Source organism: Ambystoma mexicanum, chromosome 3p (assembly GCF_040938575.1).
Source record: "Ambystoma mexicanum isolate Mex_15411 chromosome 3p, UKY_AmexF1_1, whole genome shotgun sequence".
Classification (NCBI taxonomy): Eukaryota; Metazoa; Chordata; class Amphibia; order Caudata; family Ambystomatidae; genus Ambystoma; species Ambystoma mexicanum.
Genome location: NC_090925.1, coordinates 120,174,479 through 120,246,567, shown reverse-complemented (window position 1 = coordinate 120,246,567; position 72,089 = coordinate 120,174,479). Strand labels below are relative to the sequence as shown.

General features: G+C 46.7%; 1 long non-coding RNA gene across 1 annotated transcript; it reads right to left on the bottom strand.

Annotated features, from left to right (window-relative positions):
* Window positions 1-32,699: 32,699 nt before the first annotated feature.
* On the bottom strand, window positions 32,700-59,069 carry LOC138580148 (uncharacterized). Its single transcript, XR_011304182.1, has 3 exons — window positions 58,843-59,069; window positions 35,311-35,426; window positions 32,700-32,789 (listed from the first exon to the last, which is right to left on the bottom strand). It is a non-coding gene; the product is annotated as an uncharacterized lncRNA (long non-coding RNA).
* Window positions 59,070-72,089: the final 13,020 nt, after the last annotated feature.

Sequence of the window (72,089 nt, the reverse complement as noted above, 5' to 3'; positions counted from 1 at the left end):
TGTTCTTTTGTTTTTTTATTATCCCCTGCCTCCAATATTGAGTAAGCGGGGACACCCCTGAAATCAAAAAATCCCGAACAAGGGGGGAGGGGGACACCACTGCAATCCACGCTCTACAGGACGCTCTACATGTGGTCCATTTTGAAAAATTGATCGAATGGTACTGACCGGAATCAGTCAAATGTACCATTCGATCGATATTTTTCGATCAATATGGCTAATTACATCTCCTTACACCAAAGTGCTGGTGACACACACCTATAACTAAATAAAGCTTAGCAAAAATAGAAACAGCACATGGCTAAGATATAATTGGAACTAATCCAAACATGGATAATGAGCACACATCCAAAACTCACATCCACAAAAAGAGAGTTTGTACTCCTTGACAACTCAGCTAAACAGATGCTTGTACAATAATACCTGTCTGCCGGGAATCTTGAAAGGTTCATGCCTAATCAAGTGCCGAGTGCTGTATGACTGGGCTTTGCCATTCATTGCAACCAACCATTCAAAGAGCATAACTCCACAAAAAATAAATGGCCCGGTATGAGCTAGCATTTTTACACAAAATGACACCCCTACTTCTGGACACTGACTTTAGAATTAACACACAATCACTGGTCCCTTCATAGCTAGATGGGCTGAATGCACTGCTGGCAGGGATCCCAGCCTCGGCTCTTGCACCAGTCAAAGCAGTACAGCGCACTGCAGATGACCTTATCACATGGTATCAGTTATCAGCATAACTCCAAAACACTCAGGGGCCAAGACTGACTGGTGATACCAGCCTGGGTGATCTTAAGTCACCTGCATTACATTCAAGACAAAATCAAACCAAGCTCCACACTTACTAGCTACACAATGGGCCTCATTACACGGAAGGCGGTAATCCAGGGTGCTATTAGCACCCTGGACCATGCCGGTAAATTACCGGCACCGCCTTGGTGGAAAGGGGAATTACCGCCCTATTCCAAGGTTGACGGGGCGGTAATTCCCCCTTCCACCATTGCCTTTCCCCATTCCCATTTTTGCCCCATAGGGCATAATGGGAATGGGGAAGGAGCTAATTACGGCACCGCAATTTTGCGGTGCCGTAATTAGCACCAAAGTCCCTTAGCGGGTTGGTTTTTAACGCCTGCAAAAAGCAGGCGTTAAAGCACCAACCCGCTAAGGGACCTCATAGTAAGGCGGTAATGGTTAACGGTCACCGTTACCATTAACGGTGGCCGTTAACCATTACCACCTTCCGTGTAATGAGGCCCAATGTGTCATCTCAACCGTCAGTACAATTCTAGAAGTAGCACTACTGCAAAACTGTAAACCAAAAATGCTGTAAAGAAAGAAAAAAAAGGGGGAAGCAGGCCTTCACCTGCCACATGGTGACATTGTGGAGCACCCTCCCACCAGACATACACAAGACGCCAACATTCTAACAATTCAGGAAATAACTGAAGACTCTAGTTCTCAGGTAGTTCTTTAGCTAGCACATGAGCCCGTAGACGTCATGCCAGCTTGTCTGCGAACACCACCCGCACAGAAAGCATCACTAACGTGCCATGTATCAATTCACATACGCCCATGACAGGCGGCAGTGCCTCTCAACTAGGATGGCACTTTATAAAAAGCAAATACAATAGAATGAAAATACAATCACACACTTTCAGGGTCGGACTGGGACAAGAAATAGGACCGGTCACCCAAAAAAAAGTGGCCCACCCCTCGTCTCAAAAAAATGGCCCACATCTCGCCCTCTGATGACATCCCCGGAAGTGATGTCATTTGACCCCACCCCAAAGTGCCATCCCGGGAAGTGATGAAACACGGCCTTTCACCCCTTGACAAAACAGGAAGTGGCATCAAATAGCATTATTCCTAGGTACACTAAATTACTGTGAATCCAAGCAGACGTCCAAGGCCAAATGATATGTTATTGTATAGCACTTACGCTTAAGCTCTTTTTTATAGAACAAATATGCATACAATATCACCCATTTTATTTTCCCCATCTTGAATGGAAGCAACAAGTACTAGAGTGCAATGTAATGTTCTCTTGGTTTTGCAAATGTACTTTCAATACACTCAACAAAAGATATCACGTGATAAGGGCATCGGTTTATAGTTGTTGGTTGACACAGGCATGCACTTTTGATGTGAAGAAAATGTGTAGTTCCACGAAGAGCAAACTCTTTCTTGTGGGTGTCAAATAAGCACATACCATGAAAATAAGAGAGTTTAAAAGACAGTTGAAAAAATGTTGGGGACATTTTTAATTGTCTTGAGAGAAGGCAATCATTTTGTATTTATATTTATTTAGCACTTTCACCAAAGCACTTTACGTATAATTAAAAGCAAACGGTACAATAATTAGCAATTATGATGACATTCAAATTAAGGTGTAGGAAGAGAAATTAGATGAGATTTTAGTTGAGAACGAAAAATGTTAGAGGTAGGTCAAGTGCGAATAGACAGCAGAAGAGCTTTCCAGCTTTTAAGAACAAGGAGTGAAAAAGAACTAAACCGATAGGATGAAAAAAGAGATTTAGGGACAGAAAGAAGAAATAGGGATTCAGAACATAAAGAATGTTGGGAAGGAGAGATGGTCTTCCCACCCCCCATAGGTGGCACCGAATGAGAAATAAACGCTAAGAGAGCACATCCAGGGAACAGGGAGGAGAGGGATGCACATAGAGAAGGGTGCGCCATCACCTTAGTGCATGCATTAGAAGATATATGGTAGATGCAGGTGTGAACGCCATCTTGGCGAATGGCAGCCATCTTAGAATTTAGGCCCCCATCTTAGAATTTAGGTCCAGGAGCAGCAAACATGTGTTAGAATTAGATCCCTTAAATGAGTGTGGACACCACCCTCACTCTGGCCAGGTTTCAGAGGTCAATAAAATCCTCCATTGTCCAAGAAGTTACAGACCCTCGTGCCCTGGGAACAATGCGCATTGCAAGTCATTAGAAGGGAGCAGAGCGCCTCTTGGCAGTGCCATCCCATGGAATAGATAGCAAGGCCCTCCTGGCCCCACATGAGAAATACAGGTTTGCAATGCTTTCATCCCAAGAACCCTGCATGCCACAGTACCACCTAGACCCAGACCATAAAACCTTTACACCCCTCGATCGATCACTAAGATAAGAAGGCAATGCTATCGCGCCTTCACAAATTGGGCCACGTGATTTGTGCAGCAAGGTGCAGGGTGGCGTTAAATTATAGCCTAAAACGTTGGTGGAGAACCTTGGGAGTTGCTGAGCTGTCTGGGAGTGAGTGGAGCATGTGAGTTGGTGTGACCTCAGCTCTCCCTCTGGGCTCATCCCTGTTTCTGCCAGGTGCATAGTTACAATGATAAAATAACATTGTTTTGGCAAGTAGATAATTGTTAGGCCAGCTTCACCGTGGACTACAAGCCCAGTAGTAATAATAAGTTATTTATAACACACTTAATACCCAGAGGTTACTAAGCGCAGACCTGGGGTTCGAACCTGTGTTGCTCCACGTCATCTTGTCCTCCCAAGACAAAGTAATGCCCATGTGGACGAAGATGGACAGCTGAAGACGGACCAATGGCCGGTCATCCCATATGGAGCAGGCCCTACATGTATAGGACTCCTCCAATTAGTATTGTAGAATTACACTGTATATGATTATGTCATCAGTTTGTGCTTATAACGTGCCACACATGCCTACAGAGCCCCGAACGTTCAGCGGCAGCAGAGTTCTTGGCTGATGAACTCCTATTTTGTAGAAATAAGCACTTGTTATCCTTGCAAGCAGTGTCTTGGACCTTTTTCCCTAGCAGGTTGTATTTTTTCGGGTTTCAGCATTGTAAGGAAGACATGGTATCAAACAGTAAGAAAGACATATTCACAGTTCAAGGGTGTTAATTGAACTTCAATTGGGTTTGAAAAATGCCCATCTAAACCTAAATCTAAAGATGGGAGCAAGCTACGACCATCAAATAATAATAACACAGTCCTTGTGGTGTCTTGTCAAAATAAAAAAGGGCCTATACTAATAAACCTATTGCCAATCCTTAGTTCTAAATATAAATTGTGAAAAACAATGTTATGCAAAAGAAAAGTGTTCAAGAAATGGTATGCCAGGATATTCAAGCCGTTGGCTTTCCTTCCCCATGTTTTCACCACGGGACAAGACGGCACACTCGAGCTTAGCACAGTGTCTGGCTTTTCCAGCATGAGGGTGCAGTTCAAAACTTTATCATGGCCTTCTGTGCCGAAGTCTCTTTGCCATTTAAAGTCTCTTTTTCAGTTCAATCACTCATTAGCAGGTAGCGTTACTTGCGTCTTTTATCACATGTATTTCAAATAAAGTTTGTTCCAGCGCTCACCATACAATGTTCCCACTTGCAACCTTGGCTTCTGTAAAGACTGGAGGGGGGGGTATCTGTACTCCTGTCCTCTATATGGCAGAGTAGAAGCACAGAGCACCGCAGCCAAGATTCTCTATATGGTACAATAGACGAGCAACCGAGGCTTAAACTCTCAGGAGGTGATGCAGGCTGGTTCCTAAGTACAGTGTACTGCCCAGGCCCCCAACAAAGAATGTCCACATACTATGTTATGTGCCACCTCAGTTCTTTATATACAAATAAGGTTCAATATACATATATACACACAATCAATAACACACTTTGTACTAATCTAGTATGGCAAATATATGCAATGTCTATGTGGTACCACACTCAACTATTGACTCCTTTAAAATGCTCCAACTGCTGACAGTTCTAATGGCATACAATTCAAACAGTAATGTGTATCAGCATAGGACATAGGAAGGAAGACAAGCTAAGTTAAACAATGGCAGAATGGTTCTCTTGCTACTAAGACAGTTATGTGTGAGGATCCCCCCCAACTGGGCAACCTGTAATAAAGTATATTAACAAGCCCAGTCCATTAATGTTAAAATAGTCTTGTTTCCTAGTCAAAAATGTTCCACTACCCCAATGTACCTGAGCTTAGCAGAGATTCTTTGACGGATCCCTCGAGGGTGGACTCCCTTTAAAGCAGGAGCCACAGGGCATCGAGAGACCCCGAAGAACTCTGAGCCTCAGCGTTCCTCGTGTGCTTTGCCGCACTTAGAGTGTGCCTTTGTGCCCCGCAGTTTATCCATGTGGAGAAGCTTAATGGAAGTCAGATGTGTATAATGGTCAGTAATTGCCTGACCATGGTATTGGGACACGTCAGATATACGGCTCGGGTGTTAGTTCTCTAATAGCAGGCTGTCCATGAGAAAAGTGTTTGTGTTGTAAAGGGTAGGGGGTAGAGTTCCTAAATATCCTAATTGGTAAAATGGGGTAAAGGTGTTCTAAGAAAGGGGATACCGCGTCTCACCACTCACCATCCAGTGTCCCACTACCACTCCCCGAGGACCCCTCACCCAGGTGATCCTCCCGCACCGGTCCACCCACAAGAACTGGATCCAAAAGCGATGGCCGCGGCCTGGCCACCTGGATGACAGATCCGAGGGGGACTAGTGGGTGAAACACCTTCTAGTTTCTCATAGCGTGCAGGGGTGTGTCTTCATTTGGTGACCCTAGCGTGATCCCAGCAACCCCCACAGTGACAGAGGCTTCCAGTCCGCTTCTCTGAAGGGTCTGCGCCCACCTTCAGCGACCAGTCCCCCAGATGTGTCACTCCCAGAGGTTTGCAGGAGCCGTTTTCACAGAAGTCCTGTCTGCTCTTTGAAGCAGAGCACAGCTCCAGAGAGAGAGTGCAGGCCTTTGTTGGAACCCTGTGACGGAGGAGTTTGGGTGAACGCGCATATGTGAGTATACCCTTGCAAGTGATAAGTAGGGGAGTGGTATATGGGGATGAGTGTGGTGCACAAGTAAGCAGAAGACAAGGTTGTTTGTGTGATGTGGCTGTGATTTTTTGCTTGTTATTGTTTTTTTAAGGAGGACATAACGGAAAGGAAAACAGGAGTGCAGGGAGCCTCCCCGAGTGAGGGGAGAAGGTGGTACCACTTATATTATGTAACGGAGAGAAAAGGAAATAAATAGCAGCTCTGCATAATTAGTGGGATCGAACACAGTAGTGGTTGTTTTAGCTTATTGTTTTGATGTTTTGCAATTTTTTGTCAGCTTTCCCCAGTGGAAATCACCAATGCCGATTCTCACCATCCCACGTCTTTCTGGGTCTCCCCCTCAGCCTCGCTCCTAAGATTACAACAGTGATGCAAGTCACTTGAAGTGGGGGATCACCTTATATGTAGGCAGACAAAATGGTCCCAGCAGGATGCCCTTATGACTGCCAAGAGATTGGAACTGACAGCCAGTTAGAGAGCCCTCCTTCACTTTGCCCTCAAGCTTCACCTTCATGGTATCTTGCTGAAGACAAAAGGGACTAGTTGTTAGGCTCTGGCTGAGACTGAATACCAGATCCCCCAGTGAGAAGATGAGAATGTGCTTTCTCTGAAGGATGCATATTTTCCAGGTAGGGAGAATATACAGGCAGATCTTGTAGCTTGGTTGTATATCCCATCTCTGTCTATTTCCATCTTGATCTGTCCTGCTTCCTTCGGATCTGCCAGGTCTACGAGCCTGATAGTGGACCTCTTTGCCTCCAAAAAAGATAACTTAGAATTGACCTTCTCAGCCAGCCATTCCCCAGTGCATAGAGAGGGTATGTTTTCTTATTTCTATGGCCTCAAGATATTTTATTTATTTAGCTTTTTTAAAATGCTCACACGGCCCACGGGCATCGAGGCGCTGTTACAGGAATTGTTTGTTTTTTAGTTGCGTAATTGTTTTCGTCTTAGTTGCGTTATGTATTTATAACGCGCTTAAACACCCAGAGGTTTCTAAGCACGGATCCGGGGATCGAACCTGTGTTGCTTCGTGTCGCCTTGCTTCCAAGGCAAGCACGTTGATGCTGGGCAATCCTCCCGGGACCTGGCGTATACCTTTTCTTCAATTCCCCCTATTCCTGAGGATACGAAGGAAGATTTTAAAAAAGAGGGCAGAGGTCTTAGCCATCTTCCTGTTCAGCCCAAGAAAGGCATCCCCCTTTATTGCCATTTTTCTCAGGGACATCCGTGGATCCTGCCCCTGTTCCCCTGGCATTGGCTTTCCCCCGCACTTGGTGGTTTGTACATTGAGATGTTAAGGCTGCAACATTTGTAGTGCTCTAATGATTGTTTGTGCCCTCCCCGAGTCTGCGTGAAAAATGAATAATACAGACACTCGCTGGACAGGGAATAAGGCACAAAAGAGCAGGCTGCGAGAGTTCAAGGAAGAGTTTATCTAGATCTCAGAGCGCTCTGACCACATCAAGGTTACAACACATTTATATAGTACATTGACATTTTTAACATATGATGCTAAGTTGGACCTGGTATGGTCAGCCCGGGTGGTGTCTTAGGTGTGGGCATCATCTCTTCCTCCGGGTTGGTTGCTTGGTTGGCGGGAGGATTGACGTCAGACATCTGTGCTCCGGATGGGTGAAGGTCAGGTCGCTGTGAAACACGGTAGTCACTAGCTAAGCTAAGAAAATAGATTCAGAGTAATGCATGCACTAAATAATGGTTGATCAAAAGACCCTCAAAAGTGTATCATGTCATTGTACAAATCACTCAAGAGTTTATATCATCTATAACATTTGGGTTATACAGGTCACAGGTTTACGGGCCTTGACCACTATAATACTGTCATTGAACTATAGGGTTAGTCTCACAAGAATCTCAGGTATGTGGCATTTGTTAGTATTGGGCACAATATACTGCGGCAGGCGTCTAATGTTAGTTGGGGGTCTGTTGGGTGGGCTTCATAGCATGGTCAGCGGTCTGGCACATGAAAGGGATAACTTGGCGGGACACAGGGTTAGAATGGCAATAAGTTTCAACTGGCGAGGGTAAGAGGGCAAGGACACTTTTGTGAAGATGGATGAGCTATGTGCTTGGCTCATGTTGGTTCCATTGCAGGACAGTGATCTCAGAGGAAAAGAGATGTGTTACATTTATTATTTGTTGCAAGCAGCTCCGGCTTCAGCGTGAGACTGGAGCTGTGGAATCTTCCAGTTGGAGTGGGAACGAGGGTGGGGGCCATGTGCTCCGAGCTACTGCAGCAGGAAAAAGGGAGAGAGGCAGTTTGCAGTGAGGCCTGGTCACCAAGATGGAGTCGAAAGGGCGTACAAAAAATGGATACCCCGTGTCCTGCTCGGTGGTCCCATCTACGAGAATGTAACCCAAAGTTAACATCGCATAAGGGCGAGGGGCGTACCCACCACTAGAGGCACTTGGTCCGAGTTTTGTACTGAGAAGTGATGGCAGAGAGGGGCCCATTGGCCCCTCGCTCCCACACATGATGTAGCCAGTGTATTCGGAAATCTAGTAATTTGTCTACCCTACAAGCGTGCCAAAAACATTGGCATAACCTAACCACATGTGGCTAGAAGGGTTGCTCCTCGATTGAGATATATCACTTTCGAATTTTACACTTCATTATGACAATCCTATGACTCCTTTGGTCTTATCCTTTCAGATACAAGGCCATTTAGACATTTCATTTCAACATGAGATGGGTTTCTGCGACCAAACCCTTAGTATCTAAATTATGGAATCGGCTGGATAAAAACGAATTGCAAAATAACAAGGCTTAAAACACTGAATTATTGTATTCAAATGTTGCGATGTGTTTGCACATAGACGGCTTAAATTGGTCTTGGCAACATCTTGCTGAGGTGGGGGAGGATCGTTCTCTTCAGATATTGGTTCAACAGTACTTGTGTCTGTGGCACACTGAAATCGTGGTGTGCATCAAATCTGTGGTGTACTATGTTCTTACGGGCTCTTGCTTGGTCGGTCCTTAAGTAGTAAGGATTGTGACGAGGAAGTCAGGCGACAGGGTAATGGCCTGATTGTTAGTAAACTTCATTAAACTGAGTCCTAGATTTCCTAGCCGGAGTTCGAGTTCTAGATCTAGCTTCGAATTTATGATAGCAGATGCGATCATTGCTCGGTTTGCATCAGATAGAAATGGACGAATGTGCCATAATGCTTGAGTGTAGTAGCAGCCTGTGCATTTCAGGTCGTTAACCTGCCGTATAAAGGATAATTGGGTGTCAAGAAAGACTCCCAAAGTCTTCACTGTTTTAGAGACAGGAATAATATGTTGAGCTATGGTGAAACTTGGAAAGGACGGGCAGGGATAAACCAAGCTCAAAAGCTTGTTTCCAGTTCTCATTCTATTTGTTAAGTGCTTGTGCACCAAAACCTGTTAGTCAAAAAGCACAGGGAATACAACTGGCAGGAAACTAAGAGCCGAGAGAAGGTCACGCATGAGACAGAGAAGAGAAAGGAGTGTGGGAAGAAAAGATGAAGCCACGCCCAGAGGCACAGCAATTAGTAACACACAAGAGTTTGAAAAGACTGCAAAACATGATGGGACGCTGATCATGAGACTGTAGAACAAAGAGTGACACTTAAGATGGTGATCTGCCTGCACCGGTCCCTCCTTACTTGACCCGATGTGTACTTTCCTCAGAAGTGCTCTTTAGAGGGGGGTGTGGTGGGGGGTACAGTGCAAGGAGTAGAAGGGCCACCATCCAGCATAGTTAATGTCTGGTCAGAGTTCCGTATGAAGAAAGAATAGGCTCTCATCCAGCTGGAGATAGAAACCATCCACAAGCAGTAACCAGAAATGTCCCCCCAACTCTATCCAATTCAGAGGCATAGACAGGGTAGGGCCTGAGCGGGCAAAGCCCATTCAAAAGCCGTAAATGCCCACTCAGGGCTGATGGGCATTTACAGGAGGTTAATGTCACTGCTGTGGACCCAACTACATTATATTCAGGCCCCACCTCTTAGACAATCCTGGCTGCGCCTCTGCTATCCATCTGGATGACAAGCCGTGGGGTATGCATTTAAGCTTGTAAGTATGGTTGGAGGAGGAAGCTTGGCGAAGGACAGCCATAATACCATTCAGAGCGTGACAAGAGAATTTCTATTAGGAAGCTGGGTTTGTTCAACTCGTCAACGTACTCTTCCCACCTTGCGCCTTATTCACTGCATAAAGGCAAAGCGGCTTTGTCAATACTTGATTTTTTAGTGACTGAGGGTGAAATAGTTAACAGGGCCTGAACAATCCACAAAGTTTGCCTCGGGATACAGTGCAACCCTTTAAAATGTGCTGAAAATGCCGGTCAGAGGAACGCAGAAAGTCCCAGGCGATTCACAGAAAAATGTGGGCATTCCGATTGTTTACAATTGTTGGGCAATCCTGCATTTCATGGTGTTCAGCACTGGTTTGTTGCTTTTCATTTGTCAAATATGCATGGATTCTGTACACCCCCCACTTTCTATACAGCTGTAGGCTACTGGTAGCGAAAATGGGCAGTGTGCCAGGGCCCTGCTTCGTCTCCCGAGGATTCTAGACACTAAAAGGGAGAGCAGAGAAAGGGCTGGGAGAGAACCTTAAAGGAAGGCATGCAGATTATAACCAGGCGAGGGGCGGGGGGCTGCTTTGCTTGATCAGCCCAAAACAAAGACGAGCTCTGCAGGGGCAGCTTCCCCTTAAACAGCAAATGACCACACAGCCAAGTTCTTAGGCAAACAACAGAGAATCCTGGGACCGAAATCGGCACCCAGGTCTCTTCCGTCAGCTGTAAAGTAAGAACCGGGCCGCGTGTGTGGTGTGGCTCGGGTGACGATGACGTCCCAGTCTGGGGCCGCGCGGCCCGAACCGCAGCACGGCCTGGTGGCTACAGGCCACCCGGCGACCGGGAGGTGAGGGAAGTCCCGGGTCACGTGCGCAGTGCAGGTGAAGATTATGGCCGTGCTCGGGGGGGGGGGAAGCCTACCTGCTGCGTGGCCAGGCGGTGCAGATTAAGAACCCGGCGGCACCAACGAGTCCGCCAGCACTGCTGGGGGGCCCGCATGCAATCCGATCTCCCCGGCGCCAGACGGGGAGAGCGGAGAAAGCAGGAACTCACCTGGAGTCCCAGCCACAACATCATAAGCGGCCGGGGCTCAATGCGAAGTGTCGGCTGGGCCCTCTGACTCTGCCAACCGGAGTCCAACAAAGACTTTCCCTGCTGTAAAGAAGCACCGACACGGAGGAAAATTTAAATATTAACTGCAGTAGCCTGGGCTCATAAGCCCCAACTATTATTTCCCAACATATCAGCGCAGTCCTTGGAGAAGGTTGGGTAGCACTACAGCCCTAGAGCCCTGCTTGAATTTGAAAGAAAGAAAATGGTGTGTGGAGAAGCACAGACTGAGAGCCAATCACATAATAGTGACATCACTAACAAACTGGACAGCCAATCCGCTACTGCTTACATTTCAAAGCACTAGAGGAACCCCCACAAATCAGTAAATGGGCATTTTCAGAACCATTTTAAACCAAAACCCAAGTAGTACAGTACCTTGTTTATTTTGAAAGCTGCAGTAAATATATTTATTTTAAAGCATCAAGTTAAATAACTTTTTAATAACATTAAAACATGGCGCCACCATTTTTGGAAGTAAAAATGGCTGACAAATCCACGGCACATTAGAAATCGAGCCAAAGAGTGCACAAGGAGGTGTGACTGGAAATAAAATGTGTGGGAAGGAAATTCCTATACATTTCACTTAGCAATGGGCGTTAAATGGGTGGGACAAATAGTCAAACTACCATGTATCCATCCTCAAAGGCCAACCTGCATTGAAAAGCATTACAACATACCAGCATCTGAAGCCTGTTTCAAGCTCTCATGTTAAAGCTCTTATTTTAATGACAATAGAATCGGCTTTATAGGTAGCGCTTTCAGTGCCACCTAATAGCCAAAACTAAAAAGGACACGGTGCGGGAGAAGAGGGAGGGTATTTATAGTTACATAAAAGAACAACATAGAAGGACTAAGTCTGTGCCAGGGTTCTATCTCCTATTTTAAGTTTGGAAAGAGTAGTGGGGAGCATATTTTACTCGGGAGACAGCACCTCAAGTAGGAAGGACTGTGATAAGGAGGACTATGAGTTGCTGTCATGATTACTTGTAATTTATCAGGCCATTAAATTGCAGAATAACTACGCATACACATATTGTTTATTTTAACCCAACTCAAAGGATGTTACTTGTTTTCAACAGGAGTGCACTGTATGTGCAACATATCTTGTTCTTTTCTACACGGGATGTACAAAGGGTAGAACTTTCCCAAATGTCTCCTCCATGCATAAATACAGTCAGTAAAAACATATTGTTGAAGGCACACTATTGTTAAGTTATATTTTCAAAAAGATGGCCTTTTTAATAAATGACATTTATTGCAATAACAGTACAAAACACTTTGTCCTAAAAATCTGTGAAGGCAGTGAAAAAACTTAAGTTGAAGGGACACTTCTGTTAAGCTTTCGCTTTAGCAAACCAGGTAAATGCAGAGAGACAACTTTAGTTGAAGGAATGTTATGGTTTCTACGCAAAACATAAAAAACATAGAAATTCACCAGTTATGGTAGACCGCACAACCATAACCCATGTCTCCCATCATGAACTGTTTTTTCCGGCACAGATGACATCACAGATAACATTACGGATGAAACAAACTCCCGCCAATTATGTGATGTTTTTGGAAAGGGCACAATACCTGTTCTGGTACGCTTCTTACACACCTGTATCTACATTATTTTAGGCAATGCCTGCCCTCTACCCTTCTTCCCCTCTAGTTTTCGTTGATGGGGAATTGAGCAGCAACTATCTTGTGTTCAGGTGCAGTCAGGTCCCCAAAGTAATCCGAGTAAAACAAAAGTAATAACAAATGGAATGTACAACGTGCAGGAGAAAAAACACAGTTTAATTGTACAAATGGCCGGGAGAAAATCAAACAGCCCCTCAAAAACTGTAAGGCACCCCCTTCGGGCTTTAATATTTAAATTATTCAAATTTGAGACAAGTTCATTAAATGTGTGTCATAGCTCCCCTAAAGAACACTATACATTAAACACTACCATTCGAGGTCTACTTCATCATGACAGTTGACGACACCAAGTCATATTTTACTTGTCAGCATACAATCATTTGGATCGCTTGTTCACTGTACAATTTCATAAAATGCTTGCTGTTAATTGGGCAGCTATGGTTTAGACAACACGGACGAGAGCATCCCACCAAGACTGACCAATCCTGCTGTAAGAATCTCCACGGTCAGAACTTTGTTGCATCCCATGGGACACCGCAATAAATCTCCCACGATTGTGCCCTTTGGCCTTCCGCCCCTTGCACCTGTTGCCTCCCCAACTCCCTTCTCACTACATGTTGCCAACTTTTGGACACAACCTTGCAGCTATCTTAATAAATAGCTGCTTGAGAAAACGTGTGAGAACATGCTAATGGAAATTAATTCCTTCTATTTGTGCATTCTACCACAGCACCTTTAATCCAGGGCCTCATTATGAGTCCGGCGGTAGCCGTGCCGGTAAAAACAGATTTTTTTCCGGGCGCCCGGTAATGGGGACCTACAGCCCCAGCAGTCCCGGTAAATCCTCATTGCCGGGCGCCGGGAAAAATTACTCCCCATTCTCATCGAGTCACATTGGACTCAATGGGAATGGGGAGGACGGATGCACCGGCACCATTCATGAATGGTCAGACCTGGCGGGCGGAAGGGCACCCGCCCGCAGAACTCTTAGTTTGCCGGTCCGGAAACAATGGTACCGGCAAGCTTACTGGCACCGTTGTTTCCGGACCGGCAACCTTGTAATGAGGCCGCATGTGTCCTGAGGCAATTGGGGGCGCTGTTGCTCCCAGCTTCGTTCTGCATGGTGGAAATGCTACTATGTGAACCCTCACGTATATCACACTGTGTCCTTCCCCACCATTGTGTGTTCATTCTGCTATCGTCTGGGAATGCACCCGCTTTCTTGGATGTAGTTTATGGGCTCTGAGAAAATACTCCTCGCACCAATTAATTGGACACCGTTGGCATCTTTTCCACCTTATCCTTGGCTGCTCCAGCTTCTCTGCTCAGCAGCAAAACTAACATTGAATTAAATGAGCAGTGCAGTTCCTAACTTGCGAAAAGGGCAAACTGTGCACCTTTAACACTGGCCTGCTAAAACATGGCCGCCCTCTTTTTCACTGCAACGCCTAAAAAGTCTACCTCATAAAGCTTGCTCTATGTAATAGAAATCAGCCCTACCTCTCCTACCATATCTAAACACTATGTGTGCGCTACAATGCTTTGCTAAATGTGTTCTTTTGTTAATCAGCATTCAGCTTAAAACCCTTTCCACTATGCACCACAGCTGCAACTACTCTACCTGTGACGTGACATCACAAACCCACGTGACCACCACGCCACTTCAATGGGCATAATAGCTTGCTTTCTTCGCTTGTACTTGCGCACCCACCTAGGAAGTTGGATTTGCATCTTTACAATTGTGTTATCTCCAAAATTGTTTCCTCCGACAGGATGTCCCAAAAGAATATCCTCATGGCTTCACACAGCTCATGGTCAGTTCACATACTTTATAAACCACATACCTGGCCCACGCTTTAGGCAAATTGTGCTTTGCGACAATAAATTACCACACCCACGATTTGCTGGACTTTTAAGACTTTGATGGTCCTACACCAATAGCATCAACCTGTTGAATCACCACAACCCCCCACCTTCACCTCCAATGCAGCATCTTCCATCATAGTTAAAGACTGTTCTTCAACTAACCAGTCACCTACTCAGTCTGGAACAAATGAACAGGAAATAGTTCTACATCCAAACAGAAATTTGTACTTTTAACAGGTATTATCCAATTTTATAAATATTAATTGATCGAATGGTACATCTGGCCGAACTCGGTTAGTACCATTCGATCGATTAAAATCAAATTGGGTAATCAATACCGAACATGGGGAATGGGGATTGCAGGGGTGTCCCTCGACCCCCAAGTTTGGTATTGATTGCCTTGGGTGGTTGCAGGGGTGTTGTCATGATCTCTGCTTCCAAAAGATCAGGACTTGCCCGACTCCCTTGGAAGCAGACCCATAACCCCGGTTCCGAGTGCCAGCCAGTCCCATTTGGGACCTTTTGGACCCTGTCCTGGCGCCAGTGGCACCAGGCTCATAAAGATGCCCAGTCGCAGCGCTGGAAGCGCTGGGCTCATAATGCTTGGGTGGACTTACCTGCAGCAGACCATGCTGCTTACTTACCTGCCAGTTGAACCCCTGATCCTCTTCTGTTTGGGACTACTTTTCCTGTTGGGTGGGGCAGGAGCCACTCCCTAGGTTCAGAACACTGGAAATCTTCTGGAAAGCAGGAACTCTTTTCTTACCTAGGCGTGGCTGTGGAAGGAGACACCTAAGCACTACAGGAGGCTATTTAAACCACACCCGATGGATGAATCTTGCTTTGCGTTATTCTGCATTCTCTGCAGCAGAACGCTCATCGTGTCTTCTGCTTCTGATCCTGGGCCTAAGGGAACAAAGGCTTACCATCCTGGAATCCAGTCTTCAGCAGCACCTGTAAAGACAAAGAAAGAACAGGTTAGCACTACGGTCTTCAGTGGCAGCGCATCTCTTACCTGGTCCATCGGCTGTCACCAACGCCTCGCGCTGCATTCCGGCATCTGAAAGACAAAGGCTTACCTACTCTTCACATGCTCCGGAGGTCTTCGCACTGCATTCCGGCATCTGAAAGACAAAAGCTTACCAGCTCTTCGCACGCTCTGGAGGCCTTCGGCGCTGCATCCCGCATCTGAAAGACAAAAGAATGTGCGTTTAAAGACATTGGGCAACTTTATTACTCACGTGCCATTACTCCTTCCCACGCCGAATCCACTGGGTATTCCAGCACCCTTCAGCTTCTCTAAAGCTCCGAACTTGTACCTGCAAGATAAAAGGGACAGTTAGTGCGCATCGTGAAGCAGGCTACAAGCGCTTGCTTACGTGCTTCCAGGCGCTTCTATTCATCACGCGGGTTCGATCCCCAACTCTCATCAGCCCGCCATCCGCTATCGCCGGAACCCTGCAAAACAAGAGATATCATTACAAAAGACTTTTAAGACATATGAAGTGCCCAGAACTTACCGTTCGTGCAGTTAACGACGGACAGCAGTCCTCTGAGGTCAAGAGGCCTGCACCCTTATCCAGTGAAGAAACTGGTTACGGCACCCTGTCCCGAGGCAGATGGAGAGCTCGCCGTTCACTTACCTAAGGTGAGGGCGTTAACCTTTGGGGTTCTACAGGAGAAGAGAAAGGGAAGAGGAGAGAGGCACCCAATAACCCCAGTTCATTAATCCCATATTTTCTATCTGCAGACATCTTACTCTTCGAGTCAGACATACAGTGCACAGAGGTCCAGCCCAAAGAGCCAACCGTGTGTTACACATCACCTTTGAAGATACGGCATTCACCCAGTCAAGACCGGCGCCTCTGCGGGAATCAGGTGAGCGTTACAGGTGTCCCCCGCTTCCCGAGGATTGGAGGCGGGGATGAAAAAAAAAAGATTAAAGGGGTCCCTACAGTATTGGATCCGACCCACGCCAGAGTGACGGAACTGACGCTGCAGACAGGAGAAGGTAGCGGATGTGCAAAAGGTAAGTGCGGGGATGCATTTGGGAGGTTGGGAGGCATAGATTGGCAGAGTTTGGACGCAGCAAAATTGGTTTAGAAGTGAAATTGACTACGGTCAATTCCGCCGTGAACAATTCTGCCACGGCCAAATCACACAGATCCATTTTAACATTCGACCTGTGGCGCCACCATATAGCCAGATCCAGGTTTCCCATGATAAAACGACAACACTTTTTGGAAAGGCTGTTTCATACATCATGATTGCATGTAAAGTATCCATGTACAATGACTTCTATTTGTAGTATTCCACTATGGCTAACAGCAAATACCATTGTGAATTACGCGGGAACTGCAGATCCATGTGGATCCTCGTATTGTCAGTCTAGAAATACAGTTACCTCTACTTTGAGACCGCAAATGCATTTTGGTGGCCGTGGGCCAACCGCCTCATGCACAATATGACAGAATATAGGTTTTCGAGTTTGCCAATGAACGACCATTTTGATGTAACAAGAATCGCCATTTTGTTTTCTGACCATTGCTCATTGCTTTCTGTTCCTATTGCTTCGCAGTATATTTTCCGCTTACACTGCTCGACTGTGGAACATTGTTGTCTGTATGTGAAAAGGACAAGGCCGCAGGGCCGTGAGGATAACAAGAGGTCGCTGAAACACAAAGGTAGGCAGCGCCAGGAAGAATGCCCGGCTCCCTCCCGAATGTAGCCTTAAAGCAGAGCTGCAGGGCATTTAATCATTTCACTGCTGCTAGCCAGTCTCGTTATATGGTAGAATATGTTAGAATAATACCGCAAAAGGCTTGAATTATGCTTTTCTAACAGCCCCCCTTTGCTGAGCCCGCTAGAGCATGTCGGCTCCCAGGACGCGAATAGCACCTGATAGATAGCAAGGTCCGGAATGCAACTTCCCCCCCGGTATGTAGTTCGCTTCCAAGAACAGAAGCGCCGTGTTCTATTCAATAACTGAAAGATGCCTTCGCACTCACAAATTGCAAATTGTTACTAGAATAGATGTTTGAAGGTGTCATAGTGGTCGGAGATGTCCATCATCACACCAAGTTCAAAGAAACCCAATAAAGGGGGGTGTTAAACATGTCATAGCTGATTGTTTGGTATGCATTTTGTATATATGTAACTGATGTACGTAATTCACTCTCTTGCGTCCCTCGAGGTCTAGAGATAGATGTCGCGGGGCGTGAGACCGAGTTGGCCAACTGAGACTTTTGCTTTGCAATAAAACCCTAGCTTTGGGAATACAACCTCGTGTCTGGCGTCTCTATCGTGTGTGGTGACCCGCCTTGTTTCCATAGATGTCAGGGTCCCCTAGGGGCCCCTTTCAGTATCCAACCAATTAAAATATAAAACACTGCAGTTTCTATGTACACTGCCGCCTACAGTTTATTTCTAATATTACAGAAGTAAAATATGTATTTGACTTCATTGCTAACTCGATATTTGTACTGGCTGGTTGCTCTTTGTCTTGCTGGAGACAGCGTCATTTTTTGCTTCTCTGGAGAGAATCAAAGTGCAGATAACAGTCTGGAGGTACAGGAGGTGGCAGTTTGTAAGCTTTGACCAACATCTTGAAGTACATGAATCCTATACAAGTAACACCAGCCACCTGAGCCTTCATCTGAATCCTGGGTATGTACATTTGTCCACACTAAAGATGGAGCTCCTAGAGCACAAGGCCAACGTGTGATTTGTCAATTGTGAGATTGTAGGTTAAGTTGCGGAAAAATTAGTATCTATTCATTTGAAACCTCGTTTATGTCCAAACACCTCCATACGCAACACAAGAGGACAGTTTGAATATTTTAGTAAACAAAAGGCATAAAGAGCATCAACAATAAACAGAATACGTGGAACATCACCTGCAACCTGGGGATGATTCTCCAGCTGCAACTGACCAGCGGTCTAAAGAGAATGAGCATCTGCTGTAGAGCACCTGTTTAAACTGAACAAGCTGCTAACAAATAATTACAGTGGGAGAACAACATATACCACCATTTTGAAGAGTTGTTCAACAACAGAAGGAGACATGTCCAGCTGTCTGTTTTTTTTAATTCTGTTACTTTTGTTCCATGCCTGTTCATATTGTGTTACACAGTCACAGCAGAACTGTTAATCTGCGTCATGGTTTTAACAAACAAAACGTGGAAAAAAGAAGAATAAAAGGCTTCTTGAGGGCCAATAAGTAATAATTAATAATAGCTGTCATCTACTTTTGGAAATTAAATACTAAACTATTAACCATATCAGGTAAGTATATGTGTGCCTTAGTGACATGTACTGCTGTATTAGTAATAAAACATTCAAAACAACCATAGCCACAAAGTAAGAGTCCATCAAAAACTGTAACAAATAGAACATAGTAAGTGTAGAACAAAAAGTAGTGTGACACCTATCAGACACCAAAAGCACACATAGCCAGCTGACGGTTTTTCTTCTTGTGTTGCTTGTTATATTTCTTGGCGGAGTGCGCAGAGTGTTTTGTGAAATCCCGAATTGTCGTGCTGAGTCTTTTTACCCTCTTCATTCATTAGAGATGGGCGTGATCTACAAAAGCTCCAGTGCTGAGCGGAGCGAATGCGCAGTGTGCAGAGTGTTTTTGTGAAATCCCATATTGCCGTGCAGAGTCAGTTTACCCTTTTCATTCATTACAGGTGGGCGTGATCTACAAAAGCTCCAGTGCCGAACGGAGCGAATGCAGAGTGTGAAGAGTGTTATTGTGAAATCCTGAATTGCTGTGCTGAGTCAGTTTACCCTCTTCATTCATTGCAGGTGTGTCTTATCTACAAAAGCTCCAGTGTCGAGCGGAGCGAATGCAGAGTGTGCTGAGTGTTTTTGTGAAATCACGAATTGCCGCGCTGAGTCGGTTTACCCTCTTCATTCATTCATTACAGGTGGGCGTGATCTACAAAGCTCCAGTGCTGAGCGGAGCGAATGTGGAGTGTGCCGAGTGCTTTTGTGAAATCCCGAATTGCCACGCTGAGTCGGTTTACCCTATTCATTCAGTCATTACAGGTGGGCGTGATCTACAAAAGCTCCAGTGCTGAGCGGAGCGAATGCGCAGTGTGCAGAGTGTTTTTGTGAAATCCCATATTGCCGTGCAGAGTCAGTTTACCCTTTTCATTCATTACAGGTGGGCGTGATCTACAAAAGCTCCAGTGTCGAACGGAGCGAATGCAGAGTGTGAAGAGTGTTTTTGTGAAATCCTGAATTGCTGTGCTGAGTCAGTTTACCCTCTTCATTCATTGCAGGTGTGTCTTATCTACAAAAGCTCCAGTGCCGAGCGGAGCGAATGCAGAGTGTGCCGAGTGTTTTTGTGAAATCACGAATTGCTGCGCTGAGTCGGTTTACCCTCTTCATTCATTCATTACAGGTGGGCGTGATCTACAAAAGCTCCAGTGCTGAGCGGAGCGAATGCGAAGTGTGAAGAGTGTTTTTGTGAAATCCTGAATTGCTGTGCTGAGTCAGTTTACCCTCTTCATTCATTGCAGGTGTGTCTTATCTACAAAAGCTCCAGTGCCGAGCGGAGCGAATGCAGAGTGTGCCGAGTGTTTTTGTGAAATCACGAATTGCCGCGCTGAGTCGGTTTACCCTCTTCATTCATTCATTACAGGTGGCCGTGATCTACAAAAGCTCCAGTGCTGAGTGGAGCGAATGCGGAGTGTGGCGAGTGTTTTTGTGAAATCCCGAATTGCCACGCTGAGTCGGTTTACCCTATTCATTCAGTCATTACAGGTGGGCGTGATCTACAAAAGCTCCAGTGCTTAGCGAGCGAATGCAGAGTGTGCAGAGTGTTTTTGTGTTTCTGTGGAGCTGCCGGGAACTGCCACTCGGAACCTTCATCGCTTCATCGCTATCCCCTGATTTTCAACAGTATTGCCTATGATTTGGACATTCAATCTCCCAGAAAGAACATTTTTTGACATAATATTTTTTCTTTTCTCTAACGCAATTGCATAGATTCGGAAAACTGCGTATCTGTATAAGCACATTCTGCAAGTGCCGTTTAGCTGCTTAACTATTCAGCGCCTAGCAGCGCATTAATGTTTCTGAATCACCCTTAAAGGCAAGCGAATCTTGCACTCTGTAAATTTCAATTTATAATTCGAAATCCCTACATCATGAGTAGGATTGATTTCGCCATGTAGTCCAACTCGTACACTCTGAAATCCACCATGCCGCCTCAGACCGAAATCTCTAAATTGCAAATTCTTCCAAAAAGAACACCACAGAGAGCGTCGTGCATGCTAAATATTGCAACAAGTAACCACGCGAGTATGCGCATACGCACGCAGTCCCTCACCTCTGATATTCGAGGTTTCTACTCTCCCGAACCTCTAGCATCGACAGGTGCTGCCCGGATTAACAAACATTCGGACATACCTCCCACATCTGTTTCGCGAGATGGATCCCCAACCTCACATCTTACCATAATTGCTCTTTCGGCACCGCCTGATTCTCTGCTGGCTGCGGTTTTCACTACCACGCCCTCTTCCATGAGCCAGCCTGCTCCCCCCAATTTGTCCCCAATCTCAGTGCAACAAAATGAACCCCCCCCCCCCACGCAGCTGGACTTGCCGATTATAGCACAAACTGTCATTGCTGCCCAGATCCATGATTAAGCACAGTCTGTTAGTCTTATAGAAAAATCTTCCGAAACAGGGAGATCACCAAATTAGCAACTCGCAACAACGGAGCGCTGTCGTCCCGCAAAACGTGACCCTTCCCATCCCTGCCTTGTCAAACTATCCAGAAACGCATAACTACCCTTCCCTTCCACCACCCCTCCAGGTACCGCACACCTCTATCAGTCACCGATCATGTTTGCTAATTCTACGCATAACTCGTCTGCCCTGCTCAATATCCTTTACAAATCCCACTTTGAGAAAGCATACATCCAGCAAGCAAACATGTTGAACGATGCCTATCTCAAAGAACCACAATAGCTCAGTTTGTAGATATCACACTCGCTGCCATGAATGCAGCGCGTATGTCATTGACCAAACTCTAAACACTAATTCTGCAATTACTTCAGCACGAACAATGCACTAATGTTGCTCCGAATTCACACCCACCAATTGTTGACAATCCGACTTCGGAAGCCAGTTTGCGGTGTCAAAGCAAGATAGCTACTACGCGAAATGCTCGTGAAATCCCCTGGGTTGCAGATGCCTCTGCCACCTGTGAAATTACTGATTCTACACTAGAGGCCTTAACTGAACAAGTTGTACGTAGTGCGCCACCAGACAAACCTGCGTTCAATACAGCTAAAAAGATAGTTGCAAAATCCTTACCAATATTGAAGAAAACTAAAAACATGAAAGCATCTACATTACAAACTCATCATAACACAAAGCATTTTATAAGCTCTCTGCCTTTGCCCATGTAGCAAATAGAAGTAGCTAAAACAGCGATCAAAACAAATATGCAGTCATAGCCCACAATAAAAAATCCTTGGAAACCAAATCGCTCAGGTGATCTATGATATGAATCCCTAGATAGTGGTTGAGCTGGGACATGAACATCCTCTGCCCCTCCAGATTCTCACCCCAGCAGCGTCTCCTGCTGCAGTTATCACTTTCTTCCTTGTCTCCTACTGTGAATAGCCCTACATTTTACACCTTGGAGCAAAGACGAGCAGAAATAGCTAAATCAATCACCCTGCACTTCAGCTCTCTACAGAGCGCTTGCTCGCACTCACATGACCAATCCTGCTCACAATCATACACAGCTGCCATTACACAAGCTATGATTAGACAAAGTAGTCTGACATTGAATGCCCAAAGCAAGGTACGGAAATCCACCACTCTTGCCGATAAAAATAAGAATGCTATTCATCAGTCTTATTACCACCATCTAATCATTGAATGCAGACCTACCCCTTACATGACATATGACTTTAACAGAACTAGCATACTCAAACTTTAGTGATATTCGGTGCTTGGAAGATCTAGCATCGTCCGACATAAATCAGGTAGAGTTTATAAAAGACTCTGATTTATCCATAGCAAGGTTGTGGATACAATCAGAGGATCATCCTAAATACAACATGGCAAGCGAGAGCTTCTCTATTCGATCTGGGCTTTCTTCTCTCCCAAGTACTTCCGCTTCACAAAAACTTTAAACCTAAACGGCACATTGCATCGAGCAGCCATCAAAGAGCAATATCTGCTCTTCCTTCTCTAAAAATTACGTGCACTTAACCATCTTCTCTCCGTTCACGGCAATTACAGAACACCACAAGAAATCAGTCCCCTTTATCTGTCCGACTAGTCACGCAGGATTAACAATCCGAGAGGGACACCACTCGGTCTTGCCAGCTGGAATTGCTCCACACATGATCTTGGTAATTATGACATTGTAATTTTACAAGAGACATGGCTTTCGGAATCACCCATATGGGACAATCATAATATACTTCTCCTACCTTCAAATAGTGCTTCCAAAAGTCAAACCCATGACGGGACTACTAATCGCCACCAAAAGATCATCTGGTCTGCAAATAGAACTCTGGCCAACTCCAAACGTCTATACCCAGCTAGTTAAAATTAAATCCCTTCTTAAACTATAGTTCTAACAAACATCTACTGGAACCACTCGAATTTCAAAACTGAAAGATTTCTTCATAATTTGAGAATGTTCTAGACCTAGTCACAGCTGACACACCTATAACTCACCCAATTCTAGTCAGCGACCTTAATTTACATTGTCTTTCTAAAACAACTGCTGCAGAATCTGCCCTTGTAAAACGCTGGTCGACCTTATGGCAGATAAGTACCACCGAGTAGCACTTGGAGAAAAGTTGATCAAGAAGCAATTATTGATTATATCTTCACCAATAGAACTCTATTTGCACTTGCAGAAAGCTTTATAATAGTATCTCAGAAACATAGCGACCACGAGATGCTTGTAGTATTTTGGAAAAGGCCCTCTCTGCAGATGGATAAACATAACTCTTGTTATCAAACAAACGTATGCAGACTGAAGGGCGAAATCGATTTTGCTTGTCTCCCGAGTCGCTTTATGACCAGCTTGCTAACAATGCACACAAATTGTGCCTGATCATAACAATTACATCGCAGCTCTGCAACCTTTTAAGCAGCAACCGTCTTTGACAGCCAGAAACATCCACAAGCACAAACAGCTATGATCCGTTATTACAAGAGCAGAAGATCATCTTACGACGATCAAAGAGAACAGCCTGCTTATTACCTCACAAGCCCAAAATGTGTGTCTTGAAACAGATTAAAACACAATATAATAATTGGGTGCACTGCCGTAAAGCTCTGCTGTTCCAAAAAGACGGTGAGCTAATGTTACGAACCATGGCTTCTAAAAACTTGGTGGCAATTTGGGATACACTAAACCGAGCAACTCATATTACTCAGCTCTCGACGCAGATAATAGCAGTATCAGAGCAGTTATGGAATGCCCACTACACCAACTTATACGCACCAATCTCTTGAACTCCACCCTATGCACATTTGATGCCAATAGCCACACTTGATCTGGCCTTTGACCAAAATGATATCTTATACCACATCTCGAAACGCAGCTCTTCTAAAGCTCCAGGACCGGATGGTCTTAATAATGCAATGTTTCAACTCCATCCTGAGGCGTGTGCTAAAATATTATGTACCATATTTAATCAAGTACTAGCAACAAGAATCATTCCTCCATCATCGCAGGAAACAGTGGTACAGCGGTAGTAGCGGTCTCCTGCCAATTATCAACCTATTGCTCTCCTCGATGCTCCAGGGACATTATTTGCATGGCTAATCTTCAGAGATTTTAATTGTTGGGTGTCTAAAAAAATCTACAAGATCCATTTCAAACTGTCTTTATTCAAGGCATGGGTACCACTATCAATTTGCTATCTATCAACGCTATGAAAGCCCAATGTCTTGAAATGAAACAGCCAATAAATTGCCTTTATCAATTTCCAAACAGCTTTCGATTCAGTTTCGAGAGAACTATTAATGCACAAACTAAAAAGGAGTCAACTGTCCTTATGCCACTCAAATGCTTATTCACCAACTTCATACTGACAACGGTCCAAATCAGACTGACCATGGAAGGCAAACTAACCCCTCCGATTTCAACCTTTAGAGAACTAAAGCAGGGATGCATTTTGGCATCTGCGCGATTTATTTTTTTCATTTCAGATCTAAATCAAAATCTCAACAAAATCGTCTCTGACCCCCCCCAAAGCTAGGGTATCACTCCATTCCATGGCTGCTTTATGTAGCCGATTTAGTTCTACTGTCCAAGAACCCAAGAGGCCTACAAAATCTTCCGACAGCCCTAGGAAAGTACGCAGATGAAAACGTATTATCGATTAAGCTGGGCAAAACAAAAATCATGCACTGTGACAGGAGGTAGAATGATAAACATTTCTACAAATGGTCTCTACATGGAACAGAAATCCAAGTTGTTAACGAATATCGTTACTCTGGTCTTAATTTGAACAATCATAACTCCGACTTGCCTTACATTATGGAGCCAAAGAAAAAAAAAATGACAACTGCAACTGCACAAGCACGGATTATTCATGCAAAGTATGGGAATTGTTCCTATTCACCATTACTCACTTTCTATTATCAGAAAGTTGTCCCCATAGTATTATGTGTGGCTGAAACCAAGATGTGGAGACCGATATCATTCTGGCTCTGTCTAGAGGGCACATTTTGGAAGCATGTCCTTTCTTTACCCCTCTCACAACCCATGTGCATAATCAGGCATGAAGTAGGCTTATTTTCTTTACATCATTTTTATGCCTAGAAACTATGCTCTCTATATAGGAAATGCCTCATATCTACCACCTCAGAATCCCTATTGCAAATTATATCCCACTATATAGCATCGTCCAATCAAAGCTTCATTGCCATGGCTTCAAAAAATATTGAATACCAGAATCATACCTACTTAGGTTTCCGTCCCCGACATATAGAAGAACACGTTACTTACCAACTGTAATGTTCTTTCGACTGGATGTTCCTCCCACGTATTCCTCATCTTGTGATATTCGTTATCGCCAGCTTCGCTGCTTCAGAATTTTTTTTCCGCCAGAGGGCGCTGTGCTCGAGGTTGTGGTGTCGATTGTCCCTCGACGGGCTCCTTTCCGTGTCGACGTTACTGCTGGTATAAATAGCTCGAGCCACGCCTGTTGGCTTCAGTTCTGTTTTTTTGAGGAAATACTCGTCGAACACCCAGGCGTGTCCTGAGACTGATAGGCCCATCGTGAGAGGAAAGTGTAAGAAAACAAAAACTGTACTGCGGGGTAGGCTGGGAGGGTCGATGAGGAATACGTGGGAGGAACATCCAGTCAAAAGAATGTTACAGTTGGTAAGTAACTTGTTCTTTGAATGGATTGTGTCCTCACACGTATTCCTCATCTTGTGATAGACTCCCATAGCATTGATCAATTTGGAGGTGGGAGTGCTAGTTATTGTTTTCATGGACGGAATGAAGTACCTCCCTGGCAAATAAATCCTCATTGGAGGAGGAGGCATCTAAGCAGTAATGCTTGATGTAGGTATGCATTGATGCGCATGTTGAAGCCAAGCAAATGTCTTTTGCAGGGATTCCCCTCTTCAAAGCCGCAGAAGTAGCCATTCCCATAGTGGAATGAGCCCATCCGGTGTGTCTTTTCCTGCTAATTTGTAGCATTCCAATATAGCCAGAATGATCCAGCAGGATATAGTTTGTTTTGTCATCGCTAACCCCAATTTACGACCTGTATAACCCACAAAGAGTTGGTCATCTTGACGTAATTTTGACATTTTTGAAATGTAAAAACTGACGGCCTATTTGGGGTCCAGTCTATGCAATCTCTCCTCTTCTTTACCCAAATGAGGAGGAGGATAGAATGTTGGTAAAATAATTTTTTGTGACAAATGGAAATCAGAAACTACTTTTGGTAAGAAAGATGGTTTAACCTTAAGAACTACCTTGTCCTTGTAAAAGATGGTATATGGAGGTTTACATGAGAGAGCCTGTAGTTCACTAACCCTGCGGGCTGATGTTAATGCCACAAGAAGGACAGTTTTTAGTGTTAGAAGCCTCAATGGACAGGAATGCAGAGGCTCAAATGGTATACAAGTTAGAAATTTAAGAACCAAGTTTAAATCCCAAGTTGGGACATGAAACGTTACTGGTGGATATAAATTGGTAAGTCCTTTCAGGAACTGAATGATCAATGGAATTTTGAAGTAAGAAACCTCTTCCAAGGAGCGCTTGAAAATGGACAGCGCAGCAAGATATCCTTTAATTGTTCCGATCTGGAGCCCCAGATTGGCTAGATGCAATAGGAAAGAAAGCACCATTGGGGTGCCACATTGAAAAGGGTCCACATACTTATCTTTGCACCACTTACTGAACTTGTTCCAACGACATCGGTACAAAGATTTCGTTGCTGGCCTTCTGGCCGAAAGCAAAATCTCCATAACGTCATCCGGAAGATCCCAATCCTTGTACCTCAACCTCTCAGAAACCATGCGTGAAGGTTGAGTGTCTTGACCTCTGGATGGAGAACCCGACCTTACTCTTACAAGAGAAGATCCTCTCTTTGCGGAAGACATATTGGAGGGCAGATGGACATGTCCAGAATGTCAGGGTACCACGTCCTCCTGGCCCAATCCGGGGCAATTAGGATCATGGTTTTCCTGAACTTTCTCAACCTCCTGATTACTTGAGGAATCATGGGGACTGGAGGAAACGCGTACAGTAGGGGGAAATCCCAGTCCACCACGAACGCGTCTCCTAGAGCTCCTCTCAGGGAAATTACCTTGAGCAATACTGTTCGCACTTCTGGTTTACCGTGGTTGCGAACAGATCCACTTGAGGGGTTCCCCAAAGGGTGAAGATCTCCAGAAGGACTTCCTGAGCTAACTCCCACTCGTGGGAGACTGTGCTCTGCCTGCTCAGAGCATCTGCTGCCGTGTTTTTCTTTCTGGCTAGGTGAACTGCCGATAGAGAGATTCCTTCCCGTATTGCCCAGAACCAGAGCTCCATTGCTTCTCTGCACAGTGGTAGTGATACCACGCCTCCTCTTTTGTTGAGGTAGTACATGGCCACTGTGTTGTTCGTCATTATCAGGACATTCTTTCCTTGTACAGAGGGCAGAAAGGCCTTCAGCGCTAGTCAGATTGCATTCAGCTCCAACAGGTTTATGTGTAGTTTGGACTCCGATGGAGACCAACTACCGCTGATTGTCAGATTGTTGGTATGAACTCCCCACCCCGTGAGTGAGGCGTCCGTTACTACTGTTATCTCCGGCCATGGTTGCCAAAAAGATTCCCCTTTGAGGATGTTGTCGTTGCAAGCCCACCATAGTAGATCCTGAGCAACTGCACTCGGGACTTGCAGAAGATCCGACATACTCCCCGAGAACTGGGACCACTGATCTCATTCTCAATCTGGCCTCTGGAACCAGAAAAATGCAGGATGCCATGAGGCCGAGCAACCTCAGAAAATCGAAGGCCAGGCAGATGCAGGGCATTCTGGAATTTTGTTACCATCTGCAGAATGTGGAGAGCTCTTATCTCGGGAGGCGAGGCTTTGCCCGAGGAAGTGTCCAAGGATGCTCCGATAAACTGGAGTTTTTGGGATGGTATCATGTGGGACTTCTTCAAATTGAGGGAGAAGCCCAGATTGTAAAGGAAGTGACAGGTGATCGACAGATGTTCTTGAACTTGTCCGGGAGAACGTGCTCTGATCAACCAGTCGTCCAGGTAGGGGTAGACGTGAATCCTCCCTCTCCTGAGACTCACTGCCACTACCGCCATCAGCTTGGTGAAAACCCTCGTGGCGGAGGTCAGCCCGAATGGCAGAACTCTAAACTGATAGTGAGAACCGCCAACTGCGAACCTCAGGTATTTTCTGTGCTTAGGAGGGATTGGCACATGAAAATAAGCATCCTGAAGGCCCAATGAAACCAACCAGTCTTGGAGCTGGAGAGCATGAAGGATCTGGGAAAGGGTTACCATCTTGAACTTGTCCTTCCTGAGGAACTTGTTCAAATTTCTTAAGTCAAAGATGGGTCTCAATCCTCCGTCCTTCTTTGGGATGAGAAAATAAGGGAGTACCAACCCTTGCTCCTCTCCGCTACAGGTACATGTTCTATTGCACCTTTCTCTAGCAGGGTTAAAATTTCCTGCAAAAGGAGCGGGTCTGGAATTTTGGTCGAGTTGGCTCCCGGTGGATGATCATGAGGTCTTTTTAGGAAGGGAAGGCAGTAACCTTGAGCTACTGTTTCCAGTGCCCAAGCATCTGAAGTAATGCCCCGCCATTCTTTCAGATGCTGAGAGATTCTACCTCCCACTGGTGTTTTGTATGATAAGGCCTCAGAGTGATTTGGAGGCGGCTGCAGGAGCGGCTGAGGGTAAAGATGCCGTTCCTGAAGATGGCTTTGTAGTCTTTCCTCGTCCACCACGAGTGACATTTCTTTTGCCCCTTTGAAAAACCTGTCCTCTTCCTCTACCAAAAGAAGAGTAGTACCGAAAAGGACGACCCCTCCAGGAAGATGAGCCCGGATAGGGTTCTGAGGTTGTCGCATGGAGGCACTAAGGGATTTAGCTGACGCTTTTGAGGTCTGTAGTTTTTCTAGGCTCTCATCAGCCTTACTACCAAACAGTCTCGAGCCATCAAAAGGTGTCTTGAGAAGCCTGGCCTGCACATCTGGTGCAAAACCCGACTTTCTCAACCACGCAAATCTGCGTAGTACTGTGCTTTATGCCATGGATCTGCTAATACTTTCAGCAGTATCCAGTCCAGACGGGAGACATTCCCCCATTGCCTCCTTCCCGTATTTGACAATATTCAGGAAGCCTTCCCTTTCATGGCCTTCCGGAATATGTTCAGCCGCCGCCGAAATGCATTCCCACAGGATATGTGTGAACCTGGCCAGGGTACAGGTGACATTGGTTGACTTTAAGGCCATACTACCCGAAGTAAAAACCTTACGGGCCCAAGCGTCAACCTTCTTTATCCTCCCTATCCGGAGGTATGGTTGGATATGCAGTTTGTTTTGAAGTAGTTGCAACCTGAATAACCAGACTTTCTGGAGTGGGAGGTCTATTCAGATACTCGGGATCAGTAGTGGAAGTTCTATACTTCTTTGGAAAATCGATGTTTACAGCAGCAATGTTGTCAGGGGTTTCCCAGTTCTTTTCCACTGTTCTCTGAAGCGCCCTATGGAAGGGGAAAACTGGATCTTTCTGGGGGCCCCGAACTATTATGTCCGTCATATCGTCCTGTTCAAAAGTGGATGAGGCTCTAACCCAACCCATATATTCTACCACACTATTCATCAAACTCCTGTACCCTGAATCTGCATGTTCTGCAGGGTCAGGTCTAGCAAACTCCAATTCAGGTGACGCGTCAATGCCACTTGCAGAATGCAGAGTCTCACACAGGTCTCTCATCTTAGATTCAGGGTCTATAGGTTCCTCTGGAACCTGTCTAGTGCCATATTGCACTCCAAGAGGAGAGATTTCCTCATCCTCCGAGCCAGTTTCTTCAAAAATTGAAGACATAGACTTAAAAAAGTCTGATTTTGGTAAGGGAGTAAATCTCCTCTCTTCCCTCCTGATTTTTCGTCAAAGGAATGGAGGGTTTCCTCGAAGGTGTCTAAGGAATCTTCAACGAACCCGATGAAGACTTAGACAAAGGCGTCAAAGACATTTTAGGCTTCGATGTCGAAGCTGTCAGCGCCGATGGCGTCGACGAAGTTGCGGATGTTCTTGACAACTTCGGCTTTTTATGAGGTGCCGGTGAAACACTCGACTCTTGAGTTTTCCTCGACAATTTGTCGACTCAAGTTTTACAGGTTTCACCCATACTACTGGGTTTTACCGCTGTAGTTCCCGAATTCACTGTGTCGTCTAATGGAGCAACCGGGCTCTGGCTCTTTTGGGGTTTCTTTGAGGGGTTCGAGGCCGCATTCTCAAAGACCTCCATCATTTTTCTTCTAAAATCCTCCCCTTTTCTTGGGGAACCCGATTTTGTAGGACATCGAACCAATTCAGTCGATGTATCGCATGATGATGAAGGAGATTTATGTCTCCTTTGAACTTTTTTAGAAGATGACGAAGAAGATCGCCTCGATCTACTGCGAGATCGGGATCTCTGAGTGTTTTTTGTGACGTTCCGATTCTTTTGAATCAGATGATTTTTTATGTCTTTTCGATGAGGCCTTCGAAGTGGCCTTCGAGGCCTCCCGCCCCACCGCTAGTTTATCTTTCCTCTCACGGAGGGCCTTCTCCGTCATCGACTGACAGGAGCCACAGTCGCAGGTTCGATGATCTGAACCCAGGCACCAAAGACAGATGCAGTGAGGATCGGTGATAGACAACTCCGAACCGCAGTAGATACACTAATTAAACCCAGTATTGGGTGTAGAAGCAGTAGATGAATACATTTTCTCACCGAAAATCTCGAAGCGCCCCGTTCACGAGAGCGAAGCAATCGGAAAAACGGAACTGAAGCCCAAGGGAGAGCTCGAGCTATTTATACCAGCAGTGACGTCGACACGGAACAGAGCCCGTCGAGGGACAATCGACGCCACGAACTCGAGCACAGCGCCCTCTGCCTAAAAAGAATTTCCGAAGCAGCGAAGCTGGCGATAACAAATATCAAAAGATGAGGAACACGTGGGAGGACACAATCCATTCGAAGTGTCTTTTCGAGATTTCAGCTCAAACTATGGAAAACAAATGAGGTACTAGCGAAATGGAAACTTATCCCCAAATCCGGCATTATATGCAGATTTTTGTAAAAACATAGATCTGTCAGAAAATCTGCAACATTTATTAACAACATGTCCGATGCTCGTAGTTGAGCGGACTTCACAATTTAAAATGTATTTCAAAGACCTTAGAAATCCAACATCAGAAATTCCATGGCATTAAATATTTCAAACACGACTTACGAATGTAAAAATTCCCATCATTAGATTTCCTCTTTCGTTGAATCTCACCTGAAGAGATTAAGTAACAGAACCTTGGATAATTGAGAAACTTGAACATTTCCTGAATCTTTTATATGTGACTCTATATATTTTATCATTACTTTTAGATTACAAGGCTTGAATATATAGGTTGTGTGCCTATGTGAAGATTTTAGATAATCATCTGACCTTCATGGTACCTTTTGATAAGGTGTTTAGAGTGATGTAAGAGTGACCAAGACGATAACACAAATGCGAAATTAATATATATGCTTTATCATTGCTTCACATTGATTTTATTTGTCTCTCTCTTCTTATAAAGATTTTTTTTGTGAACTTAAATCAACATGTGCGTACTGTCACTGTTTTAAGCTGATCTTATCTACATGTTTTCTAAAGATTCCTTTGTGAATCAACACAATAAAAAAATATATTTATATATTTCTTGAAGATGATTTTAATTATTAGTTTGTTTCAATATGAAAAGTTGTATAGAAAAACTGGACATAGTCCTCCATGTTTTTCATAGAAACTGCTTCTGGTCTGTTCGCTCTTACTGAAATGGACAAAACAAAATGTAATTCTACTGAAGACAACTTAGTTTAAGCAAGTTTAAGCATAAAGGTTTAAGTATAACACTTTTTTTATCCTCATAATTTGCACAGCATCTGCGCTCACCAATAGTTTTTCTTACAACTGCACACCATGTAGCTTTTGAAGTATAATTCTTGGGTCATAAACAAACAAAATATATAGATTTATATAGCAATTACATTTTATATAAGATAATTAAATATTATCCCCCATTTAGTAATTCTTTAATTTTCTTTTCAAACTGATGCTCGGGTAGTTCCTCTATTCAACAAACCTGACACGTGATTTGCCAGTTGTGTGGTTGCAGGTTAAGTGATGTAAAATGAATAATTTCTTATTTGAAATATCGGCCATGTCTAAACACCTCCTCACAAAACACAAGAGAGCTGTTAGGGTTTTGGCTCAATTTTCTTCATTCACTAAAACCCAGGGGCCTCCAGCTGACACATAGAAATCCTTAGTGAATTGAAAATCACATGGGATCTCATGTGGAAATACCAAGTGCTTGGCGAACGATGCAGGATCACCTTAACATCACGCATGACCTGCCTGGGAGTTACATCCCATGAGATTTGGGCTGAAACGAGAACTGAAAGCTATTTAAGGCCACACCCACCTTGGGAATGTGCCAGTGGTTCGTGGAAGATCCTTCGTGGAAGATCCTCCCTGGTACGCCAGACTTCTTTCTTTGCAATCAGCTTCAGCTTCCCTAAAGAAAAGACCAGAAAAGCTTCAGAACATGAAGGACACTCCTGAATCTGGCATTTTTCCGTCTCCTGCAGTTTGCTACGCATTGCCTCCAGGATCTTTGGATAAGAACAAGAAAAGAAAAAACACATTATCAGAGGGAAGGGTCAACACCCCTGGGCAAGAGTACGGCTAGCCGAATTCCAGACCACAAAGCACATTCCCGGCAGCGCCATGTTTTCAGCAAGCCATCCCTCAAGCTTCAGCTAATCTCTATGCACCTGCAGCAAAAGGCAGAATGTTAAGATGACAGTTCCAGAGCCTGAAATCTCACTCCCTGACTCCCCCCTACACCCCAGAGTAAACAGGAACACTCCACTGTCGGCATCAGTGAGGTAACTATCGGCCAAAGGACCGTAGGCTATCAGTTGATGTAGGACATACCTGGAATCTCAATCAACAGAGATGCGTTCTCCCCTTGTGGGCACTTGAAACAAAAAACACAGGTACTTCCTCAACCCCGAGACAGGTTTGGGAGGGTATGTTTCCATCAGCCTAACTCGTCTGTTTACCATCCTGTAACAGGGGATTCTCTCCAGGAGAAATCACAGAGTCTTAAGCAGAGGGTCAGACCTACCTTCCCTCACCCAGAGAATAAAACATATTCCCCTGCTAGACTTCGGCTCAGCTGCTTTACCCTCAGCCATTCGGGATTCCTCAAGGGTGGACAGGTAGTGAGCAGCGTCAGTGAGAAAAACCAGAGTCAACGCAAGGTGAAGGAAAATTGTGACATAAATCATATTTTTTCAAATTTCTATCATTTATTACACAGTTTTGTCCTCTCTTTTTTACCTGGTATGCTCTGCATCAAACTGCTACAGCAAAACCCTTTTAATGTATCCCCACATATTTAAACTTACCATCCTTGCGGTGCCTGGAATCTAAGGTGTATCTCTTTACATCCCATTCTTACCTCCCTCTGATATTTCCCTTGCCACCTGTCCTTTCCCCAGAGTACAAACATTCTTCATCTTCTAAAAAAACTCACTTGACACTTTTCTACCTGTCAAATGTCCTCTTTCTCTCCATCCTTTTCTCTCAAAAGTCTTGGAATGGGTAGCTTATGTGGACGTCGCTACATACTTGGATCAATACTTGTGCTTCCTCTCCACCAGTCTGGCTTTAAACCTCTACACTGTATTTAAATCCCTTTACTTTATATTGCTAACTTTCTGCTTTCCACTCACCACGATAAATTGTATTCTATTCTTGTCCATAAGGATATTTCTGCAGCCTTCGATACAGTGGATCACCCTACTCTTCCATCTACTGATGGATTTTACAACTCTCTGCACTGCTGGCTGCATCTCTCAGTCTTCTGGGCGGGGACATTATCTCCTGCTTTTCCTTTGCAAATCTGTGTATCCCAAGGTTCTAATTTTGGCCCACGTATTTTCTCTCTCTATACTATTGTTCTTTCTTCTCTCATATCTTCTTTTAATCTTTCCTGTCACTTCAATGCTGCTGAGTCAGATAGTTCTTTAGTTTTCTTCTTTCTGTCGTGATTCACACCACTATCTGTAGCTGCCTTCATGCAATTCGGGCATGGATGCATTCTCAATTGTTTCACTAAAATAAAGCTTATACCAAAGAACTTAATTTTCCTGCCTCATCTCCCAATCCCGTTCATTCCTCATCTAAATTTCTTTTTCCATCCTTCCTCCCTTCCCATTTCCTCTGCACCTCAGAGTGTCCTGTTCGATTCTACTGCCTTTTTTTCTGCTCACATCTCTAGCACTGTCTGTAGCTGCCTCTGTCACCTTTACATTTGCAAATGTTGTCATTTTCTTTCCTTTAATGGTATAAAACCTCCTTCTTCCTCTCTCAACTTGATTATTGCTCTGTCTTTCTATTGGCTCACTGCTTATTAACTCACTTTTCTATGTTCTATTTTCAACTTGGCTTTACAGCTTCTCTTTCACCTTTGTCCTCGTACCATAATCTCCTCTTACTTTCTTTCACTTCCTCTGCATTTACTACAAATTAACTCATGAACGTGCACAACCGTAGCTCTCTTCCTTGGCTAGTTTCTCCACAGACTCAGAGTACAAGAAATGCACCAGACTGTATTATGACATTATCTCAAGTTTTAATATTTGCCCCTGGTGATGCCACGTGTTTCGGCTTTTGAAAGCCTTCTTCAAATCAGGGCTGATAGTGCTTTGCCGCGTTGTTACATTGTCAATCCTTGTTGGGTGTTTAATCATTTAAAGGGTCCAATCCCTGCTACTTAGCCCTCCGGCGTCCCTCGTGTTGGCTCTCTTCCTTGGTTACTCCCGCCCCCTTTGCTTGAAAACATTCACTGTCCCTAAACCTCCCTACACCTAATCTCGCTTTCAATCATTTTCACTCTTGACCCCGAAGCATTGCAACTCACGCTCTTAACATTCTTCCTCTTCTTCTTAAGCTACTCTTCACTCTCATCTTAAACCTTATATTCTTTATTTGATTTCCTAAATAAGATGTTTTTGATCATTCCTCACCATGTATTGTACTGTTGATGATTTATCTGTTCAGTGCTCTGTTATGTGATGTTGATTTAAGCCACGCATCGCTGCCATTTGCATGGTCTCCAGGTGCTCTTTGGCGAAATCGCTATCTATATAAATCACAATGAAATACAGAAAGAGAAGAAATACATTTTTATTTGGACATTGCATACAATAACAATTTCACAATACTTAAGAATCGTTCAGAATACAAAGCTCTAACCTTGATATAGTAAAACATACAAAACTAAATTCACATCTTCCATAAAATATTTGATACTTTAAAAGCTTCCTTAATAAAAAAAATGGTGCGCTGATACATGTTCTTATGTTGTTCTGATTAAAATGCTGCCCAAGCCAGCATTTCCTCGTGTGAATTGTGAACCGTCAGCCTGTTAAAAAATTTGCTAGAACCCCCTCCACCCCACAACCTAAGCTACAGGGAGAAATGTTCTCTAATTTTAACCATAGGACTGTCGCTTGGAGAGGTAGTACATTAATTCGTGCCATAAGCAATAGCCCAAGGCTATCATGCAGTCAGACTATTGATGGTGAGGATTTTGGGAGCACTAGGGCCGGATTGCAAAATCTCAAAGAGGGAAGCGTAACCGCTCATACTAGAAAAGCTCCCACTCCAATCTCAGCTGCCCTTTTTTAAGTAAAGATTTTAAATGCACATTCCGTACTTCCTCAACCATCAATCTCCAATGGCACATTAGGTTTGGCTCGCTCGAGAACTAATTTTCATTGGGCCTCATTACACGGAAGGCGGTAATCCAGGGTGCTATTAGCACCCTGGACCATGCCGGTAAATTACCGGCACCGCCTTGGCGGAAAGGGGATTTACCGCCCCATTCCAAGGTTGGAGGGGCGGTAAATCCCCCTCCCGCCATTGCCCTTCCCCATTCCCATTTCTGCCCCATAGGGCTCTATGGGAATGGGGAAGGCGCTAATTACGGCACCGCAATTTTGCGGTGCCGTAATTAGCTCCGAGGTCCCTTAGCGGGTTGGTTCTTAACGCCTGCAAGAAGCAGGCGTTAATTCCTCCAACCCGCAAAGGGACCTCGTAGTACGGCGGTAAGGGTTAACGGTCACCGTTGCCATTAACGGTGACCGTTAACCCTTACCGCCGTCCGTGTAATGAGGCCCATTGCCTTCATTTGGATATTTGCTGAGTTCCAATACTGCAGCGGAAAGATAGTGTCCGGTAAAGGAGTATATAAACATTTTAAAACTAAACATTTTAAAAAGAAGTCCAGAAAGCGCTTCTTTGCTAAACGGTGATGATCACCACACCCAATTCATAGCATAGGGTGTCTGCTGGAGTATTTGGAGGTAAACCTACTAGCCTGCGGAGGCCCTTATTTCGCACCTTTTCTAGAGGGGTACACGATGCAGAGCCCCATACTTCCACCCCATACAGAATCGTTGTATTGATCTTGGCCAGCATTACCTGTAGGGATGTATCCAGGCTCGCTGCAAATCGATGGTAAAAACGCATAAGGCCACCCAGAACCACTAGAGCCTACTTAGAAATTGTGCTTATATGATTTTTCCAAGACCCGTTATTGGAAAAAGCAGGCCCAGATATTTGTATTCATGTACTACCTCTAGCCGTTGATTCTCAATTGATCAATTAGGGGAGCACTTCATTTTTGTTTGTGCCAAAAACCAGGATTTATGATTTTGCAAGATTTATGTCAACCTGTGATCTTTAAAGTATGTGTTGGAATAATCCAAACTTAACTGTAAACCTTTATTTAGGAGTTAATTCTAACACCACTGTATAATCTGCATACAATACACTTAGCTGAACCCCGTTTTAAATGGGGGGAATTAGAAGTGTCTGTACAGTCATATGATTAAAGCCTCACAGAAATAGTGAGAATAAAAGTGGGGCCAAAGGGCAGCCCTGTTTCACCCCTCTATTACTAATAAAGTCCCTCGAATACCCGTGCTGCTCATCACATCTGACAGATACCCTGTAGCATCTGTATAAATCCCTAGTATTTGCCAAAAATCCAGGTCGAACCCCAATAGATTTTAGCTTCTTCCACAATAACACTCGGCTTACAGAATCAAATGCCTTAGACAAGTTAAGAAATGCTGCACAACGCTGAGACTTCTGTGTCCTTACATATTTCGTGACAGTTGCGTGTAAATATAACACTGATCTATCGTCGAATATCCTTTGCAAAAACCTGCCTGCTTGTTTGGGACCACGTGATTCTCATTAGCCGAGGCATACAGTCTATGTGCCAGGCAGGCCGCATAAATTAGACACATCCACCAATGTTATGGGACGATAACAGGGGAGGGTCTGAAAAATCACCTTTTTTGAATAAAGGAACAATCAAACTCCTTTGCCACGCAATGGGAGGCGTATTTAAAACAGACTACAAACACAAAATAAAATATGAAATTACATATTCCTTTTCTACCAAACTCTGTATGTGCTGCATAAAACACTGTGTCACATAGAGTAAAACAAGTGAGCAAATATTTAAAATACTGGGACAGCGCTGTGCTAGCTAGAAATTTTCCACAGGTTTTTTTCTAGTGTTCTGATTTTATATAGACCTCCGAGGGATACACCTCTATTCGAAGAGCAACTCTTAGCATCATCTAAAAGCACTGCAGCTTTTATGATTCTTGGCGACTTTAATTTGTGGGCTAATAACCCACGGTATTTTGAAGCTACATCTCTTCTACAAACTCTTAAGTCTGTGGGCTTTGATCAACATGTCAACACCTCAACACATAAGGGAGGCAATACCCTGGACTGGATCCTATGAACCAGTCGCTGACATTAAGTTTGGTTGAATGGTGCATTTGGTCAGATCATTTTCTTCTTCATTTTGAAGTTCCCCCTCTCTCTCGCATTACTTCTAAATCAACAAGACCATTAGGCCCAACTCGTAATCGCCAGAAAGTTATCCATGGGGCTTTTAATTCAGTAGTAGTTCCATGTAGTTCCATTGCTACCATCATTGTAGAGAACCTACCTCTTGATGAGTTTATGCATTCTTTTAGGTCAGCTACTAATCAAGCCTTTGACTTCCTAGCCCCCCTTTGTCCAGTTAAACATAACAAAATGGCCCTACATAATCAATGGTTCACCCCAGACGTTTTACTAGCTAGAGGGGTGAAACGGAAAGCAAAACGATATTGGAGAAGTCATCCATCAGATGACTCCGTTTTGGCTTATCAACAGGCCTCTAGACTCTTTAAGGCTGCAGTGTTTAAAGCTAAAGAGCTTAATTTCAATGCTAGGATTGAAAGGGCTACATCTAAGCCAAAAGAACTCTTCTCAGTCCTTCAGGAATTAAGAGTGTCTACTGCTGAGCCCCCTCTTGCTGTGGATGATGATTGGTGTCAGCGTATCCTTGATGGCTTCACTCAGAAGACCTACAACATCAGATATGTATTCGGAACCAGATTAAGATGTCTCAGTATGTAAATGATACGCCTAAACCACCTCTCAAAGAATCTACACAGGGTACCAGTCTTTTTTCTTTTTATGAAGTCTCAGAAAGTGAGGTTTTAGAAATCATCCAAAAATAAAACCCACATCTTGTAAAGGCGATATCTTCCCAGCTACACTATTTAAAGACTTTTCACCAGTACAGGCTACATGGGTCACAAGGTTCATTAATTGCTCTTTTCAAGAGGCTCATGTCCCTGAGAATATTAAGGAGGCGTGGATAACTCCTTATATTGACCTCTCAGTGCCTATTGCGAACGTTCCTTTTATTTTAAAAATAATCAATAAGGTAGCATGCACCCAATAGCAATCTTTTGTGGAACTGCAGGATATTCGAGATATGGAACAATCTGGGTTCTGGGTAAATCACGGAACAGACTGCTCTACTAGATTTTAAAACTAACATCTCAGAAATTATCGAGGAAGGGAACGTGGCATTGCTTCTGCTGTTGGATTTCTCATCGGCCCTGGTTGATCATGACTTGCTGGCAGACAGGCTGATTCATGTAGGGAACTTTACTCAGTCTGCGGTATGCTGATTTAAATCCTTTCTCGGTCCAAGGATGGCTTGTGTGGTTGGAGGAGAGGCCCAATCCGAGAGGACGCTCTTAATGTGCGGTGTCCCTCAGGGATCATGTCTGTCCCCACTGCTCTTTAATATACATTTAAAATGCTTATCTAACCTTCTTATCTCTTTGGGAGTCAAGTTTGCAAACCATGCAGATACCCAGATAGTATTTAAGCTTTCTGGGTTGTATAAGGATGATGTAGAACACATTGACAAAGTCTTCAAAGCCATACATAAGTGGATGGCCACAAATTAATTGGCCCTAAATGATTCAAAGACCGAGTTACTTATTCTGGGAACACCACACAGATTGAAAAATTGAGAGATACAATATAAATATCTTGTGATTAATGGGAATACTATCCCAGTATCTGACTCAGTCAAGACACTTGGAGTCTTTTTTGATTCTCATCTCTCCTTTAAAAAACATGTTTCCTATCTGAAATCTTCATGTTCGGATTATGTTCACTTGCTGTGGCAGATTCATCCTTACTTATCGGAAGCTAATAGGGCTCTGATTGCAGCAGCTATAGTGAAAACAAAGCTGGACTATTGTAATAGTCTATTGATGGGTACATCTCAATTGTCATTAGACACAAATGAACGGGTCAGTAGAGAAAAACACAATGAACCACCCAACACTTTAAGCACTTAGGGGAAAAGAAATCTCCCTGATCAATAATGGTCACACCCCTTCATTGTTTCAACATTTTTTCATTGTAGTTTGGAACAATCACATACACATGTCTACTAGGAGACACAACACGGAACAGCAATATTGTATTTGATAAGGCAAAGTGAATTGCAATGAGTATATCCCCAAGATACATAGGTTGGAGTGAGGTACACGAGGTCTACAACTTACATATCCTACTGTCAAGGTTCATCAAGACAGGGGTCATAACAAATGAACAGGTATAACACAAAATGTAAGTGAACACAGTTACAAGAAGAAAACAGTAAGTGTTTTGCAGCACTGTGACTCAGAAAGTCAACGTCTACACCACAGTGTTTCGGCCCTTCTGGGGTTCGAATATAAGCCTTTCTTATGGGTCCTTCATCAGGACAAGAAGACTGGGGCGTCTGGGTGTTCTGCGGGTGCTGTCAAAAGAATGTAGCACAGTGAGGGGTGTGTGCTATAAAGGGAGGTGGCATGGTATTCATAGTATTTCATAATGCACACGGACAGGCCGATTCATGGAATAATTAGCGCGGCGCAAGTGGGCAAAAACGTGCGAATCGCAGTGGAATAGCGAAAATCGCAGTGCAATTGCGAAAATCGCACGAAAAGCAGCGCACGTCGATTCATGAAAGGCCGTGCGCGAGAAAACCAGCGGATGTGCGATAAAAAAGTGCGCGGCGCACGTTGGCGCACAGGCCATCTAACAGCGTGCGCCAGGTCACAGCGAAAATCGCACAGGCCACAGCGAAATTCGCACATAGCGCGGCGCACGCAACAAAAGTAGGCGTAACACGGGCGTAACACTCGGAATGGGGAACAACTTGCCAAAACGTGGGCGTCACGGGGGAAGTACAGGGCACAAGTGCGCGGAACGCCCACACGCTCGCCTAAAACACGTATTCATGGAATAGAATAGGGCAAAAAAGCGCACGCGCAAACCAGCGCACAGGCACAAACACGACCGCCACAAGAAAGCAGGCGGTAGCGTCTCTGCGGCTGTAAGAAATGTGCGCCAAAAGGTGCGCCAACAAATAGCACCTATATACTGCCATGATGAATGTCCCATACTGTGGCCCTCTAGGAAAAATGACGTGCAAAGGGGTACCCACAAACACGGACACCCGCTGACAAAAAATACGTGTGCGTGTATACCGGGGTGCGCGGGAAGTCTAACATGCGATTTCAGCAGGGTACGTGCATCACAGGGGTTCGCGTGAAGTTCCTCACGCGATCGGGCCTGGGGGAGCGTGCTACGTGTATTTAAGGGGTTTGCGTGAAGTTTCACACGCGATCGGGCCTGGGGTAGCGGGCTACGTGTATTACAGAGGTTCGCGTGAAGTTCCTCACGCGATCGGGCCTGGGTGAGCGGGCTACGTGTATTTCAGGGGTTCGCGTGAAGTTTCACACGCGATCGGGCCTGGGGGAGCGGGCTACGTGTATTACAGGGGTTCGCGTGAAGTTCCTCACGCGATCGGGCCTGGGGTTGCGGGCTACGTGTATTACAGGGGTTCGCGTGAAGTTCCTCACGCGATCGGGCCTGGGGGAGCGGGCTACGTGTATTTCAGGGGTGCGCGGGAAGTTCCACACGCGAATAGCCTGGGGGCGCGTGTATTCCAGGGGTGCGCGGGAAGTTCCACACGCGAATAGCCTGGGCGCGTGTATTTCAGGGGTGCGCGGGAAGTTCCACACGCGAATAGCCAGGGCGCGTGTATTTCAGGGGTGCGCGGGAAGTTCCACATGTGATTTGGCAGTGTGGGTCCTCCCAGGTGTACCCTGTACACCCTCCACGGCCCCTGCAGGCAGCCCACACCACAGGGGACTACCCTGCATCCCTGGTCATGTCCCGCAGGCAGCCCACCCACCATGGGCATGCCCCCCAGCAAAGGCACATGTCTCCTTGAACTAATGAACACCAACTCATGTCCCCTTGCACCCCCACCCCCCAGCACTGTGGGGCACCTGCCAGCAGGCCCCCACCCATGTCCAACTCATGTCCCCCACCACCCCCACCCCCCAGCACTGTGGGGCACCTGCCAGCAGGCCCCCACCCATGTCCAACTCATGTCCCCCACCACCCCCACCCCCCAGCCACCAGGGTCACCCTCCACCAGGCCCCCACTCATGTCTCCCACCACCCCCAAACCCCAGCAGTGCAGGGTCACCCTCCACCAGGCCCCCACTCATGTCTCCCACCACCCCCACCCCCCAGCCACCAGGGGCACCCTCCACCAGGCCCCCACTCATGTCACCCACCACCCCCACCCCCCCAGTCACCAGGGGCACCCTCCACCAGGCCCCAACTCATGTCCCCTATCACCCCCACCCCCCAGCAGTGCAGGGGCAGCCTCCACCAGGCCCCCACCCATGTCTCCCACCACCCCCACCCTCCCGCCACCAGGGGCAGCCTCCACCAGGCCCCCACCCATGCCTCCCACCACCCCCACCCCCCCGCCACCAGGGGCACCCTCCACCAGGCCCCCACTCATGTCACCCACCACCCCCACCCCCCCGCCACCAGGGGCACCCTCCACCATGCCCCCACTCATGTCACCCACCACCCCCACCCCCCCAGTCACCAGGGGCACCCTCCACCAGGCCCCCACTCATGTCACCCACCACCCCCACCCCCCGCCACCAGGGGCACCCTCCACCAGGCCCCCACTCATGTCACCCACCACCTCCACCCCCCCAGTCACCAGGGGCACCCTCCACCAGGCCCCCACTCATGTCACCCACCACCCCCACCCCCCCCGCCACCAGGGGCACCCTCCACCAGGCCCCCACTCATGTCTCCCACCACCCCCACCCCCCAGCACTGTGGGGAACCTGCCAGCAGGCCCCCACACATGTCCCCCTGGCCCCAGGTCCTGACGATACACAATCATGGCAGTAATGGCCAGCATACCCAGCACAAACACCCAGGCAAGGATTGCATCCACCCACATAGTGAATGCAATCACATGACACAACCCCAATGCCAAGTATGCAAAAGAACACATGTCCGTCACACACACATACACAATGGGTGCAAGTGAATGTCAAAACCCATATCATGACATGTAACAAACCAATGAGAAAATAACACAAGTGTAAGAAAATATAAAAAATGTATTAAATACCAAAAATAAGTGAACTTTTCAAACATACAACGATGTGGCTAAGTAAATAAATGGTCCATGTCCGAGAACAAAAGTGATAAACAAAAAAACAAAGGAATAAAAAATTAAAATGAATTTGTCCAAAGCAATATCATGTCATAGGAAATTAATGAAAAACCATTACGTCATGGTGAAAACAATAAGAAATTAAAAAAATGTATCTCCCAAAAAAACAAACTATATACAGGAATGTTCCAGGGTCCATGAGCCCAACACCAAAAATGAAACCTACCACTAACTAATGTAAAATATATGTACAAAAAAGTGGCCATTGTCCGAGCGGTCCAAAATAATAAAAATAAATAAAGGAAACCTAGCACTAACTAACTAAATAACTATATACAAAGGCAGCGGGCAAGTCCTGCGGCTCACTTGGTGATGTTGCTGGCCAGGGCATCATCGAACTCCATGTCGATGTCCTGGAGGCGGGACTCTGTCCTGGCCCCGAGGTCTCGCAGGGACAACCCCATGTCCACCTCAAACTCCCTGCGAGCTTCCTCGAGGCACTCAGCCCGCCTCAATGCCCGACGCATGGAGAACTCCGCCCTGACCATGGCGAGCCGCTCCTCTTCCGCCCGCTGCCGCTCCGCACCTATCCGCTGGCCAAACTCTTCCCACACGGAACACACCACCATCCCAGGGTTGCCCTGCCCTCCGGCCGATGCCTGCCCCTCTGATCTTGATGGCCCCGAGCCATGATGCCTCCCACGTCGAGCCCGCTGCTGCCTCCGACGCCACTGCCTCTGCCAGCACGACGGCATCCAGGCTGATGGAAACCACTGACGCCGTCGTGCACGTGCCCTGCCCGATGATGCCGTCACATCTTCCATCTGCTGGGGTCCACTTGCTGTGTTGTCCACCCCTGCTGGACCTCCGACTCCCAACTGTGGCAGGGATGGGATCCCCACCGAGCTGGCTGCATTGGTCGGGGCAGGTCCACAGGGGGCCCTGGTGGCATCTGGGCCGGAAGACGGCAAGGAGAACGACCGGTGGATAGCCTGCACAGAGGAGGAGAGGGCCGTCAGATTGGCCAACACATGCAGGAAACCCCCGAACATGGCCGATCCCAATTGGGCCACGTCGGCACGGTGCACTTCGTGATGACGTGCGTGCTCCTCCCGGGAAGCACGCACGTCATCACGAATCACAGCCGTGCGCATCGCGACCCCAATCAGGACCTTCTCCACGCGGCCAGGGGTTACCACGTCCGCAGGTGGAGGGGAGTCAGGTGACATGGACATCCCCTCTACCTGCGGACGGGCCTCGGACGGGGCATCCCTGCTGGTGCATGGTGGTGCACTCACAGGGTCAGGGACAGTGACATGCACAGGCCCCTCCACGGTGACCTGTGCTGCCTCCTGCCCCTGGCCCTGGACTGCACCACTTGCACCAGCAGGGATGCTCCCACCAGGCCCCATGTGTGCACCAGTGTCGGCCTCCTCCTCCTCTGTGCAAACCACCAACCTGGATGGCTCCTCACCGTCTCCCGCCGTAGCAGGCCCCTGTGGGGGCTCACCCACCCCTTCCGCTGCAGCCGTGGGGGCATCCCCGCCGCCTTGCTCCACAGCGCCGTCTCCGCCCTCTTCTTCACTAGCCGCTGCGTAGAGGGAGACAAAGGACACAAGCATCAGGCTACTGTACAATGGTCCCCTAGACAGGAAGCAATAGCAGATGAGCACCACTGTCAAAGTACACTTCCATCATGTCCCTCCACAACACATGGGTCAGTCCAGGCAAAACACACACAGTAACAGGCATGGTGCATGCCATGGACATTTCCATGCATGTCCAATGGACTCTAGAAACATTCAATGATATGTAACTCACATGCATCATGGCTCATGCATATCACATGCACACACTTCACCTCAGTCACATCCATCTGGCCCCAAACACACCGAACACAGGCGAAACAAGGGTAAGTTGGGTGCGTCACTGAATCTGTGCATTGTCACACACATGTGTCATGCATCCATGGCATGCACAAGTCACAGACACGCAGGTCAGGCACACAGACATGGCTACCATATATGTACCTGGCATCAGCACCCATCCTTCACCCCCATCCATGTCCAGGTACAGAGACTGGCATGCTCTCATGTCCAAAATCTGCATAGGGCTCCCCATGCCGCATTTCAACACATGCAACAACCATGTGGGTCACACATCACTGGTCGCACATGCATTACCATGATGTCCCTGCACACATACATGCATACATGGCCCATGGCACACATACAGGCAAGTATCATAGAACCAGCACACCGCAACATGCCCTGTCTCACACAGTAATGCTTGGACACATACCGCTCAACTCCAGATGGGCCTCCCTCTCAAGGACCTGGGCGTGGAGCGCTGGGCGTACGCATTCCAGGACCCTCTTCTGGATGGAACTCATGCGGCCCCGGCCCCCCTCCACGAGGCGCCAGGCCTTCACAAGGGTCCTGGACCTCAAGTCCTCCCAGCGCTTCTTGATCTTCTGGACGTTGCGGGTTGCCACCCCCTCCGCGTTGATGGCAACCACACAGTCGGCCCAGATCCTCTCCCGTCCTTCCTTGCTGGCGCGGGACGATCCAAAGAGGGCATCATACTGCCCCAGGACATGCTCCACCAGGACACCAACTTCGGTGGCAGTGAAGCTGGTGCCCCTCTGCCCCTCTGGCCTGGGGTTGCCACTGGTGCCAGATGTGGAAGTGCCCGACATGGCAACCCCAGAGGCAGGTGTGGGTGGGCAACTGGGTCCTGGGGCTGGGCTGTGGAGCGATGTAATCCCAGTTGGGAGTCTTCAGTTCCAGCAGGGGTGGACACAGCAACTGGACCCCTGCAGATGGCTGATGTGCAGGCACCAAATGGCAGGGCACGGTGGCAGCAGGCAGGCAGGCAGGCAGCAGCAGATAGCACGTGGGAGGCTGCTCGGGGCACTGGGGGGCAGTAACTCGGCCTTCTGGGCAGGAGCGTGGTGTTCCGTGTGTTTTCGGGTGGCCAGCTTGATACGGAGTGATTTGGCACGTGAAAATCCTGCACGTCAGCGTGAAATCCGAGGAAAGGCCCTTAGCGCGTAAGCGCGTCAGCACGCATACGCGATTCTATTGGACCAGAGTCCCTCAGCGCGTAAGCGCGTCTGACGTGACCCGCACGGGCGTTCCCCACTCAGCACGTGATGACGGAACACACGTGGAAATACTGCACGTCAGAGTGTCATCGCGTGATTGGCCTATGTACGTGTATTTCATTGCGTGTAATTGGACAAAAGTGCGCGTACACGCGATTGGCCTATGTACGTGTATTTAATGGGTGCGCGGCCACTTACACACGCAAGTACGTCAGCGAACCTGTATCCCGTGGTGCGTGTGAATTTCCACACGCTATTGGACTGGGAACTGGATTCCAGGGGTGCGCGGGTCACACGCTGTATCCCGTGGTGCGTGTGAATTTCCACACGCTATTGGACTGGGAACTGGATTCCAGGGGTGCGCGGGTCACACGCTGTATCCCGTGGTGCGTGTGAATTTCCACACGCTATTGGACTGGGAACTGGATTCCAGGGGTGCGCGGGTCACACGCTGTATCCCGTGGTGCGTGTGAATTTCCACACGCTATTGGACTGGGAACTGGATTCCAGGGGTGCGCGGGTCACACGCTGTATCCCGTGGTGCGTGTGAATTTCCACACGCTATTGGACTGGGAACTGGATTCCAGGGGTGCGCGGGTCACACGCTGTATCCCGTGGTGCGTGTGAATTTCCACACGCTATTGGACTGGGAACTGGATTCCAGGGGTGCGCGGGTCACACGCTCGCCTAGAACACGCGCAAAGCATATAATTGCGGACTTTAACAATAACAAGCTCAGACGCCAGGATGAACATACCGTTCCTAGCAGCAGTGGCAGTGGGCTACCAAAGGAGGAGGAGGAGGATAGTCAGGGCCAGAATATTCACACCCAGAACCAGCCTTTTCGGGATGCCTGATGACCAGGTGTATGGGAGGTACAGGTTTCCACCACACATCATACTGGACCTGGTGAGTGAGTGGGAGGATGACCTCACATCACCCACCCTGTGCTCCCAAGCACTCAGCCCCCTGGAGAAGGTCCTCAATGTACTGCACTTCTTAGCCACTGGATCATTTCAGCGGACAAGTGCCAAAGTGGGTGGGGTGTTACAGGCCACCCAGTCACGCTGCCTACACCAGGTCTTGAACATCATGACTGCACGCCCATCAGTCCGCAGGCACATATACCTGCCCAGAACACCTGCAGAAAGGCATGCTGCCGCCCTGGATTTTTACGCTGTGGCACGATTCCCCAAAGTGCTAGGTGCCATCGACTGCACCCATGTGGCTCTACGTCCCCCCAGGGCATCTGAGCACATCTATAGGAACCGCAAGCACTGGCATTCCATCAACGTGCAGGTAGCATGTAATGCCAAGGGAATCATCACCTCAGTATATGCCAACTATCCCGGCTCCACCCACGACAGCTTCATTTACCGAATGTCCACCCTAAGCCGGGACCTAGAAGCTGGGCGGCATGGCGATACATGGCTGCTTGGTGAGTATGTATGCCACTGCACATGCATGCATGTTGGATACTGAGCAAGGTCACAACCCCACCAATGATACCAATCACCACCTCCACAGGGGACCGTGCCTACCCTCTCAGCCCCCACATGATGACGCCAATTCGGAACCCCACCACGCCACCCCAGGTAAGATATAACACAGCCCACATTACAACCAGGGGCATAGTGGAGCGCACATTCGGAGTGCTAAAGTCACGCTTTCGCTCCCTTGACCGTTCTGGCGGGCAGCTGTTATACGCTCCCCCAGTAGTGTGCAGGATCATAGTGGCAGCATGTGTCCTGCACAACGTTGCAACACGCCGGGGCCTGGCCGTGGACATGGTGGTGGCCCCACATCCCCAACCACATGCACAGCCGCTGCGCATGGGAGGGGAAAGGGCACGGGGGGAGGCAGCCCGTACACAGCTAGTGGCTAATTACTTCACATAGAAATCACACCCCTGTGGAGTGCACACTGCCCTGGCACATTCCATCTGACAATCAATGATGACTCAACCTGACACTGATCCTGAATGTCTGGAGAATGAACCGGGAATACCATGTCAGCCTGAGATTGTTCACCTGGAAGTGTCACAATGTGTGCATCCCTACCCACACAGACACCACCAATGCAGTTTTGTGAAGTTACACATTGAAGCAGCTAAAATGAATACCCACTTGCAAAATGCAACAAGAGGACAGTGCCATGTCAGCCAACCCAACCCCAGCACCGCCACACGACACACCGTGCCATGTCATGCTAATTGCAGGTAAACAAAGTAATCCCCACAACATGACATCAGTCTCACTATGTACAGTGGCACTATTAGAAACCTGCAACACCTGAAATGCTCACAGCAATGCCGGACCAACAACATACTTGAGCACGTAGTACCATTAACATGACATCACAAATGTTACATATTAGTAGTCTCACCACCTGGAAATGCCTGCACTCCCACCACTTCCAACTGTGCAGTGTTGTCGCCATGTAGAGTTGTAGGTGCACTGCTGCCAACATGGTCCCCATCTCCAGACTAGAGGTCCTTGTGTGGACATGAGGAAGGGACCTGCAAATTGGGAGGTAGACACAGAAGAAGAGTTACACATCAATGCAACATGCAGTGTACAACACAACAGCAATATGCACTATGAATGTATACACAGTATTGACTACAGACTGGCCACACAGCTCATGGGAGTCCAACGTCACTGTGTAATTCACTGTCACTTGGGCACACCCTTTGCAAGCCCATGGAAACGGGAAGCAGGAGGGGTGTGTGTGACTCAAACCCAAGCATCTGAACCAAATACATTACAAGCCTGCATGTGCCCAGCCACAATGCAGCGTATGCCCACAGGAACCACGGAAGCCAACAGATCGAAGCCAACAGATCGAAGCCAACAGATTGTCCCAAAATAATTGGGAATAAAAGAAATCAAAATCAAAATAAAAATAAGATACAATCAAAAATGGCCATTGATGGGCCCGGGGGGGTTGGGGAGGCCACCCAGGAGGTCCGAGGACAGGATGCACACCAGAACCCACCTGCGTGGATCCTGGGAAGATAAAACACCTCCATGGGCTCATGGCTCACACGGCTACCCTATTGTGGGAGTATCACTGCTGTCGCTATTATCACCCTGTGCAGCTGCATCCGGAGGTGGTTGCACTATGGGAGGCAGCCCGCGCAAGGCCCTAGTCTGCTCCTCCATGGCTGCAAGCATGCGGGTGTGGTAGGTCTGGTTCTGGAGGATGAGTGTGCGGAGGTCCCCATGCAACAACTCACGGGATGCCCGGACCTCCGCCCTCGTTGCCTGCATCTCAGCTGAGAGCGTACGGGTGAGACGCTCCAGCTGCTGTTCTGTCCTTTGGTGTGTTGAAGCCTCAAGCTCAACAAGAGTCGTCCTGAGGTGAAGGAGCTCCTGCCTCAGGGCTTCCCTGTGGCCCTGGGACTCAATGGAGATGGCCTCCTGCAGAGTCGCCAGTGCCGCCCGCCTGTCCCTGTTGGACCCCAACATGTCCTCCCTGTGTGACTGGCAGATGGAGTCGGTTGCCTGCTCTAGTCGCTCCATCAGCCTTTCTGGGGGGACAATGGAAGTGGCCACCCTATCCATGGCCTGAGCCATCATCTCGGATGATGCAGCCTGTTGGGTTGCCATACCGTAAATGGATTGCTCCCATGCGGTATTGCCGGGTGGCGTACGGCCACCACGTCGGCGGGCACCACACCTGTCTGGGGAAAGGCGAACTGCGCCTTGCTGTGCAGGCACTGCCTGAGGCTGCAGGACTGCATTCCCCCTCTGATCTGCTGGCCCAGGAACAGGATCAGATGTCGCGGAGTGTGACCCTGCATCCGTAACCACCGAAGGCGTAGCTGCCAACACTGACATCCCCATGGAGGGTTCTGACCCTGGTGCAGGTGGGTGAGACAGAACAGAATCCCTCCCTGGAACACTCACCTGCGACGGCACGTAGGTCTCATCCGAATCAACACCTGAGTACAGCTCGGGGGAGGTGCAGCCAGAGACACCCCTTGAGAGCACGACCTGCAGCACTTGTGGGTTCTCCCCCACCACCACACCACGCCCCTCACTGGTGGTTGGTCGGCCCTCGGACCCCTCCTGGGTCTGCACCATCTCCACAACCCCAGCAGTATCAGGTGCGTCTTCCCCTGCAAAGACATGAAAACAAAGAAATGGAAACAGGCATTAGCACCATGGCACACATTGAGGGCTGAGAAGCAAGAGAACCAGTACTTGATTGACACATGTCCCACATGACTAAAACCCTCCCATGCATGCACCCTCACTGCGTATGAAGTCCAGGCAAACTGATGACACCAAGATGGAAGATGAACACATTTTCTGCATGCTGCCTGGCAGTGGCATCACACATTGGCCTGTGATTGGCAGGTGAAACACACATGCCATCACACAGATGGCATGTACCATTGCTATTGAGTGAAGATGGAGAGGAGGGCAGCACCTATTCATTCAGTCCAGTTCCCGCATGTAATAGCTTTTCTATTTCTAACTGGTCAGATTTTTCACCTGGAGCTGCCAGTCTGAAATGGTCCAATTGCACAGGGACATGTGTGTACAAATGATATCCAGGTAACAAAGTCACTCCACTTTACCATACCCATGTCAGACATGTGACTAGTGGACAGCGACATGCCTAGTGAAAGTGGTGGAATGCAAACAAACTGACTGAATGAACAGTGAAGAAGAAGCAAATATGTTGTGGCAAGGTGACACTTCAAGGGCAACTGGCGTGCAGTTGGGCTAGATGTCTACTGTTGGCAGAAGGGATACTGCTATGGCCAAATGCAGCTGCGCAGGAAGGATTGCAGCTGCGCAGGAAGGATTGCATGAAGCACATGGCTGACCCATACGACTCAGGCGCACACACTCTCACCTGGCACCCGAACAGAAGCCCTCACACACCATGCACATGGATGACACACACATGCATGTGCACTCACCGGACAATGCCTCGTAATCAGGCAGATCTCCCACGCCTTGGATCTGTTCCTCCGTGACGTAGGTCCCAGCGACTGACTCATGTGGAGTGAGTTCCATGTCTACTACTGGAGACCCACCTCCAGTCACTAGAGTTGCAGCATGACTTGAGGCCAGCTTACTCTTTGCCCTGCGCTTTAGGTCATTCCAGCGCTTATAGCAATCATTGGCTGTGCGCCTCACAATTCCAAGGGCACTTACGATGTCCGCAACGGTCTGCCAGTGTGCCTGGCGTTGTGCAGGTGTGGTCTTGGATCCTGCAACAATGACCATCTCGTTGTCATGTCCGGACACATACTCGACAAGTGCATTCAGTTCGTCATCCGTGAAGCTGGGCTTCCTGGACGGGCCGGACTGTGTAGCCGTGTCTGGGGCATCAGCCTGTGCCGGACGAGCACTCTTCCTCTTCCGCTTGGAAGGTGGTGGTGATCCTGAGTGTCCTGCGCCGCTCTGGACACTAGGGGCAGGAGCCCTGGTGGACTCTGTATCAGGAGTGTGGGATTGCACACTCAGCATGGGAGTTGGTGCAGGCATTAGCTCTAGTGTGATGGTGTCAGGGGGAATGTCAGCAGCATGGACTAGGACCGACACTGTCCTGGATGGGTGTGTGGGGGCTGGGGTGGATGGAGCCGCAGCTGCCCCTGCAGCCTCTCCGCCCTGCCTACTTGGTGCAGCAGATGACCTTGCTGCCCCAGATCCACGTGGCATGATGGCATCAACGTGCACCAGCGCACGTGTCGTAGCCCTGCTGACCTGGAAGTCAGCCATGGAGTCAGCCAGGTCTGGTGCCACAATGGGCTGGTCCAACAAGGGCTGAGCATGGATGGTGTCAGCCACATCAGCCTCAATGGGAGGGGGGGGGGATTATGGGTGCCCGTGACTGGTCCTCCACACATGGGGGGACAGGCTCACCCTGCAAGTTACGACCACGTCCCCTACCGGATCCACCACGGCCACCACTTGTGGCTCTTCCACCTTTGCCACCCTTACGGAATCCTCGCCTCCCAGCCATGGCACTGATGTTAATGTGCGTATGGGAGTGGATGTAGACTATTGTCCTGGGCAATTGGGGGTCAAAGGGGTTGGGTACCAGATGGTAATTGTACCCTAGTGCTCTAGCAAGGCTGGATGTAACCCCTGGGGAAAGATGACGGGTCACGCAACGCACAGGAGGCCCAAAAAAGGGAGATGACGTGCACGCAACCCCTCCTAGACCACGTGTGCAGAAAGAAAAACCTGCACTACGCTGTGGCACCCAGAAACACAAGAATGAACGTATGCGTGTCACACGCAGCCTAGAATGACCTCTGAAGGGGTAGGCTACACACGGGGCTATCACAGATGTTAGATACGTGCGTGACTCACCGTCTGCCAGGTAAACAAGCGTGTAAAAGGAGCACGTTTGGTTGGCAACACCCCCGCCAAAAGAAGATTTGTCCGCTGTCTGAGGAGACAGGACAACAGTAGAAGGGAACACTGTTTGAGGGAACAGGCCCAGGTAAACCAGTAAAGGAGAATACAGAGAAAAAGCTGTCAGAGGTAACAGGGAATACGAACTAGAAACGCCGTGAAGTAAATCGCGTGTGAAACGACAAGAAGTACAGAATTCACCCACTCGCTCTCCACGAAAAGCACGTACAAGGAGAACGTGTTCTACACGTACCTTTTATACAGGCCCACACGTCTAGCGTCACTTACGCGGCGTGTACGCGCTAGGGCCATTTCCACCAATTACACGCTTTGTCACTTCTGCGTGTAGGGCCATTTCCACCAATCACACGCGATTACACTCTGACGTGCAGTCTTTCCACGTGTGCTCTGTCATCACGTGCTGTGTGGGAAACACCTGTGCGGGTCACGTCACAGACGCGCTTACGCGCTGAGGGCCTTTCCTCAGTTTTCACGCTGACGTGCAGGATTTTCACGTGCAAAATCACTCCGTACCAAGCTGGCCACGCGTACGCACACGGAATACCACGCTCCTGCCCGGAAGGCCGAACTACTGCCCCCCAGAGCCCGAGCACGCTCCCACCTGCTGCTGCCTGACTGCCTGCTGCCCCTGCACTGCTGGGGGGTGGGGGTGGTGGGAGACATGAGTGGGGGCCTGGTGGAGGGTGCCCCTGGTGGCTGGGGTGTGGGGGTGGTGGGAGACATGAGTGGGGGCCTGGTGGAGGCTGGCCCTGGTGGCTGGGGTATGGGGGTGCAGGGTGACATGAGTGGGGGCCTGGTGGAGGCTGCCCCTGGTGGCTTGGGGGTGGGGGTGATAGGGGACATGAGTGGGGGCCTGGTGGAGGCTGCCCCTGGTGGCTGGGGGGCGGGGGTGGTGGTAGACATGGGTGGGGGCCTGGTGGAGGCTGCCCCTGGTGGCTGGGGGGTGGGGGTGCAGGGGGACATGAGCAGGTGTGCAGGGTAGTCCCCTGTTTTGTGGGCTGCCTGCAGGGGCCGTGGAGGGTGTACAGGGAACACCTGTGAGGACCCACCCAGCCTAATCGCGTGTGTAACTTCCCACGCACCCCTGTAATACACGTACCAAGCCAAATCGCGTGTGAGAATTCCCGCGCATACCTGAAATACACGTACCCTGCTGAAGTCGCGTGTAAAACTTCCCGCGCACCCCTGAAATGCATGCAACCAGGCTATTCGCGTGTGGAACTTCCCGCGCACCCCTGAAATACACACGCCCAGGCTATTCGCGAGTGGGACTTCCCGCGCACCCCTGAAATACACGTAGCACGCTGGGAGACACGAGTGGGGGCCTGGTGGAGGGTGCCCCTGCACTGCTGGGGGGTGGGGGTGCTGGGAGACATGGGTGGGGGCCTGGTGGAGGGTGCCCCTGGTGGCAGGGGGGTGGGGGTGATGGGGGACATGAGTGGGGGCCTGGTGGAGGGTGCCCCTGCACGGATGGGGGTGGTGGGAGACATGGATGGGGGCCTGGTGGAGGGTGCCCCTGGTGGCAGGGGGGTGGGGGTGATAGGGGACATGGGTGGGGGCCTGATGGAGGGTGCCCCTGCACTGCTGGGGGGTGGGGGTGATAGGGGACATGGGTGGGTCCTGGTGGAGGGTGCCCCTGGTGGCAGGGGGGTGGGGTGATAGGGGACATTGGTGGGGGCCTGGTGGAGGGTGCCCCTGCACTGCTGGGGGGTGGGGGTGGTGGGAGACATGGATGGGGGCCTGGTGGAGGTTGCCCCTGGTGGCTGGGGGGTGGGGGTGGTGAGAGACATGGGTGGGGGCCTGGTGGAGGCTGCCCCTGCACTGCTGGGGGGTGGGGGTGCAGGGGGACATGAGCAGGTGTGCAGGGTAGTCCCCTGTTTTGTGGGCTGCCTGCAGGGGCCGTGGAGGGTGTACAGGGAACACCTGTGAGGACCCACCCAGCCTAATCGCGTGTGATAATTCCTGCACACCCCTGTAATACACGTACCTGGCCAAATCGCATGTGAGAATTCCCGCGCACCCCTGTAATACACGTACCAAGCCAAATCGCGTGTGAGAATTCCCGCGCACCCCTGTAATACACGTACCCAGCCAAATCGCATGTGATAATTCCCACGTAACCCTGTAATACACGTACCCTGGCCAATCGCGTGTAGAACTTCCCACGCACCCCTGTAATACACGTACCAAGCCAAATCGCGTGTGATAATTCCCACGCACCCCTGTAATACACGTACCTGGCCAAATCGCATGTGAGAATTCCCGCGCACCCCTGTAATACACGTACCCAGCCGAATCGCGTGTAGAACTTCCTGTGTACCCCTGTAATACACGTACCTAGCCAAATCGCGTGTGATAATTCCTGCGTACCCCTGTGATACACGTGCCCTGGCTAATCGCATGTAAAACTTCACGCGTACCCCTGTAATACACGTACCCTGGCCAATCGCGTGTAGAACTTCCCGTACCCCTGTAATACACGTACCCTGGCTAATCGCGTGTATAACTTCACGCGTACCCCTGATATGCACGTTACCCGCTTTGCGTTCCTTGTTTGGCAGCCCTGTAGACTGGTCCAGGGTTAGCACAGCCCTTTGCGATGATTTAGCGATTTTGATGGCTTTTCCTTGCGCGAGGGCGTTCTTGGGGGCGTTACTGGCGCTGCTGCAGGGTCGCTGCGATACTCTGCGCCACAGCTGGTTTGGGAGCCTGAAATCCATGAATACGCTGTGCGCGGAAATCCGTTTTAGCGCACGTGCCTGGTGCAGACAATCGCACGCGGACACTCTGCGCCAGCCGCTTGCGACACTTTTCTGCGAAATTCTATGAATTACCCTGGTAATGTGATATTATAGCTGTCTGTCTTGATTGAACCAACAGCGCTTACCGTGTCAGCTCGGGGCTGGCACACGGGAAGCTGAAGGAGAGACACCCTGAATCAATCTGATATTGTTCCATGGCCAGCTGGGCAAAAATGCAGATCCAGTCTGTAGAGGGCAACTCAGTGTCACACACTTTCCTTTTATGTTTTATGTCTGTGTGTCCCGTGAGCGCCGAGGCCCTCGGGCGGGTGGTGCAATATAATAAAATCTATAGATAGATGTTAACCATTATGACATCCTGTGCTTAAATATTTGAACCATGCGGAGATAGAAAGATATGAAGAATGTTTGCAAATGAGGCACTTTACTTTATAGAGTAAAGAGTTGTGAACACTTCATTATACTGGGAAATCGACTAACACGTTTATTTCACATGTTAAAGAATGACATGCTCTGTTAATATCTTTACCACAATAACGACTAAGAAAGTATACTAACTACCATTACAAATGAAATTCCTCTACCCAAACAAATACAATGCATGATAAAATATACAGAAACAAATAAATTAACACTTACCTAAATGGATTTTGGTTAAGTGCCATTCAACATTTTTTGAAAAGGCAGTCTGAAAGCTTTTCCTTCTGAGGAAACAAGACCCTTTCTTTTTCTTCAAAAATGTGCACTCTTGCCAGAAGCTTAAAATCATATGGAATTTTGATCTGCATTGTACAGCTCAAGTCACAAGAAAAAAAAAGGACTTCCCTTGGTTGCCGACAGCCTCTATGTTTGGGATCATAGAATATTATATCCGCAACTATCTATGACTTCTGAAGGCATGGTCAACTTGGTTTTCACAACCAAACATCACTTTTTTTTTTTAGAAAAAAAAACCATACTGTATTCCTCTTAGCCATGTAATCAACCACTCTAGGAACATGATAAGTCACTCAACGCTCCCATATGCCCCTTCTGTTATATATTAACACACACTTGTAGGATCTGCAGGAATCGTGACCAAGTATTTGAAGGTATAAAGGTCTGAGGACACCACTTGGAAAAAAGCATGTTTTTTCCACTTCTGATAAACACCTTCCACAAAGTTTCATCATGCCTTCACCCCTACCCCAACTAGCACCTTCACAACCTTACTCAGACATTTCTTCCAGTGTACGACAACTGATGATCGGATTAGGATCTGCAGTTTCTTTGGCCAAAAATCATTTTGTTTCTGAAAAAAACTGACCATATTAATTCCCTGCAAGGAATGGCCTCATCTATTCTATGATTAGGAAAAGCTTCATAAGGATACGATATGGCTATTTTTTTAAACCATGTTTTTGCAAGATCTTTATATGGGATCCATGGGAAGCACGGGTAAGGTTCCACAAGTCTGCAGAAATCAAGTGGTGTACATTTTGTCCACTTCTGTCAAACACATTCCACAATGATTCATCATACTCTCACCCGGGCACCCTCTAACGTACCACAAATACGCCTTCAGACTACAACTAAAAATACATTCTCCTGCATAACATGCACAGATCTTTCCAGGATCTGAGGTTTCCAAGACCAGAAATAGGACATTTTTCACAAGAAAAGGACATATTCCATTCCTCTGAGGCATGTCCTCATACACCAGGTCAGGACAAGCCTCAGAAGTCTATTATATGCCATTTCGTACACTTTTTTAGCGCACCCTTTGTACAGGACCTGCAGATCTGAAGACTTTTTTTTCCCACCTCTGAAAAACATTTCATGATGATTCGTCACAGGGATCGAAATTGGGATTTGTTGACCAGGAGCAAAAAAGGAGCTCCTGGGTATCTGGCATAACCAGTTAGGCAGGAGCGACCTCTGGGGAACAAGAGCTAGTAAAGACTGCACAACAGATCTAACTTTGCGCAAGATGCAAACGCCGGACATGAGACCCTATTAACATCAACAGTGCAAGTTTTGAAAAGAAGTACCATCACAATATAAAGGGAAAACATATTAAGCACGAAAGATGGCGTTTTTCTAACATGAGTTTTCGTTCATCCTGAAGTTTTATACACTGTCTTGAGAGAACCTGCTGATGGCTATGTGACTGTGCACTTTGTAAAGGTTTCTTTTTTAACCAAAACGAATAAACAAACAAAAGAAAAATAAGGTGATGTAAACTCCAACTTTGTGTGTATTTCATGTTATCCAATATGCGCTAAATATATTCTTTATCGTCCTTCATCTACATCCCCAAACATACATAGTTAATATCACATAGCTAGGTTTGTATGGTACCACTTGCCCCAGGAGTCAAAAGTAGCTCCTGGTAGCTGTTTGTTTCAAATTGACCAGGCTCCCCTTGGCTATAACCAGGAGTTAATTAGTTCCCAGCTCCTGGCAATTTCGGACGCAGCATTATACCCTCTCCTTTCACGCTGTGACTTAAAACAATCTCTTTATACCCCGAGGCAGACATTTATTCACAGTATGCAATCTATGAATCCACCTAGAAACAATGGTTCCAATAGCAAAAGACTGTTTCTTTTCAAGACATATTCCCACCCCCTGGGGGTTCCATTCACCAACCCATCAGAAGAAGCCTCAGACGGCTTCTGTGTGCCCCTTTTCAAAACAATTTTTGCACTATTTTTGGCACCATGCATCTAATTTGTTATTGTCAATTCAAAATTTGAAGATCCGCCATTTTAATTGGCAAAATGTACCTAGTTAAAAATGCTCCAGAATCATTTTTTTTAAATGGAATGTCACAAAACTTGCCCACATATTGAGGGGCACGTATACTTTGAATGTCCATGTTTCATGCAGATCCATTGAAGAGAACCAAAGTTATAAGCAATTCAAAAATGCCTCTTCCTTTGGCAACACCAACTTACTACGAGGTCCCAGTTAAACGGTTATGGCAATTAAAAGTAGAAATTTCACACTAAAGGTTCTTTTATCATAGTCAATTATAAAACTCGATTTTCTGCAGTCTCCATAGTCTGACCGTACCCGACAAAGCCCTCTTTTCGGCATGGGGGGGGGGGGGCGGCTAACCCGAGTGAGGCGATTCTCTGGTACCAGGCAGTTCCTTCCTGTCAACCCCAAGGAGCAGTCTTTCCCTCCCTCCTGGTGCTCTGAAGAGCAGAAATTGGTTTGCCTCTATGGGCCAGTGGCCCAACAATAATGAGACGCCACGTTTTCCCCTAAGTGAAAGAAAAAAAATAACACAAAATACCTCTACAGTCTGCTGTGGGGGGAAAAGTACAGAGTGTGTCCCCAAACGAGAAAGCAACGATATGGCAGCTTACTTTGTGAGGAAACTGAAGTGCTGTCTCCACAAGCCGGAGAAGCAACTCGATCTGATTCTGAATATCTGCACAGCATGAGGGCAGCAGGTCATCTCTCTTCGAAGTCACTGGACGCGGGTGTTGAGGAGGGGTGGCAGGGCTCTGTTTCTGAGAGACACACTGTGTGGCGACACTGGTCGTCGTGTCGGCTATTTTATCCCTCAGGGCCCAGAAGAACATTCGAGAGCTGCTTCTTCCTCCCCCTCACGCTAACACACGGGCGTCTCCCACCTGCCTTGGCGGCTTCGCGTGCAGGCACGTTGCCTGACGTCAGAGCGACGCAGGACGTCTGGGACGCCTTCCAGTAGTTTCTCTTCTTCGCACTGATGTTAGGCCCGGTGGTGGTTGGATATTGTTCATTCGGGGACCGCTTTGCAGCACGCACCGGGGCCCATGATGTATGGCCATAAGGGAAGGGGACACCCAAAACCAAGACGCCGTAGCTGAGGGGCAAGCCAGGTATACTAGTAGACACCAGACGGGCCAGGGAGTGCAGCCCCTGTGCAAATCTTCCCTTTAGCGCTAACATTTCTTTTTATGTTCCTATCCACCATGTAACCTGCCATGAAGCAGTGTGTACAGGTGTCCGCTGGGCAGAGGCAGTCCAAGTCCGGCCATTTGGTGAAAGGGCCACTGCAAAGAACAATATATACCCACATTGTGCCCATTTTATCTCGCAGTTACTCAGTGCACTTTTTGGAATAAATGCACAGCAGTTGTACACGCAGTTTGTTTTATATTTGTTTTATTGGGAACAGACAGTCAATGCTATACTACCCTCGTATATCTCCATAAAATAAACCTTTTCTCCAGACGTGTGTGGTTGTTCATATGTTTCTGTGATCCCGTTGATGAAGTTATTTTTTTATTCAACAATTTCAGCAACATTTGTTCTATTGGGTTACAATGAGAATTGCTTTTTTTTTTTTATAAAGTGCACTCAACCCAAAAGTATCAAGGTGCTGGTTACAGACAATACAGCAGAAAACAGTGTACAGGAAGAAGTCTAGTCAGCTGATAAGACAGCCAGTTAGTTGAAAAGTCAAGTTTTGAGATTTTTCCTGAAAGCCCAGTAGGCAGGAGTTTAACAACCCATTTGTAAGGGGTTCTACAAATACTTGTACTTCCTTATAGACTTTATTTTTGGTCTCTCGCTGTGTTGTTATTTAGCGACACACTCGGTTAGACAACCCGGTAACACATTTGTGTTCTTTGGGTTTACAAATATTTTCTCGCTTCAATTTCTTTCGCTCTGTTTCATACCTACAGAGCGGCATACACTTGCCGGTAACCCACTTGTGTTCTAAGGGCTTTCCAGTTCCTGTTGCCCTCTCCCCTCAAGCGGGCGTCTGCAGCTCTCTCCTCTACTCATCAGCTATAACCGTATTTAAACTTCTCCGCTTGATTATACCTTTTCCAACAGCTAAACTGCTGCTTTGGTCACCCATTCCTAGTGATCTTCATTACTCCATTGTTCTTTCTCATGTCAGTGGTTATGGGACCATTTCTTGAATGGCGTTGAGGAAGTGGTTACTGATCTTCATTGGGAGTGATCCTCACTGCTCCCTGCATCTTTCTTGTCCCAGTTTTCAATATATTATCCCTAAAGGGAGTTTTGGAGTGTAGTCCAAGTAGATTTACCAAGAGGTTGTGGAAAAGTCTTGCAATATGCCATTAACATTAACGTATGGGGAATAGAGGAAACATCCCTGAACGGGAAGGCAGGGGGGGGGCGAAATGTGGTTTTTTGATGAATTAGCTATATCTAAACCATCAATCAGCCCCACACCTCTAGTACACCAAAAGGGATCTGAACAGATTGGAAACACAAGTAAATTATAAACCTCTTTGTCCAATTTTTGGTAACATGGACGGAACAGCAGGCTTATCTCTGCAAGGTTGTAGATCGTGGGTTAGTTGCAACACAGCGAAATACAATTAATACCCAATGATAAAAAGGACTTTCCAGTCAAGGTTGTATACAAATATGTACTTTATTATTATTACAACAGACAGTTCTAGCACACTACAAAATACAACTCACCCTGTAAAGGAACACAGAGGACAGACAGTTTCACGAAGGAAAGGGATGCACTCTGGATGCTGACAAGAGGGTAGTCTGTAAAGCAATCAGTCTTAAATGCTCATGGTTATTTGGTTTCAGCACCAAGTAAGCAAGGTGGCATACATGTCACTAGGAGCATCAGAGAAGGACCAAGGGGACACAACCATAATATACCTGGTGCTTGAGATGATCTTGATGCTTGACAGCGTCAAGTCTGTTCCAGGATGCTTTGCAGCTCCTGCGACAGAGTTCAAGATGGGAGACAGCTGCGGGTATCAGGCAGCAGGCAGTTCGGCAAGCGAGGCTGGACGGACGGCTGCAGGCTGGCCTATGCAGCGGCTCAGGATCAAGAATCGTCTCTGTGCTGGTTGTCAGCTCTGGAATGCTAGTCGAGGCGTCTCGGATGGCTTGAGTGACTGCAGCGTGACAACAGTCAGGAGTGAAGCTGTTTGCGGTGCGAGTGCTCGACTATCTAAAAATGTCCTTAAAAGATGAAAGTTGATTAATTCTTGTAGCACTCCTCCTAGCTTCTTCTCAGGGATTGTGTCGTCCTTTAAGGCGGATGGGCCAAAGCTGAGGCGAGTGTTTGCAGGCAACAGCCTTGTCCTTTGTTCAGAGACTTCTGGAACTTCCCACCTAGGAAGCTTGCTGGCAGAACCTAGCAGGGCAAGCAGTGTGTTGGCTGGGTACTGGTTCTGGTCACCACCTTATAGTTAAGGTGAGTCGGAGACACATAGGTACCCCTTAAAATTCTATTGTTAATAACCTTTGATTCGAGTAACGGATTTGGCCGAAATTTCAAAAGTGATTAAAAGTCTGTGGGCCCCCCCAGACTGCACAGTTCCGTAAAGATTCGTTAAAAAATCAAAAAGTTATTAAGTGTCAAAAAGATTCTTTTTTTTCCAAAAGTACGTCCTACTTCCCATTCATTTTCCCATAAACAAAAAAGGTCAGTTTTGCCAAAACTCACAGCCTATACCGCTGGACGAATTTGGGCTAGGCCTGAAACAACTTGGGCACGAAGCGCTGACTCCCGATCCATGCGTGGTTTGAGGTTATTCCGTGCCGTAGTTAATTTACAATTTGACGGAGAAGGGGTTGCCCCCTTCCACAAAATAGATAGTTATATCTCCCATGGTGGATTGCAGGATCATGGTTTTCAGAAATGAAATGACCGCCATCTTGTTTTTCTATTGATGAGAGAGATATTTTGTGGCTATAGCCGAGGTTATGGGAAATTAAATGCAGTAAAAAGCTATTTGCAGGTCAAAAAACATGAAAATGCCACTAGGGTAGAGGTGGGTGAATGGCTAGAAAGCATTCAGTGAAATCTGGGAGTTGGAGGGTGTCCAGGGACCGAGTTTGCAACACAAAGCTTTCCGTAGCCTCGGCTATAGCCACAAATAGCCGACATCTGAAAGCAAACTACATCACAGAAGCAGCATGTGCTCTGGGGTGAAAGGGAGAGGGCAGGGGAGGTAAGGAGGCCGTCTGAGGTGTGGGGGGAGCTGGATCAGATGAGGGAGGCACTTGTTGATGGCCTGGGGGGACAGGTAGGCATTTTTCTTTCTGGCTGTTTTGCCGATATTCTCGGCTGTATCCGAGGCTACAAAAGACTACAGATAGCTACAGATAGCTGTGGGTATGTGTAGTTTGGTACCCGCGGTTACATTTTAATAAAACATTTAAAAAAAAAATATTTTATAACTATAATGACGTCTGGGGTGAAAAAATCACTGGCCACGACCAAAGGCCAGTGACTCAATTGCAATCCAAGTGTCCCATTCTGTTTAGCTTCAAAGTGAGGAAGGGGCCCGCCTCCTCAGGCCATGTTGCCTGACAAATGGTTCAAACTTACAAGACCACTTAGAGGAATGGGACAACCCTTTTCTTGCTTTGAAGCTAAGCAAGGTCAGCACCGCTTTGAAGCTAAGCAGGGTCAGTCCCGGTTAATGCAAGGATGAATGACTGAATGAGAATCGTAATTTACTTTTTTAAAACCGTGCTACTGTCACTCCTTGGAGGTTTTGCACTCACAGACAATTATTTGCCTTTCGCTGGATCCTTCCTCGCTTTAAAACTATTCAGGGTCGGTCCCGGTTACTGCATTGATGGCAGACCGTCTACAGGCCAGAATGCTGTGTGTTTTCTTAGTTTTAAATATCTCATAACACACGGCATCTGTATTTTTATAAAACAGAAAACATTTCATTTTAAAATATCACATTTATGCTGAACACTGCTATCAGCGAACCCTAGACTTAAGGAGTTTGAGACGCAGCACTTAACCATTATGCTATAATAATGTAATTGTTTAGTTTTTCACAAGTTTCATACCTACCTTTTATCATTGAACATATTAAATTATAGGCTAAGTATGAAATGTATGCCCCATGAAACACCAAGCCATTGTGGCCTGGTGGCTTAATGCTGGGCCTTGAACTCTGGCAGACCAGGGTTCAAGGCTGTATGTTCATTTTTGTTATTTAACTAATTTTATTTAATTCAAAGAAAAGCAACGCAAGTTGGAGGTGGCGAGGTTTGTTGCAGTGCAGTCCTGTCATCTTATTTAGACTTGGCTGCAATGTCAGCCACGTCCAAACATCCCACGCGCATGAAAAGACTATGGCGGAATGGCCTTTGCGCCGAAAAGTGCACACCAAAATGGTTGCTGCGGCGGAATGCCTGTACCAAATCGCCCGCGCCAAAAAGATGGTGCCGAAAAGGGGAGAATGCTGTTTAACCAAAGTGTGTGCTCCATGGCAAATAATTCAGCCTCACTGTGCATTGCCTAAAAACATTGTGAGTTCTCATCTGATAACACAAGGCATCCGCATTATTTCTTTTTAAACCGTGCTACTGTCAGTGCTTGAAAGTTTTGCACTCTGAGACAATTTTTTTGTCTTTTGCTTAATTACATTCTGGTATTCGTATTCTCACAGTCAAGATGGGGGAATGTTGTCACAATTGCACACTTTTGCCTAACATAGTTCTATAAGGATTTATATATTTGAGTGACACCATGTTATGTGTACTGTTGAAGTTGGCTTTGTAAAGCTGAGTATTGTTGAAAGACAGACATGGTGTGAGCAGGGGAAATGATGAGAGGGCAAGTAAGTCATGAGTATTTGCCCACGATGTGGCAAGAGAGTTTGCAATCCTGGACACTGATGCAGTTATTTTCCACTGACCGTGGTTGCTTTTCAGGGCACCAGTAAAGAACACATGTGGGTGGACCGCGTAACTTTTTTTCTGAGGGCGGAAGCAACCCCTTGAATTTTTGTTGAGGTTGGTAAGCTTGCTCAAGTATTTGGATACCAGGATTTTACTCAGGTTGTCATGTTCCCAGTGCCGATGCTTACCCACAAGACCACAAGCACTTGTTTCACATTGGGATTTTGTTTTCCATGGAATATTTCACTACAGATGTAAGGTGAGCACCTTTTATACTTTGCCAGCATATTTATTGAAAGATTTCCTCTCTCAGGTTATTTTTCTGGTATTCGTTACTTTTTTTAAAGATCCAATGCTTTTTTGTCTTGTGCACTTTCTTCTAAGGAGAAGGTCAATTCTCTTGTATATTATATATTTCACTTTAAAATATGTGGCCACTTAATGTGTGTATATACATGGGTGCCACTTTTTGATTTTCGCTATGGGGGCAAAAGTACCTGGGCATATGTTATTCTTGCAGCCAATCATTTTTACCCTTTTCTGTGCTGCTTAAATGCGGGTAGTTGTGGGCGTGCAATGTATCACAACAGTCACCAAGAAACTGGCCATAAAACAAGGGACTTGCAGCACGCTGCTTAAGCAAAGTGTGTGATCCTCGGCAAATAATCTTATCGCACAGGGCATTAACTAAAAGAATTGGGAGTTCTCAAAGCCTGCAATGTTTTATACGTAATAATAAAATAGATATTTGTACAGCTACAGTGATTTTGATGGTGAAAAACCACTGGTGAACTAGTCTCCCTGCTTAACCAACCTGTGTGCTCCATGGCAAATAATGTAATCTCACTGCGCGTTGCCTAAAACATTGTGCGTTCTCAAAGCCTGCAATCCAAAGGCCATGGCTAGTGGTCTGGTAGAGTTATAAAATGGACTGTGGGCACGGCCTCTGACCATGGACGAAGACCATGCTAGTGGTCTGGAAGCGATCTAAAATCTATGGAATAACAAAACCTTTGAACTGCAAGGAAAAAACTTTAGCTGCAGGGATGTTAAGGTGAGAACTTAATGCAACAAAACCCAGGAAATTCAGCTAAAGCCACCTTAACTTCGCGCCCCCTGTTGCGAAGACTATGACCACAATGATGACATCACTAATTACATCACAACAGTAACTGGCATTAATAATGTCCTTCAGCCATGGCCAGTGTGCATGGCCAAATATATTTTAACACATGAATGGGTACTAGTCATGGCCTTCAGTTATGGACAGTGGTCACAACTTTCACCCATGTGCACTGAATATTTTAAAACACTAACAAGCTACCAACCATAGATTTTGGCCTTTACCAGTGGATGCAGCTTTCAACAGTGTCCACTGTATATTTTATACACTGAACAGGGACTAGCCATGGACTTTAGCACAATACTGGTCAGTTGCCACAATCTTTGACTGTGCCCACTACATATTCTAAATTATAAATGGGCCATGGCCTTTGATCTTGATCAGTTTGTCGGCCATGTCCACTGTAAATTTTAAAATAATAAAATGCAATAAGAGATGGCCTTCGGCTGTGCCCACTGGGTATTACACAACACTAACCAGCCACTAGCTATGGCCTTCAACCGTGCCCACTATATATATTCTACACACTAACCAGCCTCTAGCCATGGATTTCAACACAATACTAGCCAGTGGACACAGCCTTTGGCTGTGCCGACTGTCTATTCTGCCATATTAATGGGCTCTAGCTACGGCCTTTAGCCATGGCCACTGACTACAGCTTTCAACATTGCCCACTGTATATTTTAAAACAGTGACGGGCTACTAGGCGTGTCTTTTAACCGTGCACATTGGTATTTTTGAACACTAACCGACCACTAGCTATGGCCTTTGGTGCTATCCAGTGACCCCAGACTTTGTCATAGCCAAGTCCACGGCCCAATTCTTATTAAGGCAATCAACGTTTTCATGAACTAACTTACAAATGATGTTATGCCTAATTCCATTATTGATGTAATCAGTTATATCTATAGTGTTGTAACCAGTGATGCCATCAGTGATGTGATTTGTAATGTCATCAGTGTTCCCATACAACATGTAATTAGTGATGTCATCAGTGATGTGATCTGTGATGTCACCATTGTGGTCATAGTCTGCGCAACTGGGGGCGTGACGTTAAGGTGGCTTTAGCTGAATTTCCAGGGTTTGGTTTTGTTGCATTAAGTTCTGACCTTAACGTCCCTGCAACTAAAGTTTTTTCCTTGAATATATATATATATATATATGTGAGATTGGAAATGAATGCTTGGATGAGAACCAGTTGTAAGATTCATGTTTGCAAGTAAAATTTGTTTTATATTGACTAAGTGTTTATGAATATTGTTAGCATGTAGAAGTACGAGTCTGACACAGAGGTGGCATGCTTGTTGGTCAAGACTTTTATTATATAAATAAAGAAAAGGAAAAACCTACCTAGCCCTATTACTAAGAGGGGTTTTCCTGCTTCAAACCAAATACTTAGGACTGGCAGGATGTGCGTCAAAAGTATAATGTCCACCGTCCTGTGTCCAAACCTATTTCCGTCCCTTACTCTAAACTAAGGAAAACTGGGCGTCTTCTTGATCCAGAAGGAAGCTTTTCTCCCCTTTAAAGTTCAGTTTGTGGTAAAAAAAAGCACAATGAATGACTCTTTAAACACAGTTCCCAAGCATCAAAGTGGGGAAACTCTCTTCTCCTTGTTCTTGTCTTCACGGTGCACTGTCCTGCCAGACTTGACTATTTCCTTCTTTACTCTTGCATGGGCCACTGACACGTGTGCTTTGCTTATGTGGGCCTCACCCAACTTCATATGGGTCCCAGACCCTTGTGTATTGCTTTCGTTGGTTCTCTATACTTGTTTCACTCAGTGTCCAACTGAGCATATCTGGTGTACTCTCCGGTCAGGTACCGTACCATATAGGATATTTTATACTGTTTGTTTCAGCTTTTTCATATGGGTCCCAAGCCCTAGTGTATTGCTTTCTCTCGTTCTCTAGACTTGTTTCACTCAATGCCCAACTGAACAGACCTGGTGTACTCTCCTGCAAGGTACTGTTCCACATAGGATATTTTATAGAGTTTGTTTCCCCTTTTTGTATATTGGTCCCAGACCCTGGTGTATTGACTTTCTTTTCCACTCACTGTCCAATTGAATAGACCTGGTGTACTCTCATGCCAGGTACTGTTCCGCATAGGATATTGTATACAGTTTGTTTCAGCTTTTCTCTGCCCTTGTATTTATTTCTGGTACCCAACCAGTTTACTTTGGCTTTGCCTCTGAAGTTCTTTATATTGGCCCTCTGGGACACTTGGTTTACTCTCGTGCAAAGTGGCTACTGATGTGGCATGTCTCTGTGTCTTTATCTTTCTTATGGGTTCCTTGACCTGTATATTATCAGCTTCAGTTTGCATTTGGTCCCCAACCCTCTTTAGGCTCCCCTTTCTCAGAACCCTTGGAGACGGCAACTCCGTCCCACCATTGCCCCAGTCCACAGCTGCTTCCCGTGTCTCTCCGGCTGCAGCGTTCAAACTTTGCTCTCGGTTCCTCGTAGGCAGGCTTGACAACTGGTCTAGTCCTTCTTCTAATTTGTACCTTGAGTAACCAATAGGCAGTCTCCAGCAGCTAGATTGCATATTCTGGTTCCTATATGTATTCTTCATTGCTCCATCCTTCCTCCTCACATTACTGAACTGATGTTCATCATAGAGTTTAGTAGGAATCTTCCTCGTCTTGGTATTCTGTGTGAGTTTGTTTCCTCAATTCTACGCAAATAGAGGTTTGCGGGGACCACAGGACACTGAGTGGACTGAGATGGAGGAGGGGACAGGAATGAGTGAGGAGAATACCCTGTTCTCCCAAGTGGATCAATACTGATCCCATGGAGGGGTTCCCTCCCTGTGAGATCCACCTGCTGATTACCACTCCCAGGGAACTATCGGGTAGCAACCTCACCTCCCTAGCATCATGTGGAGGGGCTTTCCCCATGGAAGCGCTGACGATAGCCTGGGATTCGTCACAATATATGACATTGTAGTGATCTCCTTGGCATAAAGCTGGAGACCACCTTGGTTTAAATTTGGTTTAATTATTTAAATACATTTCAAATTTTGAGCTATCACTGTCTGTTTTCTTTTCCAGAACGGTGGGATGGGATTGTACATCGGGAATATTAAACGGTTTGTGTCGTCCCTGCTGACCCTATAAATAATTCAAGCATACGCATAAATATTTCTACAATAGTGTTCTTTTAATTTAAAACCGACACATGTGCATTGTTAAAACAACACCATCTAGCTGAAATAAATATTACCTTCACTGTAAACGTGGCAGTCTCTTGTTAATCGAGGCACCTTGCTCCTGGTAGTACCAGCCATGATCACCTTTATCTGTCACAAATCTCTGCCCTTGGTCCATGTAGTCCTCCTGGCGGTTGCTGCCACACCTGTTTCATACTGTTATCCTCTCCAAGATGGTCCTGCTGTTCACTGTTCAGATCTCTTCTCTTTGCTCTAGTTATTGGCTTCAGCCATGTTGGATGGTGAACACTTCTGGGTTCTACGGATCTTATACTGGAAGCCGACTCTGGTGCTTTGCGTCTCAACGCTTGGTTTGTTTCCTTGCTCAGCGACTCCCTTATCCTGTTTCCTGGTATCTGCCTTCCATGTTTTGCTACCCTTCCTTCCTGACTCCAACTACTCTTGTGTGTTTTCTTCAAAACTCCTCGTACATACCTCGTACATAACAACTTTTCCCCGCATTACTGCTCCTCGACCTTCAGCCCGTGATCCTCCACTTCCTCGGATCGTTAGGTTTTTCCTTTCGCGCAAAAGGGGTTCTCCTGTTTTTTTCAGCAGTCTGCTCCAGAAGTCACCCGGCCTGCATTACCAAACTAGCAGGCAGGGTGGCTAACATAGGAAGCCTCAGGTGAGCTGGACTTCTGACATTATCCCCCTCCCGGTGTTGAGCAGTTGGTGTGCAACAGATTTTCATATAGAGTGCAAATGCTTATTGTCAATTAATGAAACTAATAATTGTTTCCCATTGGGATTTAAAAATGATTTAATTGTGTTAAAAATGTAGGGTTATTTTGTAATGTATAACCAGTGCCCATTGTTACAGATGACTCAAGGAATAATGAGTCTCATAGACAGTGCAAGTGTTTTTATTTTGATGTTTGACTGTGCTAGGAATGTCTCTCTCTCTCTCTCTCTCTCTCATCTCGAAAGCGTGCTAGGTACGTCCCTCTCTCTCTCATCTAGAGAGCGTGCTAGGGACGTCCCTCTCTCTCTCGTCTACAGAGCGTGCTAGGGATGTCCCTCTCTCGACGTTCCTCTCTCGTCTAGAGAGCATGCTAGGGATGTCCCTCTCTCTCCCGTCTAGAGCGCACCAATCCTCCATAACCCTGGCATCCCTAATCCCCAGATTAGCAAATACCGACAATTGACCCCGACTGTCTAAGTTCTAATTTATAATAGAGGTGAAGACCTACAGCAAAACTGCCTTATCCATTTAATCTCCCTCGGGGACTTCCTAGACTAACCATACACTATCCAGTAGTTAGTTATCTTAAAAGGGATATTAGATTGTACCTTTCAGACACTCTGCCTGATTTGGCCTCCTTCTTATCAAGCCCACATACTCTTCTCCCTCTCACTTACTGATGTTCCTCTCTGTACTCTCCTCCCTTCGACTTCATACATCTACTTTATTCCTTACCTCGTCCTCCACTGGCCCTCCAATGTCTCTCACTCCTTCTAAGCCCTGCCTCCACCCTTTCTGTAACTACTCTCTCCACTACTCTTCCACTTACGCCTCCACAACACTACTCCCAACCACACTACTACACCCACATCCACAATACTACTCTCTCCTCTATTGGCGGCTGCTGAATTTCTTAAGTGGTGGGTGTCAGTTTTCCCCCCAAATATGCCCTAGTGCTGGCACACAGTGAGTGAAGCCAAACCTATGAGTTCCCGGGAGTTCTCTCCACAAGAATATTTTTAGAATTTCGGGTTAAAATGGTGCATTTTACAGAACGCTTGTTTGAAAAATTGGATTAAAAGCCAAACAGTTTGCAATTGGTTTTGTAGGATAACTCATGAAAGAATCCAATAGATGCAAATCACCAGCAGTGCACAGAAGCATTTCTCCAACACATTTTCATGATGACGTTGCCCACAGTATATACCAGTATAAAAACATTTGCACGCTGGCTGTGCCCTTATATTTCCATGCTGGCTGCACCAATATATGCCAGTATTCCCATATAAGAACATACTCATGTCTGTTTTGGGTATTCTGGAAGTAATTATACTATAAGAAACCATGTCCACGCTTGTTCTGCCAATAAATGGTAGTGCCCCGAAATAAGGACATCCCCCAGTTGGCTTCATCATTAAAAATGCAAGCCACAGTATGAAAACATGTCCAAACTGGATACACCAAAATGCCAGTCTAATTACATAATAACTTATCATTCTTGCTTTATTAAAGATGCCCAATACAAAATGTCATGCCACAGTAAGAACGGGCTAGACTAGCTGCACCAAAATGCCAGTCCAGCTACGGAATAACACTTCTCATGCTTGCTTTATCATAGATGCCCAGTAAAAATAAATAGCATGCCTGCCCCCTGGACCCTCAGGGCCTCAAACATGAAAACAGTCAATGTGATTATGTGTTTATGCGAGGTGCTGGTGGGCCTAGGAGGCAGGCATGGTGTTTTTAACTAGGGATCTATAATGGATGCCTAGTACAGATGCCCCTCCCTCACACATACAGACATGCAGTTCCCCAGCTTGCATTCCCAATGGGCTATGCAAGGCTGGGGAAGCAAAACACCCCGCCTTGCCTGGTACATTGAGCATGTGCGGTTGGGGAACAGAACTGTCTAAGGGAAACCGTGTTTCCCTTTGATAGTTCAAGCCCAGCCCAGGAGGGCTCCCTCAGGTGTGTAAAAGGATTCAATTCAGCACTACAGCCAAGTTAACGCCTAGTCTAGAATACTGAATGAAAACCCTTATTGATATATCTTTAGGTCCAGTTCATGCGTTCTGGATGACTACCCTTGTATAACACCCCTCTCTTGGAATCCCCCTGACCCCACTGAGCCAAGAAGTAATTCTGCTTTGCAAGTTTAAAAGGTTTATTTGATAAATTAAAATATATATCACACTTTTTAATAAATTAATAATTGAATATCACACTTAATCTGATATGGTAAATATTAACAACGGAGAATCTGGCACTAGCACACTTCTTTAATCACTAATGAGTTGACATGAAATGGATAAGGTAGCACACTGGTAAATAGGAACAAAAGAAGAAGGTGGTACAAAATGCTTTATAGAGTTCAAATGGATGCAAGGTTGAATGAATGAAATGCAGTATAGAAATACTCAATATGATTTCAACAAAACAATGTAATCACTTTTCTCTGGCAATCCCCTCCCCCCCTTGATGCAAGGCAAGGAAATGGAAGGAAGCACACAGTTCTCAGAAATGCAATCAAATGTGATTCAGTTCACCCCAACAAGCTTACAGAAAACAGATAGGAGTTTTGAAAACACAGGCCCAAATTGCTTTGATATGTGCTGGCAATGAATTAAAAAATATGCTAAAATGCTTTTTAATTCCCTTTCAGAGGTTCAGGGTGAGTGGTATCTAGTTAATATTAGTCCAGGCTCACACTAGCAATGGGGCAGGGATAGTTAGCAGGTTAAACGAATTTCTGGCAAATGGAAAGCCAGCAGCAGCAGTTTTTTACATGTGAAGAAATTGCAAATCGCGGCAAAATTCGCGGATGCGTGTTCCGCGATTGCGGTAAAACTATAGGGGGTAGGAATGCGGTTCTAGGTTCCTAGGAAAGCCACGATTCTAAGCTATCAGAGGAAAGTTACTGCAAGTCTCTAGCCCAAACGGTTGCTGAG